Source organism: Sminthopsis crassicaudata, chromosome 1, assembly GCF_048593235.1.
Source record: "Sminthopsis crassicaudata isolate SCR6 chromosome 1, ASM4859323v1, whole genome shotgun sequence".
In the NCBI taxonomy this organism is placed as follows: domain Eukaryota; kingdom Metazoa; phylum Chordata; class Mammalia; order Dasyuromorphia; family Dasyuridae; genus Sminthopsis; species Sminthopsis crassicaudata.
In genome coordinates, this window is record NC_133617.1 from 511,144,164 (window position 1) to 511,216,252 (window position 72,089).

The window sequence follows — 72,089 nt, forward strand, 5'->3', positions numbered from 1 at the left end:
ATAAAACTATAGTTTATGAGCCTCTGCAGGTGCACTAACTTTTTAATATTAAGCCAGTAGACATGATTGGCTCAAAGCAAAGATACTTACTGAAATAACAGCTTAATATCAACTATGGGAACCTCCCCCATAAACCTGGGATGTACTCTTCCTGAACTGTACACATGGATACATAAGCATATACAGAATACAATAGAGCACTAAAAGGAAATGAGCATTATGCTGCTTCCCCTAAATGTGTTGTCTACCAGGCAAGTTACTCAGCTGGGCCTGCTACTCTTGGCAAATTAATACCAAAAGTTGGCACTTTTCTCAACTCAGATCTCACTCTCCACATTTCCTATCTTTATTTTTTTACCTGTTTTTTTCTTTTGATCGATTGTTTCATAACTAATATGAAAATATGTTTTACATGATTTTCTATATGTATCCTATATAAAATTATTTACCACCTTAGGAAGGAAAGTAGTGGGAGAAGGAAGGAGAAATTTTGGAAATCAATTTTTTTTAAATGAATGTTAAAATTTTTCCTTATATGTAATTGGAAAAAATAAAATACAGTTTATAAAATTAAATAAGGGGTCCTGAGATAAACCAATGGCTAGCATCTTCTAATTCTATCAAGTTTGAAAGGAGGGATTGCCCCTCTATTTTTTAGTCCAGTCTTGGTATTTTCCTCCTAGATCTTTCCCTGTTGCTGACTATTTCTTCTGCTAGTGATTTAGCACAGTAGTTGAATTGAATTCAAGCAAGTTGAGACTGTAAAAGGGGCTAAGATTTAAACTTGTGTGGTCAAGAGTTATTGTGTTGTTATAAAAGACTATTGATGCAGGTTTATATGTTTTTAATTGATTCTGAAGGGAATATGTAAAAGAACTGTTAATTAAATCAATAAAACGTTTTCAGTGGCTCACCACATATAGGATTCTGTGTTACAAACTAGAAATACAGAAACAAAAATGAAACACTCCCTGACTTCAAAGAGGTTACATGTTATAGGCCAGAACTCTGAACTTGAAACAAAGGATTCTTACAAGGTACTAAGTCAGTGGAATTGATAGAGACAATAGTTGTCTAATTTCGCATGGTTCAGTATGATTGATTTAAATTCTACAAGGAGATGTTATGGGCCAGAACTTGAAACAAGATATTAAGTGGAATTGAGGAGACAATGGTTAAATCTAGTTTAGCATTGATTTAATCCTACAACAAATAACGGTTTCCTAGTGATGTAATGATTGATTTGTACTCAGTGTGGAGCATATAAACTAGAAGCCTCAGCCAGGGAGATTGAGAGACATTCAGAGAGAAGGCAAAGGACTAGCGCCAGGAGCTTAAGCTCTCAGAACCAAGGGGAGAAATTCAATTCCATCTTCCTGGTGGCTGGCCTGGATTTCTGCACTTCCCTCACTGAGACCAAGGCCAGACTGAAAGAAAGCTGCCCAGCCCCAGGAGAGAGATAATAAAGATTTGGACTTAACACCTGGCTATACTTGTGATTACTGACTGAAACAAAGGCTGCTCCCAAAGACCCCAAGAAAACAGAAACAGATAACATTACATTTTAGAGAAAACATTACAGTTACACTCTTTAGGGGGAATGTTGCTTGTGTGCAGATAAGTATAAATACAAGGTAACTGGAAGAGGAAGAAAATACTAGCAATTGGGAAAGTTGAAGACTGGATTCTTCAACTTTCCCAATTGCTAGTAGTAAGCTAGGTTTACTTACTGTCTGTGTGACTTTGAATGAATTTCCCATGTCTGTTTCTCAGTTTCCTTGTATGAAAAATGATGTGCTTGAAATAGTTCTAGTTTGAACATTTTAAGATTCTAAAAACAGAAAGGAAGCATGTCTGATTGATCATAGGTAGAAAATAGCAACCATTAAGCTACAATGTAATGAAATATGAATTTGGAAATATAAAATATTTAAGATAATTATAGAGATAAATATACTAGAGGAAATGCTAAAGTCTTTTAATTATTTAATTCTTTTTTTGTCAAACCCTCCCTACTCCATTTGGAGTTTGCTTGGCAAAGATGTTGGAGTTGACTTGTTCAGCTAGGAAGTGTCTGAGTTCAGATTTGAACTCTGGAAAGCCAGTATTCCAGATTTTAGGCCCAACACTATATCCATTTGACCAATGAATTGCCTTAAATGTGGAGATCCTGGGTTCATTGTCTTTTAAAGCACTCTATTACAACCAAGCTAGCCTTCATACAGATTGATTGCCCTAGATTTTTGTAGCAGGAGTCATAAATTATTAAATGTCTGCTATGTGCCAGGTACTATGCTAAATGCTGGGAATACAAATAAGAAAAAGCCAGTCTCTGTTCTTGAAGACTTTAGAGCTTCAGAGAAAAGATAATACACAAACGAAAGGAAGATGAAAAGGGAGGAGGGGAGTTGCCACAGGGTACCTAAGCTTTGAGACAGCAAGTCTGAGGAAGGAAAACTTAAGTGAAGTAGCTAGTGGGAAATCAAAAATTGGCTGGAGCAAGATTAGTGATGATCACTTGTGATGGACTTGGCTATTTTCAACAATGAGGTGATTCAAGGCATTTCCAATTAAACTTGGGATGGAAAATGCCATCAGCATCCAGAGAGAAAGCTGTGGAGACCAAATGTGGACAGAAACATAGTATTTTCACCTTTATTTGCTTGCTTGCTTTTTCTTTCTCATGGCTTTTTTTTTTTTTTTGGTCTGATTTTTTTCTTGGACAACATGACAAATATGGAAATGTTTTAAAATGTTTTAAAATATTATACATGTTAAACTTATACCAGATTGTTTGCTATCTTGGGGAGAGAGGAAATAAGGGAGAGAGAAAAATTGGGAACACAAAATCTTATAAAATGAATGTTGAACCAGTTCCAATTGCTCAGTGATGAAGAGGGCCATCTACATTCAAAGAGAGGATTGTGGGAACTGAATATGGTTCACAACTTAGTATTTTCACACTTTTTGTTGTTGCTTACTTGCATGTTATTCTTCTTTTACTAGTTTGATTTAATTCTTCTTGTGTAGCACAATAATTGGATAAATATGTATGCATATATTGGATTTTACATATATTTCTACCATGTTTAACATATATTGGACTACTTGCCATTTAGGGGACAATATAAGGGAAGGGAGGGAAAATTGGAACACAAGGTTTTGCAAGGGCTAATGTTAAAAAATTGTCCATGTTTTTAAAAATAAAAAGCTTTAATAAAAAAAAAAAAAAGCAAATGGTAAAAAAAAAAACAAAAACAAAAAACCAATCAGGCTCATACCTTTAATCTATCATTTTCCCTTATCTTTCCCTTTGAAACAAGTCCCTTTGATCAATCCAGTTTTATTGTCACAGAATCTTTGCATTTGGAGGATTATTTATGTTAACTATTCTAATTTCCTACTGGGTTCAGGAAACCCTTTTGTGGCACCACCATGTACCACCATCACCCTCCCCAGCTGAATGAAATAAGGATTATTATTCATTTCTGGTCAATTAGTTCAATTAAACCTAGAGTTCATATATATAATTAACCTAGAGTTCATATATTCTAAAGAGGGTTAAGCTAGATGCAGTGGATATAGCACTGAAGTCAGGAGGACCTAGTTCAAATTCCAACTCAAATTCCAACTCAGATATTTAATACTTCCTAGCTTTGTAACTCTGAACAAATTACTTAACCCCAATTACCTTGCAAAAAACAAAACAAATATAACAATGAGCCAATGATTTCACTGATGTAGACAATCAACAATATGTATGGTAATTCATTCAAATTTGCCATTTCAATACAAATTTTATACAAGTTTTCCTATAAGTTCAACACATTCTCATGTACACTCAACATACTGAGCCTTCTCTGAGTTTTCTTAATACCTGGAGGATACAGTTGGAGGAGAGCAGTGGGGCTGTCCATTAGTTAGCCCTCATTTTTGCCATGTGACCAGTTTATCATTCAATCTTATATATTTTATTGGTTTTTGACTTCTTTTGAACTGCTACTTTGTATTTGCTTTTTTGATAATGTACTTCAATATACTGTGTTCAAGCCCACCAACAATCAGCACATATTTATTAAGCATCTACTGAATATCAAGTACTGAGATACAAATACAAGATTTGATCTTAAAGAGATTATATTCTATTGAGGATTACAATATGTTTACAGACAAATAAAAGCAGGATACAAAATAAATACAAAATCACTGTGTGATACTAACAATTAAGAAAATCAGGAAAGAACTCCAAGTGGCTGACAGTTGAGCTGAGCCTTTAAGAGAGGTAAGGTTTACAAGAAGTAGCTAAAGAATGAATTCTAGGCACTGGGCATAGCTGGTTTGAGCACAACCAAAAAAGCATGGTTGCAGGAGATGGATGTTATGTTGAGGAAACAGCAAGTAAGCTAGTTTAGCTAGAATGTCATACATAAAGGGGAGTAATGTCAATCAGCAAACAAGCATTAAGAGCTATGGCAGGAAAAGCAAAAAAATAAACAGCAAAAATTATGTCAGGGACAACAGATAAATACAAGATATATACAAAGTAGATGAGAAGTAATCTGAAAGAGAAGAAATTAATCATTTAGGATCTGGGAAAGGTCTTTTGCAGGAAGTAGATTTTGAGCTGAAGCTAAAAGGAAACCAGGGAAACCTAAGAGGAGGAGGAGGAGGTAAGAAGGCAAAGCATTCCAAACATGGAGAACAGCCAGTACAAAGGACTAGAAAGGGAGAAAGGGTGTATTGTTTGAAGAACAGCAAGTATGCCAGTGAAACTAAATCAGAAAATGGAGAAGGTTAGTTCTTACTAATATGTAATCAGCCTGAAAAAATGGACTGGAGTCAGACTGGGAAGTCAGTCAGTAATCATTCAACAGCTAGCATTTACACAAACATGGCCCGTGCCCTCAAAGATCTCACCATCTAGAGATGTATACAACATTCAAATAATTACAAATGAGCTGTAAACTGAATGAATTAGAGATAATCACAGTGAGAAAGGTACTAGGTTTACCAGGGGTCAGGAAAAGATTCTTTTATTATTATTATTATTATTATTATTAAAGCCTTTTATTTTCAAAACATATGCATGGATAATTTTTCAACATTGATCCTTGCAAAACCTTGTGTTCCAATCCCCCCCACCTCCTCCCCTAGTTGGCAAGTAATCCAATATATGTTAAACATGGTAAAAATATGTTGCATCTAATGTATGCATTCATATTTATACAATTATTTTGCTGCACAAGAAAAATCAGATCAAAAAGGAAAAAAATAAGAAAACAAAATGCAAGCAAACAACAACAAAGAGTGAAAATGCTATGTTGTGATTCACACTCAGTTCCCACAATCCTCTCTCTGAGTATTGATGGCTCTTTTCATCACAAGATCATTGGAACTGACTTGAATCATTTCATTGTTGAAAACAGCCATGTCAATCTTGTTATTGCTGTATACCATATTCTCCTGGTTCTGCTCATTTCATTTAGCATCAGTTCATATAAATCTCTCCAGGCCTCTTTGAAATCATCCTGCTGAGCATTTCTTACAGAACAATAATATCAGGAAAAGATTCTTGTGCAAAATAAGATTTTTCTGGAACTTGGAAGAAAATAGGGAAGCTGGGAAGCTAGGAAGCAGAAACTAGGGATAGAGTTGAAGGCCTTGGAGAAAGGAATATCATGTAGAAGGAACAAGATGAAGGCCAATTTCCCTCAAAATATGAGAAGGGGTAAAGGATTTAAGAAACCAGAAAGATGATGGACACTTTGGAAGAACAACAAATGAATTTCTGGACATGGTCAACTTGGAATTTATTTTGCTTAAATATACTTATGGTTTTTTCCCCCTCAATTTTTTCCTCTCTTAATTGTTCCTTTCTTTTTCAGTATGTGAGAAGTGGAAAACCCAGAGACTATTGTAGTATTATAAAGATAAAGTAAGGAAAGCCTATGCCAGGATTGTGGTAGTATCACAGGAGAAATGGGAATTTATATAGTGAGATGTAATAATGATGATGATGAAATTTATATAGTACTATATGTCAGGTACACTTCTCACCTCTCAGATTAGCTAAAATGATAGGAAAAGATGACAAATGTTGAAGTGGATGTGAGAAAACTGGGACACTAATGCATTCTTGGTGAAGTTGTGAACTGATTCAACTATTGCGGAGAGCAATTTGGAACTGTGCCCAAAGGGCTATCAAACTGTGCATACCATTTGATTCTCTACTGGGGCTATATCCCAAAAAGATCATAAAGGAGGGGAAAGGATCCAAAAAAAAAAAAAAGTTTGTAGCAGCCCTTTTTGTAATGGCAAGGAATTGGAAATTAAGTGGATGTCCATCAGTTGGAGGATGGTGGAATAAGTTATGGTATATTAATGGAATGGAATAGTATTGTCCTATGAAATGATGAGCAGGCTGATTTCAGAAAAGTCTGAAAAAATTTACATGATCTGATGCTGAGTGAAGTGAGCAGAAAAAGAGAACATTATCCACAGTAACAACAAATTATGTGATGATCTACTCTGATAGACTTCTTGACTTTTGAATGATGAGGTAATTCAAAGCAATCCCAACAGACCTGGGATAGAAAGTACCATCTGAATCCAGAAAGAAAACTATGGAGACTGAACTGGATCAGAGCATAGTATTTTCATTTTTTTCTTGTTTGATTTTTTCTCTTGTGTTTTTTCCCTTTTGATCTGATCTTTCTTGTATAGCATGGAAATATACATACACATGCATATAATACAATAACAGAAAGGTCCTCAATCTTAAATAGGCCATTTCCATGGCAACAAAGTATCTCAGAGTAACAAGCGTCAAGACAACTTTGCCGTGGGAAGAGAACCAACACCTGGTTTTATTTTCGCGGTTCTGAACCTCTTTCCCCTTATGTAAAATGAAGAGATGCTCTATTTCTAGGACCATGCTATGACAACATCATAACAGGAGGCAGAATTTAAAATTTTCTCTAAACTTCTCTTCCTCAGACGGCAAAATAAGCCATCTGCCTTCCTAAGGTGAACAACTGTTTCTATGGCAACAGCAACCGGTCTCCGAGCGTTATAATCTCGCGATACCTATCTCGACGGAAGTGACGACAAGCGGGAGTTCCTGAGGGGCTTCCCCCCCCCCCACCTCGGTCAATCGCTGCTAGTCTACAGAGCTCCAACCTTTTCCCGCCCGAGGAACTGCTGCCGCCAGGACCTCCCTCTGCCCTCTTTCCCCGTCTCCCCGATCCCTTCCTCCCCGGGATGAACATGGCGTCCGCCCTGGAGCAGTTCGTGAACAGCGTCCGGCAGCTCTCCGCTCAAGGTCAGCTTCCAGGCCGCCGAGCCCGGCCCGGTCCGGCCCGGCCCACACTCCTTTCCTTGGGCCGTCGTTCACTTTCCTCCGCAGGCAGAGGGGCCCTGGGTTGGGGAGGCGCCGTCTCGCTCGAGCCTCATTCATTCCCTAGGCCTAGCCCTCCCACCTCTCGTCTGGCTCCCTCGCCGAGCTGCGGCGGAGCCTCCTCCGCCAGGGGCCCAGCTGGTGGATCTGGAGGCTGGTCTCCCTGTGAAGGCGTCCCCTCCCCCCTTAAGTGTCCCGGCTCCGCCTCCACCTGCCGTTTGTGGAGAGAGGAGAGAAGAGAATGATCTTCCTTTCTTACTCCCGTTTCCGAGCCCAGATCCCATCCCCTCTTGGCACCCAGGCCGGATCCCCCTCGGAAAAGAGAGTCGCTTTACTTGACAGTTTGCTGGGCGGTGACTTCCGCCATCGCTTTATCCTGCACAGTGATTGGTGAGGGGGTCCCCCTTCCCTTTCCATAGATTGGCCGAACACCTGTCAGTCTTACCCTCTACCCCTTCGGGAGCTTCTGGGGAAGAAGGCTCCCCATATAGTTTGTGTTGTGTGCTCCTGCTCCTCACGACCACACCTGGACTGTCAGCTTTCCCTTAGAGTACTAAAGGACATGTGCACCAACGGCTTCTCTTGTCTGTACTAGTTTCTGCTTCCTGTCCTCTTTTCAGAATCTACAGCTGTGTGCACCTTGCTCTCCTTCTAATAAGCCAGCAGATTGGGAAGGCCTCATGGAGTTCTGTTTTTTAGGATGGAATGAAAAGAATTCTAGTAGAATTCTAGAACAATATTATTAGGGGGGGGGGGCATTTTTTAAGCACTTAAGAAAGAGGTGATTATTAACAGCCTGAGTTTGTTAAAGAGATGTACTGGGTTTGGAATCAGCAAGACTTGAGTCCAAATTCCTGACCCTTAATTTTTCCTTAAAATAGTGGTAAAATAATAGTAGTATAGTCCTTCCTAAAAGTGATTGCCAGATTTAAAATGAGCTATTGAATGTAAAGCTCTGCAAATTTTGGAGAGCTGAGTGTCTAAATTATATATCATATTATGTAGCATAATATGTGTTTAATAATATAAGAATAGGTTATAATATAATTTCCTTTTTTAACAGAGTTTAAACTAATAGCTCAGGAAAATAATTTGACAAGGTCCCTGACCATATCCTTATGGGTTTGATGAACTAAATGACAGAACTGTTTAAATGGGTTCAGAGAGATTGCTAATGATATACCCTAGATTTCTGCCTTTAGCCCAGTTTTGTTCAGCTTTCTAATCAATTATTTGGATAAAACAACTTAGCTCAAATTTGTTGTTGATACTAGCTAATACATAGGATGATAGAAGTTGAAACTAAAAAGATCTTGAAAACCTGGTTTATTAAGTTTAGTCACTAAGATTTGTGAACTTATTACATCACACACAATGAATGGGGCTGAAATAAAATAGAAATAAATATAGGGTTTTGGACCTGAATTTTAAAAATCAACTGGACACATACAGAATGAGAAGGTAGTGTGAAGAGCTAGGACTCTTGATGAAATGTTCTGTGTTAGAAAGAGCTAATGAATAATGTCCATAGTGCACATATATATTGTACCTAGGATATACTATAACATATTTAATATGTATAGGAATGCCTGCCATCTAGGGGAGGGTGTGGAGGGAAGGAGGGGAAAAACTCGGAACAGAAGGGAGTACAAGGGATAATGTTGTAAAAAATGTTATAATTATAAAATTAATTTTAAAAAATTAAAATTAAAAAAAAAGAATAATGCCCATGGTGTGGGACATATTATACTACTATAATATACCACCACATATGCCCTGTTCAGATCATTATGACATTATTGTGCCAAGTTCCTTGTATCATAATCTAGAAAATGTGTCCAGAAGAGGATGATTAGGAAGGTGAGGGGGCTTATAAGAAGACAGATTAAAGGAATTAGTGAGATTTAAGCTAAATAAGATTTAGGGGAATATGAGTTTTGAGGTAGTGAAGAATTATCATGTGGAAGGATAGGCTTTTTGTGCTTGTCTAGATTGATATAGAAAGGCATATTTCAGTGAAATCTAAAGAATAATTTCCTATAAATTAAAACTGCCCCAAATCTGAACTAGACCTCCTTTAAGTACAGTGAGTGCCCTATCTTTGGATATGAACACATGTCAGGGATAATGTAAATTATATCCATCATTTGGATAGAAATTGGACTAAATATCTCAAAGGCTCTTCCAGCATTAAGATTGTGCTTCTGTGAGAAGCAATTTGTTCCTCATTGCTTCATATCCTTAATTTCATGTTCTAGGTAAAGGCAATCAGGACTAGCTAGGGGAGTGAAGGTAAAGAGATTGTGATTCAATAGTAAAAACACTAGACTTGGAATTAGGAGGCTTAGATTTAAGTTCCATTTTCAAGTTTGTTATCTATATGATCTTAAGTCATTTCATCTCTTTGTTCAGTTTCTTAGATGTAAGGATAATAAGCATTGCAATAATTATCTCATAGCATTGTTTGGAGAGTCAAATGAGATAACAGTAAAGTTTATATATGTAAATTGCTCTGTCTGTTCATCTGCTAATACATATTCTAATGTTGAGCAAGTAACTTAATTCATCTGTACTTTATAGGATTTGAAGCTGGAAGGGATCATATTTATCATCTCTTCCAACCTTCGTTTTGCAGATGAATAAACTGAGGTTTAAAGAGATTAACTGACTTGTTCAAATTAGTAAGAAATAGTTCATTCCAAAATAAATGGTGATGTTCTGATTTGTCACTAAGAATTGTGAACTATTATGTTCGTGCACACATGTGCTTTTTTTCTTTATTTGTAACCCTAAGACCGACAAATGCCTGACAACATAGGACATCTTATGTTTTTTGATTGGTTGATTTGCCAACTGATGCTATGTGGCATCAATTCTTGCATAAGTGGTTTGCTCAAGGAAAAGAAACCCTTTATGAGATCCTATGTTTTTACTTCCCTAATTTTAAGTTTTCCATTTTTGACACAATTGTCAAATACATTGCTATCCTTTCCCTTTTTGTGATTCAGTGTCTGTAATATTGAAAGAAGTAGTGATAAGGTAAATTTCCTTAACTGATTATTTCTATTAATCATAATATTATGAGGAAAAAGTAGAAAAGCAAAAGTTCAAACTTAAAATACTTAGTCATATTTTATATTCTGATTTGATAATCAGAAACTAATACTTAAATGGTATTATTTCTTTAACCTCCCAAATGTCAGGATTTCTGACAGATGTGAAAAAGCATATTACATCAGACTTATTTAATTATATTTAGTTATTTTGATCAAATTTGGACTTATTCATCATTCTTATTAGTTATTAGCAATTAAATGAGGGAAATGGAATTTCTCTTTTTTTGCTTATATCTATTTTTGCCATCTATTGATACTTTTACCAATTAATAGATTTTCCAATTTTAGTTTTTCTTCTTAGTCCAGAATTGACTGATTCTGTTGCCAGTTATGGAGTATATATACATATATATATATATCTCAGTCCTGCTTTGGCTTCTTAATTGTTCTAAACATCATTTTCTTGTTTAGCTATTCTTTGATATTTTTTGGTTTGAAACACTTTTTACCTAAAAGTAGAGTATAGAAAAAAAAAAAGAGTTGAGGTGTTATAAATTAGAAGAAATGATCTTGTTGATTTTTATACATAAGGACCTTTGATAAAGAAAGAGAATATGTTTTTCAGTTGAACTTGTGGTTCTATTATGTAAGGATACGTAACTGATATTAAGAATATGGAGCTTGCTTATTCTTATGTTGCAGCTTATCTATTATGGCACATTTTATTTGTAAGTAACTAAATTAGATATTGATCAGTTTAGATGTCAACATATCCTGTATTATAACTAGCTGAGAATGGTTTATGATTTTGATGTAGCTACAATCTTTTTTATTTGTAGCAGATGCTATTCTTAAATTTATTCCAGATAAAATCTTTAATTTGAGTTTTAATTGCCACTTAAATCATTGTTATTCAATTACATAGAATATTGTTATTCAGTAACTTTAATAAAGAAAATGTCTACAAAATGATAAGTGGACAAGTGAACTATGAAATAAAAACAATCATTGTTGATATTTCCAAGTTTCAACTGTAATAGTCATAATAATTGTGAAAGTTGACAGAATTAAAATAACAACCCTGACCTTTAGTGATTTCCTGAACTGTTTGAGAATGAAGGACAGTTATATATTTATTTGTTGATTTGTTTGTTTATTTAAGTTAGTTACATATATAATATTGTATTTTTCCAACTACATGTAAAGATAAATTTTAACATTCATTTAAAAAATTTTTTTGAGTTCCAAATTTTCGCCCACCTCTTTCTTCCTTAAGATGGTAAGCAATTTGATAAGGGTATTATACACACACACACACATGTTTGTGCACAGTCATGTAAAATATATTTCTATATTGGTCATGTTGTGAAAGAAGAAACAGATTAAAAGAAAAAGCCATGGTGGGGGGGGAATAAGGTGAAAACAGTATGTTTTGCTCTCCATTCAGACTGTATTGGTTCTTTCTCTGGATGCAAGTGGCATTTTTCATCTTAATCCTTTGGAATTGTGATGGATCGTTGTATTGCTGAGAATAGCTAAGTCATTCATAGTGATCATCGCACAATGTTGCTATTACTATATACAATGTTCTGGCTCTGTTTACTTCAGTTTACATCAGTTCATGAAAGTTTTTCCAAGTTTTTCTGAAATCTGCCTGTTTATCATTTCTTATAGCACAATAACATTGCATTGCGTTTATATAACTTGTATATCCATTCCCCAATTGGTGGGCATCCCTTTCATTTCAATTTCTTTGCCACTATAAAAAGAAATACTATAAATATTTTTGTGCGAATAGATTCTTCTCCCTTTAAAAAAAAAATCTCTTTGGGATCTAGACTTAGTAAAAGGATTGCTAGTTGAAAGTATATATAGTTTGCCCTTGGACACAATTTGATACACAAATTTACTAACATTTCCATTCCAAATGTTCCTATGGATTATTTGTGCCTGACCTGTGATAAAGCCTTTTGAACTCATATTAATCTGCTCAGCCACAGTTGGACACACTATATCTTGACTCCAACATAGCGATGTCATTTTGGCCTCCTTTGAGAATGAAGGACAATTTTTTCATATCCCCTTCAACATTTATTATTTTCCTTTTCTATCATACCAGCCAATCTGATAGGTGTGAGGTGGTACCACAGAGTTGTTTTAATTTGCATTTCTCTAATGAATAATAATTTAGAACATTTTTTCATATGCCTATGGAGAGCAGTGATTTCATCTGAAAACTGTCTATTCATATACTTTGACCATCAAGGTGGGGAATGACTTATATTTCTTATAAATTTGACTCAGATTATAAATTTGATTTTCTATGAGATCTTTATCAGAGATACTTGCTATAAAAATTGTTTCCTATCTTTGTGCTTTCCCTCTAATCTTGGTTTCATTGATTTTGTTTATTAAAAAAACCTTTTTAATTTAATATAATTAAATTTTCTATTTTAAATCTTGTAATGTTCTATATTCCTTATGTAGTCTTATTTAGTCCTTTTATGAATAATGTTTATTTATATTAGCCTCAAAGATCACAATTTAATATTTATAAACTCTTAAGTTTATTCTTCATTTTTCCCATATTTTTATTATATTTTCTTTGTCCCTTCATGCCAGTTTACTGTGCCATAACTGAATGAAACTATCGTTTGATGTTTTCTAGGGCAAATGACTCAACTTTGTGAATTGATAAACAAAAGTGGAGAACTTCTAGCAAAAAATTTATCTCATCTTGATACAGTGCTTGGTGCTTTGGATGTACAAGAGCATTCCTTGGGTGTCCTTGCAGTTCTGTAAGTGCTATTTTATTATGATGGATATAAACTTACCTTAAGCCTTAAGTTAACATAAAATTTTTATGAACCAGTTTTTTGGATTTTTTTTTATGTAAGGAAGCAAATTATTTAAAGAAAATTCAAATTTTCTGTAAAACTGGAGCTATCATAGTAATGTTACTATTGTAATGTAATAACATAGTAATGTTAGAATTTCTCAACATTATTGAATCTAATGTGGAGAGTAGAGTTTTTAGTGATATTTTAGTATTATGTAAGAGGTCATTATAGCAAATAATGATATTTGAAATAGCACATAAATAAATGGGAAAATATTGATTAGCACAAAATAAGTTAACATGACAACAAACAATGAAGATTCTGTCAGTTAAGAGAAGCCCAAGAAACAAACTTAAAAGAAGTGAGTAATCTCACAACAAATCCTGAGTCAGAGGAAAGAGTAATCTTAGTAGTTGGAGAAAAAAAATTATTTGGCTGCGAGATATATAAAAATAGCTATAGGAAATGAAGAAGGGAAATAATGAAATTAGAATTGAAATAAAAGTTCTTGAAGGAAGAATTCATAGGAGAATAGAAAGTGGAAAGTCTTTTTCAAGTAGTAGATGCCCTGAAAAAACAAATGGAAGAGTTAGAACTCAGGGATTCCATGAAACTATAAGAAATAGAAAAAAAAGGTTAAAACAGGGTTAAATAGAAAAAAATATATATATATAAGGTACCTTGTGTCAGAAATAACTGACCTGGGAAACTGATTGAGGAGAAATAATTTAAGAGTCATTGGATATTCTGAAAATCATGAACAAACACAATTCTTGGATGCTATAATTCAGGAAATAATTTTTTAAAAACTATCCGGGAGTCATCAGAAGCAGAGGACAAAGTCAAAATAGAATCCACTGACCATCTGAAAAAAATCTCAAACTGACCCAGGAATCTTGTACCCCATATCCAGTTTTCAAGTCAGAGAAAAAAATATTGAAAACAGCCAGAAAGAAGTTCGTATCAAGATGGCACAATAATGGATGGATGAAGCATGTATTAAGTACACATATGTTAAAGACAAGGATTGCAAATAGGCAAATACAACAGTCTTTGCTCTTAAAGAACTCATGTTCTAAATAAAGGACACTATATAAATAGAAGTTTTCAACTACAAAAGTTCTTTGATTCTAAGGATGCAGTAGCAAAGTCAGATGATAATGCCTCTTTTTTGTCATTTCCACTGCTAAAAACATATCAGTTGTTGAATTGACTGTAGCACCTGCAGAACCTGGTGCCAAATTGCCTTTCTAGTCAGTTAATAAACATTAATTACTTATCCTTCCAATCTTTGTGCTAACCACTGGGATAAAAGTAAGAAAAAGGGATTGTTCCTGCCCTCAAGGAGCTTTCAATCTAACAGGAGAGGACTTCCTACAAAAGTCAAGGAAGGTACCATAGCTAGCTTTAGGGATATGATGGAAAAGTTTAAAGGAATAGAACCCAATGGGAAATGAAGAGATGGCTGACTTGGATACCCTTCTTAAACAGAGGTTTTAGGAGGAGCTTGGCATTCTACCCTCCAGTTAGTGGAAGAAAAGATAGTTTGAGTATCAAAGCTAATCTTGCAGAATAATGAAATTTCTCATGATGAATTCTTAGGGGCTAGGTAGTGTGATTAGGGAGCCTAGAAAGTAAATTAGCAATGCTACCTTGTGCCACGAGTTATTTCTTAGGCATAGGACTGGGAACTGAGATTTCACTGACATAGAGAAGTTAGATGGTATAGTGGGTAAGTCTTAGACTTGAGTCAGGAAGGCATGAATTGGGTACTGTCTTCTCTAGCTGAGTCTTATGCGGGTTACTGAGAAAATCACTTAATTTTTCTCAGTCTCATTTTCTTCATAAAATGAGGATGATAATAGAGTTGTTATGAGATAAAATCAAATCAAATGAGTTAAAATATGTAATGTCTTTTTTTTTTTTTTTTTTCCCCTGAGGCTGGGGTTAAGTGACATGCCCAGGATCACACAGCTAGGAAGTGTTAAGTGTCTGAAACCAGATTTGAACTCCGGTCCTCCTGAATTCAGGGCTGGTGCTCTATCCACTGCACCACCTAGCTGCCCTGTAATGTCTTTTGCAAATCTTAAAAAGCTATGTGAATACTAGCTCTCATCATTATTATTTTTCTGGGCTTCAGTTTCTTCTTCTACAAAATGAATTCTTAGGTCCCTTCCAACTTTCAATTTATGATCCTAAAACAAGTTCAAAAGAAGAAATTTTGAAAGTCAAAGAAAAATAGAGAAATCTAAGAATACAAATACTATGTAACTAATACATAAAAGCTATTTTTTGATAAGCTATTGGCTAAGCTGATCAAGAAAAATAAAGGAAAATCAAAGGAAAATGGGCAAATGAAGTAAATATATGTGTCAGAAACTACTATACACAAGCAATACCTGTCTGGTAAAAACCATAAAATATCTGGAAGCTAATTTATCAAGATAGATTAATATAAATGCAACAACAAAAATTTTTTGCCAATTTGGCAATACTTTGGCCAATTTTTCACCAAATTAAAAACTATCAATATTGGAGAGGCTGTGTATAGAAGACTAGTTAAAACACTAATCTCTGAATCAATGATTAATCCAGCTGTTCTAAATATACCCTAGAACCAACAGTTCTTTTCTTTTCTTTTTTTTTTTTTTTTTGATGAGAAATTATCTCCTTTTCCCCCTCTCTTTTTTTAATTTAATTTTTAAAATTAAATTTATAATTATAACTTTTTTTTGACAGTACATATGCATAGGTAATTCTTTTTTTTTTTTTTTTTTACAACATTATCCCTTGTACTCCCTTCTGTTCCGAGTTTTTCCCCTCCTTCCCTCCATCCCCTCCTCTAGATATCTTATAGTATATATCCTAGGTACAATATATATGTGCAGAACCGAATTTTGTTGTTGTTGCAAAGGAAGAATTGTATTCGGAAGGTATAAATAATCTGGGAAGAAAAACAAAACAAAAAAATGCTCCCAGTTTACACTCATTTCCCAGTGTTCCTTTTCTGGGTGTAGCTGATTCTGTCCATCATTGATCAATTGGAATTGGATTAGCTCTTCTTTATGTTGAAGATATCCACTTCCATCAGAATACATCCTCATACAGTATCATTGTTGAAGTGTATAATGAATGATCTCCTAGTTCTGCTCGTTTCATTCAGCATCAGTTGATGTAAGTCTCTCCAAGCTTCTCTGTATTCCTCTTCCAACAGTTCTTTTCCAAAGTTAGAGATAGGAGCAATCAATCAACAAGTATTTGAGTGCCTATTCTGTGCTAGGCATTATATTTTTAAGCACTAGAATTACAAATACAAAAAATTAAATAACCTCTACTCCCAAGGAAATTGCATTTTAAGACTCAGTGTACTGATAGAGATTTCATTGGTATGAGTAACTCCCCGGTCAGCAATGTATCTGTTCTTTATAGTAGTCTTAGTTGTCTTGAGCATCAGGAATGCTTAATTTGCTGTGTTAAAAGCAGAACTTGAATCCAGGTGTTCCAGGATTTGATGCTAATCTGTTAACTCTCAAGATTCAGTGTGTATAACCAGATATTTATAGCAACACACTTTATGGAAAAAGTGGGTGCTCTTTGATGAATAGCTAAGGGAAAAAACCCTGCTTTGTATCAATGTTATAATAGGTCAGACCTAGCCCAAGCTAGGATGTTACTCTAGGTTTAAGATTGGAATTAACAAGTATATATTAAGTACCTGCTATGTACCAAACACTGTTCGGAGTGCTGGGGATACAAACAAAGGAAGGCAAAAACAACCCACAATCTTAATGGGGGAGACAACATACAAACAAGAGATATTTCAGATATATTAGAAATAATCTCAGAGGGAAAACACTAACCTTCAGAGAGATTAGGGAAAACATCTTATAGAAGATAATAGAATTTTAGTTGATACTTTGAAGGAATCCAGAAGTTAGAAAAGAAGAGATAGAGGACTATGAACATGAGGGATAGCCACTAAAATGCCTAGAATTAAGAGATGTGGTGTCTTATGCAAGTAACAGCAAGGAGGCTAGTGTCACTAAATCATAGAATATGTGGCAGGAGGTATTGGAGATATGAGAGCAACAGTAAGGGTAGAGAATTAGGGGGAATGGAAAAGTAGGAAGGATCCAGGTTATCAAGACATTAAATGGAGATTTAAAGGATGGGAGCTAACAGCAATAAATGGATCAAGTGAGAATTTTTTATTGTGTGTGACATTATTTTGCTTTCATTTTTGTTTTTCTTGGTTGTTTTTTTAAATAGATAGCAGGAAAGCAGCCAGTAGACAGAAAGAAATTAAAGATTAATGAGAGATAGGGGTGAGGTGAGGTGGATAAGGGGGCATTCTGCCAAAGAAGACCAGATAAAGAGGATCATGTGTACTTATAGAGGAGTTTATGGGCAAGGGGGTCCTTTTCATGTGAGATGGGAAGCATACCAGGGGAAGGATATTCTAAGCAGGGAGGAATATTAATTGAAGATATGCTTAATTCAGCTGAGTGCAGCATTCTTGTGGCAGTGTTAGTCATGTCCCTGGGTCTTCAGTCAGAAAAATAAGCAAAAAGCTCTAGCTCTTTGTGTCTTGTTTGCTTTTCACTAAGTTTAATAGGAAGCCATGTCAATAATCTAAAACATTAGTTCCATGAACCAATTAAATCTTGAGGACAAAGCTTTTGAGAAAAAATTACTATAACCTTCATGAGGGGAGAACCTTAAAATATTGTTCCCACCACAAATGTAATGAAATATTGAGTAATAATGTGAAAAATTTAGAGAAGCATTGGAATATTTTTATGAACTGATAGAGTAATAAAATAAACAGAGCTACATAAGTATATGGCAGTATACACAATGACTATGACAATATACATGAAAAGGTTAACTAATAGAAGCCAGACCCTTACTAAGTGAAAGTCCATTGAATATACAGAGGAACTGATAGGAGAATACCTCTTTTCTTTCAGCAAAGAGACAAAAAATTGATGAGGCATGATAATGCATACCCAGTCAGATGTGATAATTGTTTATGATATTTTTGCTTAATTGTTTTTCTTTTGTCATAAGGAAGGGTTCAATCTTGAGGAAAGGGTTTTTTAGAAAAGACTGAGATAAAGACAAAAGACATCAATGAGACATTTTTGAAAGGTGAGTTTAAGGTACCTTTCAAGGAAAGAGTAGGAGATTTTGCTATTCATACCTGTAAATTATTTTTCCTTGGTATCTGCTTGTCTTTCAAAAAATGAAAATAAGAGAATCTTTGTCTCTTTATTTTAGGTTTGTGAAGTTTTCTATGCCCAGTGTACCTGACTTCGAAACATTATTCTCACAGGTTCAGCTTTTTATCAGCACTTGTAATGGGGAGCATATTAGATATGCAACAGACACTTGTAAGTTATATATTAATTTATTATTTTCTGTTGAATTTGTTTTATGTTTACTATAATTACTTGAATTTTTTTTTTTTTTTTTAAATTGTTTTATCTAGTTGCTGGTCTTTGCCATCAGTTAACAAATGCTCTCGTGGAAAGAAAACAGGTGAGAAATTTTTTTTAGGTATTTTGTTTATTTAGTCATAAATCCAAGATATAATAATACTTGTTTGTCTAACTTGTTTATATTGAAGATTAAAGCTAATAATATTAATACTTTCTATATAGTACATCCTGAGCAGCTCAAAATACTTTTCCCATATCATTTAATTTCACCATTTTTGTAGACCAAACTAGTCAGCAGTGCTTGAAGTTTAAGGCAGTAGTCTTAGGATTTAATATAATACTTATTTTATTGCTTCTCTATCTGGTTGAATTTAAAATAGTATCGAGTGTGTTGGACTGACAGTGACTGAAAATTCAAAATATGCATTAGCTTTTATTAAGAGTATTGTAGTTTGAAAGCAAGGCTCATAATATCCACCAGTCTCTTGACATATGAGTTCTTCAGTATATTTGAAATATGATTATAAAATGATGCTATCCAGAAAAATCAGTGAGTGTCCTTCCTTTAGTCATACTTCACAATTTAAGGGCCTATATTTGATATTTTTTATTTCAGTGTTATATTCATGTATGAGATAATGTTCTTGGGAGGAAAGTTTATATTGTTCTAATTGGTTTTCCCAAAGAACAAGCGTTAGCACTCTTAATAACAATTTAAAGTTTCTCAATTTACTTCAACTAACTTATGCATCCAAAAGTATCAAAAGTAGTAATATCCATAATTTGTAATTATAATGTCAGATTTCATCTATATATTTCCTTAACTGGTCAAATCACAACCGTTCCACACTGACATCTTAATGTGATTCTTATTATCCCCATAAGTCACCCAAAGAGGATCAACACAGCATGCTGAAAACCTTTTCTTGTTCTTTTAATATCTTGAAGATATTAAAATACAACTTACTCTTTGTTGTCTCTTATAGTTGGTATATGAGTAGCTCACTTTATTTTGTTAGATCTATTCTGGATGAAGTCTTTCATGACATTTCCTATAATGTAAGCGGTTGGTGATATGCCAGAACTTTTTATATTTATATATACAGAGTTTCTGCATTTTGTTGTTTAAAGTTAATTAAAAATTAAAATTTTATTTGAAAATTGAAGAAATCTTTGTGCTTTGAGAAACTGACTTCCATAATAGTCTTCTGGTTTTTAGAGTCAGTGCTGAAATTGTATGTCTTAATAAGAAATTCTTTCAAGCAATTAAAGGCCAATTTTTCCTATTACATGAAAACAACAGTTTCCTGAAAGGATATGGAAACCTCAGATTATTGTTTAAAAGGAACCTATCAATTAGTATTTTTTTTATTTGTAAGTGACAACATAAGATCCATTGTGCTGCCATCTATGAGAACTTATCTGAAAGAGATGTCATTTCTGACAGCCCCTGCGAGGAATTGGTATCCTCAGACAAGCCATAGACAAGATGCAGATGAATACAAACCAGTTGACTTCAATCCATGCAGATCTCTGCCAGGTAAGAAGTAATATTATGAATAAATTTAAAGATTTAAGGTTTTTAATATTTGTATATTTCATATACTCAGGTTATCATCAGTCAGGAAATATTACAGTCTTCATAGTTCTGTAGCTGGAAATGACAACCTTTCAAGATTAGTCAACTGATAACTATCCATTTTTAATGATACAGGGACAAATGATACCAATAGAACATATTGTTAAGGATGATGAAATATTAGGCAAGAGACCTTAATGGAACAGATAGTTTCTAAATCATTCATTTTCAACAGGGTATAGGGAAAGGGAATAAGCATTTATATAATGCCTACTATATGCAGAGCACTGTACTAAACATTTTACAAATATTATTTCATTTTCACAATAACCCTGAACTATATTATTCTTCTTTATTGAGGGAACTGAGGCAGAAAAGGTTAAATGACTTATTTAAGATCACTGTATTAGAAACTGTCTGAGGGCAGATTTGAACATAGATCTTCCCAAATTAGATCTAAACCCAGTACAATTTTTAAAATATATTTTCTATAATGGTAGATATATGATGGTCTTTTGAGGTCATCTTTACATTTTCCTGATTTTTAGGGACTTTGACTAGAAAAGTTTATTTTCTCTGTCATAAATGAGCTTCGTGTGGGCAGCTAGGTGGCACAGTGGATAGAGTACCAGCCCTGAAGTCGGGAAGACCAGAGTTCAAATCTGGTCTTAGACTCATAATACTTCCTGGCTGTGTGATCCTGGACAAGTCACTTAACCCCAATTGCCTCAGCTAAATAAATAAATAAATGAGTGAATGAATAAATAAATGAGCTAAATAAATAAATAAATAAAGTCCAAGTACTTTAAATTGATCGATCATGTTCTGGGAACCTGGGAAGATATCTTCATATGTGTTATTCACATAGTATTCACTTAGGCTTGTGTAGGATTCATGTAATCTTTCAAAGTTAGTCTTGCTTTTCTTTTTTTCAGCTTAGGGTTTTTTCTTGTTTTAGATATGTCATTTCCTTTTCAAATTCCCTATTACTTTGGCATGATTCTCTGTCACAAATTTTAATTGATCTACTTGGTTGGTTGTTTATTCCCTTTCAAGAGTTTTAATTTCCAATATTTCTATCCTAATACTTTTGTTGAATCTTCTTTCAAACCATTCTAGAGTTTCTTGATAATTTCCCATGATCTCTAGAGAGGCCACAGAATTTGCTTTTTCACTGGCTTTTTAAAAAATTAACTTTTCTTTAAAGTATAATACTTGTTTACCATATTATGGGTCTTCTTTTAGCTTTTGCCCATTTTTGCTTCTTAAGTCCTGTTATTGTTTTAACCATTTTTATAGTTATATTTATACATTTATGTTATATCTTATATTTCGACTTCGTTCTTCTTTATATTTTTAGTAGCTCATCTAAGGCTTCTCTCTTGATGTGACATGGATTTTTTCTCTTGTATTATGTATTCTTAGCCTCCTTTGGTTTTGGGGGTTTGGGGAGAGAATTGCTGGGATTTGGTACCACTTTTCCTAACATAGCCTCCATGAGCTTATTTAATATTTTGATAATTGAATTTCAATATAATTTATTTCCTTTGTCATACTAGTGGTATTCATAGGTAATGCTGTGTATTTTATTTTTATTCATCTAAGTAAATTGTTCTGAGGAAACTTTATCAAACTACCAAAGCACATTACAAAATTACAGAATAGTTTATGACCTCCATCAGTATAATGATAATAATGAATATTTATATAGCTTATGCCAAGCATTGTGCTAAGCACTCATAATATCATTATTATCTCATTTAATCCTTATAGCAATCCTGAAAGGTAGGTTATCTTATTATTCCATTTTGAAGTTGAGGAAAAATGAAGCAGAAAGAGGTGAAATAACTTTCCTAGGATCATACAGCTATTAAGTATTTGAGGCTGGATTTGGGTAACAAGAAATTAGAAGTCCAGCTTTCTCCCTGCTTCGCCTCCAGCTGCTCAAGCTAAAAGAGAGACGTAGTCTATATTTCTAGTGCTCTTGCTGCAGGTTAAGAAACCTGTTCTTCTGATGGCTTCTGCCTTGGGATATGTTTTCTTTTTCACCCCGCCCCCAGTTATACTTTGCATGGGCACAACAAGTGTCCTTTTTCCTTGGAAGGAAGTGTAAAAACACATATTGACTCCTCTCTCTGGAAAAACTATACAAACAGGGACCTGTGGCTGTGAGAGCCCTGAATGTGGTCCTTGGCACTTGTGGGATCTGGGGAGAATGTGGGAGTTCTCACTTTATAGTTCAGTGATGTATTTTGCATTTTAAAAAATATTCGTTTCCCACTATGAATTTATAAGTCATTCACATGAAGCAGAGTAGCATGGTGTCAAGAGAATCAATCCTAGAGTAAGAGCCAACTAGAGTTCAAATCCTGCCTCTGACACTATCTGAGTCACTTTGGATAGATCACTTAGGCTCTCAGAGCTGTCAATTGATGGAATCTCCAAGGGCCTTTCTAGGTCTAGATCTTGGATCCTATAAGTGATATATCACTATATAAAGAACAGAACAGATAATTGCATATATAACCATGAATTTTGATATATATAATTTGTATTTTTTAAGAATATATATGTACAACACATACACACACACACACACACACACACACACACACACACACACATATATATATATATATATATATATATATGAAATTTTACAGAGTAGTAACAGAATTACCCCAGGTATCCTTCTGAACTATTTTGTTTTCTTTTTTGTGTTTTTAATGCTTTATTGATGCTGCTTACTTGGTTTTTTTCTTTTTTTTGCCTCAATCATTATCTATTTATCATTCCACCATTCCTCCCAACTAGAAACCCATACATTATGTCCAGAGAAGCAAAACAAGTCAACATTTTGATCGTGTGTGAAGATCTATGTCTTATTTTGTACCTCTAGAACATCATCTCTCTGACAAGAAATGAGAAGCATGCTTTCATCCTTAGTCTTCTGAAGTCATGATTAATCAGAGCTCTTAAGTCTTTCAGGGATTTTTCCTTTGCATTATTGTGGTCCTTATTTAAATTGTACTTGCAGTTCTATTAATTTTCATTCTCTATGTGTTTGTACGAGTCTTTCCAAGTTTCTCTTACTGTGTCATATTCATAATGGCACAACAATATTCGCTAATATTCACAAACTATAATTAATTCTTCCATTTTGTAGCTGATGGATATTCACTTGCTTTGTTTTTATTTGTTTCAACATAAAATGCTGCTATAAGCTTTTCTTTTCATAGTGCTTGCTCATAGCAAGAGCTTAATGCTTCTTGACTGACTAATTTTTTCCTTTGTTCTCAGTTTCTTTCCTCTTAATGTATGCACTGTCTAGTGACTTTTGGGGTATAGTTGAAAATTGTTTTCAAGAATGGTTGGATTAGTTCATAGTGCCACCAATGCACTATTTATTAATGTTCTGTCCTTCCATGGGCCCCCCAAACAATTGATTTTTTCCTCTTTGCCAATCTGATAGCTATGTGATAGAATCTCACTATTGTTTTGATTTATATTTATCTGTGATGGCTAAGAGGTTCATATTCTTTGACCATTTATTCATTGGAAAGTACTCCTTATAAATAAATAAATCTTATACATTTGTTTTAATTCCCCATATTGTGCTCAGTTCCTTGCATATAGCTTGCATTTAATTCTTTACTGAATTTAATAGAGTTTGGAATTTGAGTTTCTGGACCATAGGACCAGACACAAGATTTTCATCATCCACCTACTTAGAACTGACAAAAATTATTTTGGTAGGCATTATTTTTTTTTTTTTGTGACTTGCAGATTGCATCTTTTAGCTGAAAATTAAGAGGATTGAAGAAAATTCTTCAAAATTATCTATCAAAGCATATCCCAAAGATAGGTAATAGGCAAAACATAGGACAGAGAATATTAGTAGTAAGGATTACCTACTTATTCAGAGGAAACCATCAAAAAATAGATCAAGCAATTAAACGCTGGTCTTACATATCTATATGTAAAGTTCACGTGTGAACTAGGGATTTTAACTTAAGAAAGTAAATTTGGTTTCATACAGGTTTTTGTTGAGATTTTTGGTAGTATAGGACTTGATCAGAATGTTACAGTAGAATTGTTTATTTTATTTCAAAGGGGGAAAAATAGATAAATTGGGAAACAAATTAGCATTGTGTATTAAGAAATTATATCCTATGAGGAAATCTAGAAGCATGGCAAGAAAATATTTGGAGTAGAATAAATTGAAAAAAGAAATAGAGATGTGAATGGAATATGCTGTAGAATATGCTTTCTACTAGAAAGAAGAAAAACATCATCAATGTAGCACAAAGATATGGTATAGCTGTGATAGAAGCTGAAATGCTTTCTTTTACAAATCTGAGCAGTTAATATATTTGTTGTTTGCCTTACTGATAATTTAATTCTTCAAAAGATGGAGGAGGTAGCAAGAGGGAATGCTATTCTAGACCTGATTTTGCCCAATAAGAAAGAGAACTGGTTGCTGCAGCTGAAATCATGAGAATCTTCAGAGGAATTATCTACTCTGTCCCAAAGGTGCTGCTAGAGGAAGAGAGAACAGTGGGGGTGTATGTAGTCTGACACATAGTTTTAAGTTTTGGAGAGAATTGACTTTAGAATTGGACCCTTGGCCCAAACAAAATTTTAGAGGGAAAATAGTCAAATTTGGACGAAAAACTCTTGAGCATGAAATTTTGATAACAAATTATTTGGATAAGGAAGAAAAGAGAGAAGCCTCAAAAGAAACTAATATCAACACATAGGAAACTTATCAGCCAATTTGGATTTTAAAAATACATGAAGGGACTCAAGAGCAGGTTACTGAGTGTTAATGAAGAAAAGTAGTGTCAGGAGTTTTCAGTGATCTGGGGCTGGTGATGAGTACTGGGAGTATTTTTTTATCAGTGATGTTGTAGAGGATTTTTGATAAGAAATTTACTTCTATCAATGAAAACTAGTAGGTCATTTGTAATTATATTATTAAAGAATTGTCTAGAGGGCCTAACAGGTTTGTGACTCACCTTATGTCATATCACTAGGTATGTGTCAGAGGCAAGATTTGAATGTAGGTCTTCTTGAACAGCTTCAAAATTTGATCCTTCAGGTATTTGAAGGGCTTTAATATGGAATTATTATTATTATTATTCTTGTTGTTGTTGTTTTACTTTATTCCAGAGGGTAGAACTATATCGAATAGTTGGGAAAAGATAGGAATGGGTTTGATATAGGTGGTAGTGGTGGGGAAATCTTAGCAATTAGAATTGTCCAAAACTGGAGACTGATCTAAAAGATAATAGGTTACTTATAACTACAGGTCTGAAATTATTTTAATTATCCAACTTGAAAACAAATTGAGTATCGTCAATTCTTTGTGAATAGTTAAAAGAATAATGTGGTTTCCCTTTCAAATTTAGCTTTTTAAAATATAATTTTAATGTAATATTAACACCATTTCTCCCCTGAAAAATTCCTTCTAGTGAAATTACTTTTATTCAAGTTAATTTATGCTTTGGTCTTTTCTTATAGCTTTGTTTGTTGGCAAAATGCTTTAAGCCTGCCCTCCCCTATCTGGATGTGGATATGATGGACATTTGTAAGGAGAATGGGGCTTATGATGCAAAGCACTTTTTATGTTACTACTACTATGGTGGAATGATCTACACAGGGCTAAAGAACTTTGAAAGAGCACTCTATTTTTATGAGCAGGTAACTATTTCTTAACTTTTATGCCAAAGCAATATAGCTTTATATATTCGATTGTTGTAAGAGGCTAGAGTTTTGTGGATAGCTTTTCTTTTTGTTTTAAAAAATTTATCATTAAAAATTGTTTTAATAGTCATTTAAAATTATTTGTGAAATATGGATAGTTTCTTTGACTCTCTAATTTTTAAGGATAAATGAACAATATATTTGTGAATACTATAACCTAAAGAATATCCAAAGGATCATAATCCTAATCGAAGAAACCAGGATGTTGGGATATAGTCATTATAATTACATATATACATATATACATATATACATATATATATATATATGTGTGTGTGTGTGTGTGTGTGTGTGTGTGTGTGTGTGTGTGTGTGTGTGTGTATGTATATATATGTTACTTTAAAATTGACAAGTTGGCTTTCTTGTGTCTCACATGACATAGCTACAGAATGACCACTGAATTAGAAGTCAAGTTATTGAAGTTTAGCCATAAGTAGCTGTTGGGCAAAATCATTTCATCTCTGATACCTCATCCATGAAATAAGGAGGTTGGATTAAATGATTTCTAACTAGCCTTTTTTCCACTCAAAAAAAATAGATGTGGTCCTTAGAATAAAAGACTGATAAGAGGCCAGATAGTGATAGAGAATGCTGACTTCAGTTAGGAAGACCTATGTTCAGATCTCCTCTGATACATATTGGTGTGACCTGGGGCAAGTGATTTTAGCCTCTTAGTGTCCCAGGTAGGTTGCAAAACAGTTGTAGATATATGTTGGTAGAGATTATTTCTTTATTAAAAACTTTACTTATGAAATCACAGATGACTAATAATGTAGACAGAGAAGGTAACTAGATGGCACAGTGTATTGAATTCCAGGCCTGCAATCATGAAGGCCAGAATTCAGATTTGGCCCTAGATACTTATTAACTGTGTTACTTAACCTGTCTACATGCCTTAATTTCCTCACCCTAGTGGTAATAATAGCACCTATCTCCTATGATTGTTATGATGACAACATAATTGTTAAATGTTTGGCACAGTGCTTGGCATAATTGCTATATAAATATTAGCAATTATTACTACTTTTTTTGTAATAATAATTCTAAAAAAAAAGTTATTTTCAGTTCCAAATTCTCCTCTTCCCTCAATCTATATGATGCCTATTATATATGTGAAGTCATTCAAAACATTTTCACATGAATCATGTTGAGGTCCCCTAACCCTTTCTCCCCCCAAAAGTAAGAAAAATAAAGTGAAAAAAATATACTTCAGTCTACACAGAGAGTTCATCAGTTTTATCTTTGGAAGTAGGTAGTACTTTTCATCATAAGTCCTTTGAAATTGTCATAAATTGTTGTATTGATTAGAGTAGCTAAGTCTTTCACAGTTGATTATTGTTACAGTATTGTTTTTATGTACAATGTTTTCCTAGTTCTGCTCACTTTACTTTGCATCACTTCATGTAAAGCTTTTCAATTTTTGTGAAGCCATCCCCTCCATCATTTTTTACAACACAATAGTATTTAATCATAATGATATACAAATTGGTTAGCCATTCCCCAACTGAAGAACATCCCCTCAGTTTTCACTTCTTTGCTACCACAAAGAAAACTACCATAAATGTTTTTGTACATATAGATTCATTTCCTTTCCTTTGATCATTTTGGGATACAGATCTAGTAGTGATATTGCTGGGTCATTTTTTTCCAAGTTTCCTATTTTCTTTCTCATTTCAGCCACATTAATTTTGTTTGTGAGAAGCCTTTTTAATTTAATATGATAAAAATTATCCATTTTATCCTTGTGATCGTCTGTATCTCTTGTTCAGGAATGAACTCTTCATAGATTTGATAAGTAATTTTTTTTCCATGCTCCTCTATAATTTGCCCATCATACCATCTTTTATGTTTACAAAACATATCTATCTTAAGCTTATTTTGGTATAAGATAAAATGTTAGTCTGTGTGTAATTTCTGTCAGACTGTTTTCTGGTTTTCCCAGTAGTTTTGTTGGAAAGTTCTTGCCTCAACTATTTGGATCTTTGAATTTATCAAATTCCAGGTCATGTGGTAATTTACTTTTGTATATTATCTACCCAATCTATTTCATTGAGCTACCATTATTTCGTATCCAGTATCAAATTGTTTTGATGGGTTACTACTTTGTAGTATAGCTTGAAATCTGGTATTGCTAGGTTGGTTTCCTTCAAATTTTTTTTTTTAATTGATTCCCTTGGTATTCTTGACCTTTTGTTCCTCTAGATGAATTTTGTTATTTTTCTTCCTAGTTCTAAAAATAACTCCTCAGTTTGATTGATATGGTCTCAAATAAGTAAATTAATTTAGAGATGTCGTTTTCATTATAATGGCTCAACTTACCCATAAGCAATTAATATTTCTCCAATTATTTAGATCTGTCTTTATATGAAGTATTTTGTAGTTGTGTTTATATAGATCTTATGTATATCCTGGCAAGTAGACTCCCAAGTATTTTATAGTCTCTACAATTATTTTAACTGGAATTTCTCCTTCTATTTCTTCCTGCTGTTTTTTGTCTGCAATGTATAAAAATGTTATTAGCTATCGTTACTGAAGGAGATGTTGTAGTCATAGTAAGTCATGCCTATTGGGTGTTTCTGAGTGACTATTTAAAAAGCTTATATAGTCAGATTTAGCACTTCTACAGATGCAATTCTAAAGGCACTGAAGTTTGTGCCAACAGCAAACAGCCCTATACACACAGTAACTTCCAAAGATAAATTGCAGTAGCAGAAACTTACTTAGTAGAAACTTAGTAGTGTGTTTCAAAAGACTTCCCAGACAAAAGCCCTATATACAATAAGTAATGGTATCTATATTTTAGGGATGAGGAAACAGATTCAAACAGGTTAAATCAAGATTTAACTCAAGGTCTTTCAGCAAAGCTGGGCTCTGAACACAGGTCTTCTGTCTTGGGAGTCCCTTGCTCTTTCTAATATATGATTATATTACTGAGTCATCAAGAAAATATTATGTTCATTATCCTCTGTTTAAAGTATGTCGCTGTTTGGGGTAGCTAGGAAGTACAGTGGATAGAGCACTAGCCCTGAAGTCAGGAGGACCTAAGTTCTAATCTAGTCTCAGGCATTTAACACTACCTGTGTGACCCTGGGCAAGTCACTTAACTCTGATTGCCTCAGCAAAAAAAAAAAAAAAAAAAAAAAAGATTGGATCTGCTTTGAGGCTTGTTGAGACCTACATGAACTGATGCTAAGTGAAATGTGCAGAACCAGGAACTGATTATATATGGCAACAGCAAGATTATATAATGATCAATTCTGACAGATGTGGCTCTTTCCAATATTGAGATGATTCAAACCAGTTCCATTTGTGCAGTGATGAAGAGAATCATCTACACCCAAAGAGAGAACTATGGGAACAGAGTGTGGAACACAACATAGCATTCTCACTCTCTCTATTATTTGCTTGCATTTTGTTTTCTTTCTCAATTTTTCTTTTTCTTCCTTCTTTATCTGATTTTTCTTGTGCAACAAGATAACTGTATAAATATATATACATATATTGGATCTTACGTGTATTTCAACATATTTAATATGTATTGGACTACCTGCTAGCTAGGGGAGGAGGTAGGGGGAAGGAGGGGAAAATTTAGAACAAAAGGTTATGCAAAGGTCAATGTTGGAAAAATTACCCATGCATATATGCTTTGTAAATAAAAAGCCATAATAAAAATAAATAAATAAAATGAAGTATATCTCTATTTAAGAAAGTAAGAAATAGCCTTCTTTAATGTAACTATTCACCAGTTCAAAATTTAGTTTTGGAAATTTCAGTTATCTGAAAATAAATCTGTAAAAATTTGTTAAAAAAAAAAGTGTAAAATAACAGTACTAAATGATATATGTACTTTTCGATGTGAGTGTTGAGTTTTATGTGAGAAGATTCCTATGCCCAGTGATTTACCACCTCTTGCTAGAACATATCTATACCTACTACTATGGAGGTATTATGGAGCAGTTTAGAATACTTAGAGCCAAGAAGATTTGGGTTCAAATCCCAAACCAGAAACTAGTTTTATGACCCTGGGCAGATCACGTAACCTCAGCATCAGTTTCTTTATTTGTAAAATAGGGGTATAGAAAATAGCACCTACCATACAGGAATGTGAGGATTAAATGAGAAAATTTATGTAAAAAGATTTGGAAACCTTAAGTTAGCTTTTATTTCTAATTATAACTAAATCTAACATCTTTTTCTTACTCAGGCCATAACTACTCCTGCCATGGCAGTCAGTCATATTATGTTGGAATCTTATAAGAAGTATATTCTAGTTTCTTTGATATTACTGGGCAAAGTTCAACAACTGCCAAAATACACTTCTCAGATTGTTGGTAGATTCATTAAAGTAAGTATTCTAAAGAAAAATAACTTGTTTTTAAGAAAAATTGTTACAGTAAAAATAAATATGTCATTGCAAAGTCAATGTCTTAAAGTATGATTATTTCTTTAAATATCATTTGCATAGTGTGTTTTGTATTAAAAGCTTTATGTTCTATGAAGAATCAGATTTAAGTTAGTCTTTCCTTAAAATAATTATTTAGTTAAATAATGCTTTAAATTCCAGTTGAGGAAATTCTTCTCATGATCCAGTCTTATATACAGCAAGTGGTTAGGATTCCTAGTGGTGGGTTTTCAAGTTAGTTTGTTGGCATAACAAGTCAAATCTATTAAATACCCAGAACAAGTTTATTCTACTTAATTAACTAAAGTACTCTGAACAAGTAATGAGATACCATGCCACATGGCAGCCATTCTTAAGAAACGGTTTGGGGACCACTTGAATTCCTCAAGTGACCCAGGGACTAATCTCTTATAATATTCAATAATTTTCTAATGACAATGCCTATACTTTTCATTTCTATATAAATTAACAATTTAGTTATAATATTAATATGGTATCCATAGCAAAAACATTTATCTCGTTAAGGGTTGTGAGGGAGGTTCATGTGGTTCTTCTTATATCTTTTGTTTATCTTCCATTGAATGACCAATAGCTAGAAAAAGGTTGAGTATAAGAAAAGCCAGAATACTGCCTTGTTACTTAATTATATGCTTCATTTTACTAGATGATAGCCAGAAAATTTTAAGGATACTAATTTTCATTTTTAAGAAAAAAATTGCATTATCTGTTATATCTATAATATCTAAGCCATTTTACTTTATTGCTAGTAATAACGTGCCTGAAAAGCATTATTTAGACAGTCTTTTTTGTCCTTATTTTTGCATGTATTTTTAATAGTTTTCTCATTACTTACAAAATCAGCACTTATTTGCTTTCTATAAACCTAACTTTATGTATTTGTTTTCTCCTTTTTAAAACTGTAGCCCCTTAGCAATGCTTACCATGAATTAGCACAAGTTTATTCAACCAATAATCCATCAGAACTCCGAAATCTGGTAAACAAACATAGTGAAACTTTCACTAGAGATAACAATATGGGGCTGGTTAAGCAGTGTTTGTCCTCTCTTTATAAGAAGAACATTCAAAGGCTAACAAAGGTAAGATGAATTCTCATACTTTGTCTCATGAGTCTTCTGAGGCTCCTACAAAATCTCTATTCCAAAAGTAGTATGGTAGGAGTTTCTGTTAGGAAAATGGTTGGGTTTTCTTCTCTGCAGAATTGAATTTGGGTAGCCAAGAGAAAAAAAAAAAGCAGGTACAGAATGACTGGAAGGATTGAGGAATAAATCAAGTGGCAATGCATTAAAGATGAGGTGTAGCAATAGTTTCCTTTATTCCCTTGAAATTTCTAAGTGTGCTGACCTTCAATATGAAAGACACTGCTCTAATGTTTTTCATTGAAACACGCTTTTCCATTAAGTGAAGTGAAATCAATAGCATTGTGGGACTAAATTGTGGTACATGGATAAATATCTATACTTTTTGGAATATGAAAAAAAATTTCCCAACTACCTATTTCCAAGTGTGCTCGCTTTTAATCCTTTAATTATATTTCTATTTTTTCATGGAAAACATTGTAACAGAAAATAAAGAAAAGATGTGGAGTCTAGGGTCTAGGTTTATATACTGACTCTGACTTTATGTCAGAATCTTTACACTGTCCTTCTGATCCTGGGCAAGTCATTTAAACTCTGGTGCTATAGGCAGCTTCTAAAATTAAAAATTATAAGACTATGTAGGTCTGTATTGGTATAAAGAGTTCCCTTATCATGGAGCTTTTTAGATTGATTCTGGCTCAAAAATAACCCCATTTTATCAAGCATCATTCTTGATTTTGTCAACTCAAATGGTTGCAGGACCTCAGAATAAATGAATAGACTTTTTGGTAAGTGACTTAGAAAGAAAATTTACTTATATGGACATATACCTAAATCTAAAAGTTCATGTATTTTAAATCTAGTCAGTGCTAAAAAGTGTTATCCAATATTGGACATTTTATCAATTTTGGATATCAAAAGTTAATTTCAAGGGAGAGAAAGTTGGGACATTGGTTTCTCGTATACTGCCAAAAATAAATGACCTATTTACTACTTGCCCATATGACTTTATCCATTGGAGGGTATAGATTTTTCAGTGTCAAATCCCACTCCACAGATTTTATTTTAAAATACTTTAGTATATTTTTTGGTATATTGATATAGTAGGATTAATATAGTATTTCCATTGAAATAAGTGGAATTGTTTATCTAATAAATATATACCTCACAGCTGTTTCTAGTGATGTCCAAATTCTGCTTCTCAATTTCAGACATTTTTAACATTGTCATTACAAGATATGGCAAGTCGTGTACAATTGTCAGGACCTCAGGAGGCAGAAAAATATGTCCTTCACATGGTAAGCAAGGATATCCTTGAGATAATTTTGTAGATGAAAATTGGCTACTAAAAAATATTCATGCTGCCTAAGTAATAGGCAAAAATTCATGTATTTGCATATGAACTTTAGTATTTCAAAAGATTTTATCAGTGTCAGTCAGCTAGCACATATTAAGCACTATGGATACAAAGAAAAGCCAAAAACAGATCTTGCTCTCAAAGTGCTCACAGTCTAATGGGGGAAATAACTGAATAAATAAGATACGGTAAATAAAATGGAGAAAATCAATAGAGAGACATTATTAAAATTAGGTCAGGAAAAACTTCTTGTAAAAGGTTAGACATTAGGTGAGATTTGAAGGAAACCAGGAGAGAAGGGAGGGTATGAGTGCTCTTTATTAATATAGGTTATAATTCCTCCTCATAATCTGGTTGACAGTTTTTTGGAGATGAATTTCTTCAAATTAAGCTAGACTAGCATTTGCATAACACATGGCATCCATCTCTAGGCCAGTAGGGGAAGTCTTTCTTTCCAGGTGTGGGGGGTGTAGGGTGTGGGTGAGAGAGAAAGAGAGAGAGATCTCTAAAGATTTTCTTCCATTAAAGCCCTGTTCTAAATATATTTATATGTAAGCATAAATTTTGGTTTTCTTGTATTTTTAACTAAAATTTACTACCTCCCCCCTTCAAATTGGAATATTTACTGCTGGCAGTACACTTATTAAAGGTGTTTAATTTTTTTTTCTCCTAAAAACCACAGTCAAAATTTACTGTCCAACTGTCATGAACAGGCTTATAATTGAAGAGTCATTAATTTTTACTTTAATGATTGGCATTATATGTTTAATAAAGCTCTGTTTTTTATGATTCCTCTTATCTATAGATAGAAGATGGTGAAATTTTTGCAAGTATTAATCAGAAGGATGGTATGGTCAGTTTCCATGATAATCCTGAAAAATATAACAATCCAGCTATGCTTCATAACATCGATCAGGAGGTAAATATTAATGTAAATGTTCTAGTTTGATTGAAATTTACAGGGATTAGAAGACTTCACTATTTCTGTACCTTAAAAACTCATTTTTAGTACCAAGTGCAGGTACTTCTCAGATTACCTATGAGTTGTGTTTCAAATGTTTGTTTATAAATGTTAGTTCAGCATACATTTTCTCATAGAGGCAAGGCTTGGTAGAAATGGTGGTTAGATTCCCAGGCCAGCTTTCTCATTTCATCTTGTGCCTCTTACTGTTTTCAACTGCAGCTCAACATCATTTAATACTGTTTCAGTGGCAAAAATGCATTTTACATTCTAATGCAGAATGTTAGGAATACATAAACTCCTGTTCTTCCCATTTCCCTTTCTATCCCCAAAAGGATCACTTTCTAAAGGGAGGTGGCATTTTTAAAGGCTGGCATTGATAAGTAGTGTTGTCATTAGTATCTTCTCCAGGAGCTCTTAAGTAGCAGCATGCTTGAGCATGAGTGACTTGTTAGCTCTCTGGATCCTACACGGGATAAAATATTTTAGATTAGTTACCAATATCCTGTCTGCTTTCAGTTGGCAAACAAGGAGCAATTGACTTTATAACAATTTCTTGTATCTTATCATATGAATTGATTTTCATTAGCTGAGGATTACTTATAGTTTTAGGGAGTTGAAACAGAGGGAACTTCTTGATAAATTGCTTTTTCATTCAAGTTTTTGAATGCATAAAAATCATTAATACTTTTATCTTAGAGATGTTTGAGATATTGATTTAAATGGTAAGTGTAAGCCTAGCAGTTTGCTTTTTTCTGTTTTTTTTTTTTTTTTCATTCTTTTGATTTTGACTGATTCTTGATATCTCATAGTGTCATTAGCTTCTACTTGCCCAATTCTAATTTTTAAGAAATTATTTTCTTCAGTTGGCTTTTGCACTTCCTTTTCCATTTGGCCAATTCTAATTTTTAATGAGTTGTGTTTCTTCAGTCAATTTTTGTCCTTCCTTTTCCACACTGTTGACGCTCTCTTGCAAAACTCTCATTTCTTTTCCTAATTTTTCTTTTATTTCTTGGATTTTAAAAATCTTTTTTGAGCTCTTCCAAGAAGAAATTTTGGACTTGAAATCATATTTCCCTTTGAGGCTTATTAGCATGAAGGCATTTTGACATTGCTCCTTTCTGAGTTTGTGTTTTGATCTTTCCTGTTGTCATAATAGCTTTTTATGACCAAAGTTCTTTCTACTTTTTTTGTTCATTCTTTTAGTCTGTCTTATGGCTCTTAAAATTGAGCTCTGCTCCTGGGACACTATTCCAGATGTCTTATGCTGGGACCTCAAGGTTCTGGCAATTTGCCCACTGAGCTGGGTTGATCTGGCCTAGTTGAGTCTGTTGTGTTCTAGATTCTGGGACTGGCAATTTGCATTCTGTGCCAGAACCTTTGTTGCTCATCTGTGTTACAGAGCCTCCTGTTAGCTTTCCCGGATACTACCTGTATCTGTCCTCCTCTTTCTAAGTTATCTTGAACCAGAAAATTGTTTCATTCTGTCTTTTTTTGTTGACTTTGTTATTTCAGAATTGGTTTAGAAGCTTGATTTAATGTCGTTTCCAATTTCCTGGTTTCTTTCCACTATCTTCATAAGTTTCATAGTGAATTTGAAATCAATTTCACTTTTGTGGGCATCTTAGGGGGGGTAGGTGATGATGTTGAGAGAAGGAAAGTATGAGTACTATGTTTATTTGTGTGAGGAAAAAAAAGATTTGTTTCATGACTTGGAATCCTAATTGCAATGTAGTTTTGCTTAATATACATATCAATTTCTTTACATTTTGAATAAACTACTTTAAGCCAATTTCACTTTTTATCATATTAAATATAAATTTGTATATCTCAGATGCTGAAATGTATAGAGCTTGATGAGCGACTCAAGGCCATGGATCAAGAAATCACAGTGAATCCTCAGTTTGTACAAAAGGTATTATTTTTTCTTTTAATTTAAAGTGAGTTGGAGGAGAAAGGTATGTAAATTCCTTCCTATATCTGGAATATAATTAGGATTTCAGATTTTATAATATTGAAATATCAAAGTATTCTGTTATGTATCATGAAAAATAAATATTCATATAGCTTGGCAGTAAGACTTTCAGTTCTTAACATCATGACTATTAGACAGTTTTATTTAGAGAAGATTGGAGACTGATTCCTTGAAATGAATTTTTTGTACAAGAAGTGAGAATAATCTATGAGAAAGATTATTGTAATTTTGGATAGATGAAAAAGAAATGTAAAAGAGTAAAAATAACTTTTCTTTTCCTGTTCTGCAGAGTATGGGCTCACAAGAAGATGATTCAGGAAGCAAACCATCCAGTTATTCTTGAAATTTACATTTTCTGTGCTTTAAACTGAAAGAACCACCACTTGACCATTGGAAACTATGAGAATGGCAGAGAGGACTGAAACTGTTTTATCTGGACATTAAGAAATTAAATTTTGTTTTGACATCTTCAGTCCTATATGCTTTCAAAAATTTTCTCTCTGCAAAGAAAGGAAAAGATCTCAAACTTTTAAAGTCTCTTGTGAATTTATTTATCTTCAGATTAACATCGTTAATGCATTAAATAATCTACCTTTTGTTTTAAATGGCTTGAATGTTACTGTGTTCCTGTAGTACTTCCCTCTCCCCTCCCCTTTCTGAAAACAGTTTTCTTTTGTGAGAAACAGGGACATAAAACTAGTTACTATTTGAAAGCTTTTTTGACTCCCTGAAATCAATGATAGTTTGGTTTTACAAAAAAGGTGGGGGGGAGGAATAGGGTTTACTTGAAAGGCAAAAGCTATTTAAGACTTTATAGACTTGGACATTGCCTACTAGATTTGGCAAAATTAGTTTTAGTTTTCAATTTTCAGAGGAACCAAAATATTTACACAGTCTGCTGGTACTGGTGTAGAACTAAGAATTAAAGGGATGCTATCAAACATTTTTAAGCACTTTCCAAAATAATGGTGCATGAAATATCCTTTTATAATCTTGAACATAGCTTTTTTTCCCCCCCTGCTCATTTTGGTCTTTTCATTTGATATGCACCTGACTTGTTTTCTGCTCTTACTCCTTGTTAAAAGCATTTTCAATTAAGCTGCAATGAACATGATTTTATTTTGATTACTCAGTGAATCTTATTCACAAGATTCTGAGATTAATTTGGCTATTAGTTTCACTAAGTTCATCCTATAATACTACAGGGCCTATATAACAAATAGGCAAAATTTTGCTATAATGAAAAATTTGATTTAAAAAACCATGAAAATTGATTTGTTATCAAACTAAAATATATTTGTTTTTTCTATTGACATCCAGTTGGTTTTTTTTTTTTTTTTTTTTTTTTAATGTTGACATGCTTTCATGTGCCTTTTTTAGTGTAGGGTTTTAGCAAATCAGGTTTTCATTATTTAAAACTCATGAGCCTCTTTATCATTACTTATAGACTAAATGTAGACTGTTACTTGCAATGAAGGATTTTGTAAAGCAACATGGCTTTTTTAAAGTATTTCGTGCTTCTACTTTTGCTTCATTGTTTTTTAACTAGGTTGTGCTTTTGTGCTCCTTTAGCTAAAGTGTCTTAAAATTTACGATCTGAAATGGACTTAATTACTGATTTATATGTGATGGTAATAATGGTGTCCTGTTATTGAAAGTCAGTTATTGAGAAGGGACATAATCTAAAGTATTTTATTTGTGTGTTTGGAACCTCTAAATATAAGTAAAGTTAAGTGTTTAGTAATGAAAGACTATATATCTTAGAGAAACTTTGCATTATAGTAGAGCACTGGACTGGCTTTTAGAAGATCTGGATTCTAATCAAGGTTCTGTCCCTAACCAACTATGTCGTTTTGAATAAGACACTCATTCTCTGGTCCTCTTTTTTTTCATCTGTAAATTGAGGAGGTTGAATTAGATTTCTAAGATCCCTTGCAACTCTGAATCTATGACTTTACAAAATTAGCATTCTCATAATCCAAGGCTTAGTGTTTTGAAACAAAAGTAAAGAAAAAAATATCTGCTTAAATGTTTGTTTCCATTGCTGCCTCATGTCTTGGCTCAGTATGGGCTTTGGCTTCTTTCAGTGATGAGAGAGAAGCTATTAAAAAAAAATAATTATATATATATATATCTGAATTACCAAGATCTGCAATATCAGCTCTCTGAGACATGGTGGTAGACAGATCAGAATTTTGATAGAATAATTCTTCTTATTTTGGAAATTATTATTTTCTATAGTGGATCCAATTTTTTAAAAATGCCATTTCACCCTTGATGCCTTTTCCCTGTTTCATCCTGCCATCTTCTGAATTAGTTAATGATTTGTCATCTATTTGGGGTTATCTTTTAAATCCAGCAGAAGAAATGATCATTGAATGTAGGACATTAATACCTGTCTCAGAAGTATACTGTTTGGGCTATTAGCATATACATTTTTTTTAACCAATACAAATCTTCCAACATGATGGTTGAGGTAACATGCATTATGCATGTTAATATTAATAATAGTTCACATCTATATAGCACTTTAAGGTTTGCAAAGAACTTTCCTCACAATAAAACTGAGAGAGGTAGTGCAAGTCTTATCTTCTCCATTTTATATTTGCGGAAATTTTCTCTAAGAAGTTAAAAAGTGAGTTAATTACCCATTAGCTAGTAAGTGGCAGAACTTGAATCCAGGTCTCTTGACTCTTAAGTGTAGCACTCTCTCAACTTTGCCACAATAATCTCTTCATTGGTTTAAAGCTCAGTGGTAAGATACTTTGTGAAAATTCTTTCATATTTAACACTTGTAGTGTTTTATGTGAGCCAGAACTCAGCATATATACAGCTATGGTGTTTTAAGGTACTATTTAAAGAATTTTCAGCTAAGTGTTAAAGGAATGACAAGAAGAAGATGTTTTTTAAGCCAAAGAATGTCATCACTGAGCAATAAAATAGTGGGAGTTTTCTGTCCCATGTAGATGGCATCATTTAAGATAATTGCGTTTTCATGGATTAAATAATGCTTTAACGCTATTAGAATTAAGCATTCCAATGAAATTTAAGAAGTAGTAGCCTAATTTATAATATAGAGCAGTGGTTTGGTTCTCAGCCTTTTCAGATACCCTATTCACATCTAAAACTTTCAAAGCTTCCCCACATGATAGTAGGTGTCTTTTTACTACCCATTGATTATGAAAAGATAGGGTGGCCAAAAAAACCCAAAAAAACCCTACTATATATTAATTATAGTCTTTGAATAAATTTGTATTTTATTAGTCACAATAGCAAAAGAAGATATATTTCATTCCAAAAAAATTTTAGACACATGAAAGTAGTCACCATAAATATGCAAACTTTTAGAGATTAGATTGATAATGCTTCATACACACATAGAGTCATAGAAACCCCTCATGATAATTTAGCATATCATGGACCCCCAAGGTTGGGAACCACTGTTTTAGAGAAAGTATCTGTTTCAACAGGGGATTTTTATATGTAGAAATTCCTTGAATCTTAGCTTTTAAAACTTTGCTTGCTTGCTTATTTGGTTTCATTAGTGCTCCAAACCATTAATGTCAATCGCTTCAACATCCAGATTCCCTTTTTTTTTTGTTAGATCTACAATGAAGTTTTAATCCTGAATTTCCTTTAGTTCTCAAATATGTCACTGTATTATAAACAAAAAATTATGCCTGTGTTGCAGCTTGAACATTAAATTGTAAGAAAAAAGCTATATATACATAAATTTGAACAGTTGAAAAGAGCATTTATTTTTTAAAGACTAGAAAAGATCAGCTATTTCTATACACAAAAGTATTTGCACTTCTATGACAAATGCATTTAAGATAAATGGATTGATAATAAAACAAAATATCTACCCCTGCCCTATTTCAAATCAATAGCTAAAACTAGTATTTTTGTTTGTTTGTTTGTTAGCTGCTGACCATAGGAATACAATAAACGAAAGTCATAACTTAAAATTACAATGAAAATCTATATGGTATTTGGTCAGAATCAATTGCATTGGGACCCGCCTCCAAAAACCAAAAATATGAAATCCAAGTAACTGAAAAACTAGTGTACTGAAATTGGTTTAATATGTTTTCAAAGATAGCTTGGTGTATAGTACATAAAAAGTTTGGCTTCAGAATTGAGAAGGCCCAGCTTCAAGTTTTGTCTTGAAAAATGCTATTGTAGATCTTGGGTGGTTGAGGGAAATCCTGATGGTAATGAAATAACAGATGTATTTCCACAATCCTATTTGTGGAAGCTCCTCTAAATAGAAATAGTTGATTGATGATATTGAAAAAAAGTGGATCAGAAATTACTTTTGCCTTGTGAAACAAGATAACTCCTTATTGCTTTTGTTTCTGATACTTGTCCCACAGCTGACTTAAACCATTACCTGTCAGTCTATTTTTAAAACCTCACAAGACGACAGTTTCATAGGTGACAGCCAAGAAAACTTTGTCATGTCAGAGAAAAATTTTAGTAAGTATTACTTCTGGGGAAATTAGTATGAAATAAAAGAACTAGAATCTTTGTTATTAATTCATATAGCAGGATATTTCTGTTCCTAAATTTGGAAACTACTCCAGGACTGTAAGGGTTTGCTCTGAAAGAGAAGTGCTGGTGCTGGTGGATTATTGGCTGAATAAATAAATAACCAAAGATCCATATTAATGCCCCTGATAGTTAAGACATAATTCTTTGCTTTTTACTTTGTCCTTGTGTTAGTGTTGACAACAGATCCATATATTCCTAAAATATTTGTTCTCAATATGAAGAAATGAATCTTTATTCATTTGAGCTCCCCCCACCATGGTATTACAACAATGCAATTTTGAAAAGATGATTAAGCTTATTAAGCTTATCTCAGTTTCAAGCATTTATTGAATGTAGTGTCCATTTCCAAACACTGGGTTCATCACTGAAGGGAAAATGTAATAAAATGAATGCAAGGTGGTAGTTTTTTCAGTGTTTCTAATATTAATGTTTTGGCAAATTCCTATAATGAAGTTCAAAAGCTCTTGGCATTTAAAGAGTATTTCAAAATAAAATTCAATGTGTGTGTTAATGAAGGTCATTAACTGCGGGTTATGAATGTTGCAATTGGAGTGACTTTAAATCTTAATTTGCACTAATGGTTTATGTAGTTTTGGGGGGAGGTTTTTTTGAATTTTTAGGCTGTGTGCAAAGTGTACACTTTATTGTACACTTTTGGAATTTCATGTAACACAAAAAAATCTTGTGTTTAGCCATTGATTAAATGGTCAACATACCATTGTATGTTATAACAACATATTTAAGAGAAAACATCCAGAATATCTAGATTAATAAAAAGAGAAATAACTGATGAAAAGGAGTTAACATCTCTAGAAGTATATGTCAATTTAATAATGTGTGGTATGTGTACTGTTGAGATTTACATTAAGTGGCAGTGACTGACTAAACCTTAACTTATGCCCTTATAGTTTATTCTTAGAAAATAGTATAACTTAAGAAAGAATGGTGACTTGGCATGGGCAAATAGATGGGGGTAGTTAGTCCTGAGATAAAAGAAAGAAAGAAAAGTCTAATTGTAACCTTGAAAAATAAAAATGAAGTGCAAAAAGATATATAATTGCCAACTTTTTTTTGCCTCTTTTAAAAAAGTTTATTATTAGGAAATGCTTTTTTAAAAGACCACCTATTGAGGTTTTTAGATGCCTCTGTCTAAATATCTCCATAGGAACGGGTAATAATTGAAAATTATGTGTATGTCAGGGGAGAGGAGGATTATTCTAAGATGTACAATTTTGCTTATAAGAGTAGAAATCTATTGATCAAAAGTTACATTATGAGATTCAGAAGATCTAGCTAGCTTTTTAATTTTGACTGTTTTAGCTCAGTTTGTGATCTTGAACACTCACCCCAATTGAGTAACAAGTCATCTATACAACTGGATCTCTAAAAATGTTTTCTAGGTTTGACATCTCTTGTACTGTTTTTTCACCAACCAATATAATTTTTAGTACAACACATAGTCACTTTTACTGATAGATACAATCTATTAGAAAAACATAAGAAAATATAGCTAGGCTGCTTATAAAATAGTTTGTATTTCTCCCTGAGAATCTCAAAGTGCTTTACAAAGCCTTAAGTCTCACTGTACTCTTAAGTTTTTAATATGGTCTTCATAGCAATAAAGGTTGGTGACAAGATTTAGCACTTGCTTGCTGACATTTAGAATTTTTGGTTTTTATGCTTTTTCCAAAAAAAGTATCTTTTTAAAAATGTACATTTGTTCTTTCTCTTTGTTGTTCACTAAAAATCAAAGCCAGGGAGGATAGGAATGGAAAATAGCATGAAAAACTGAAATTGGTAACTCCAGACCTCGTTTAAAAATGTTCCATCTTCAGTTCGATTCAAGCATTTATTAAGCATTGGGAATGAATGCAAAGACAAAAAAGGAAACAATCTCTTCCTTCAAGAGGCTTACTTCAAACTTCCAAACCATTTACCAGTTATCAAATAAAATAATATGTTTCTTGGATATTTTAGAACATTAGGAGTTAAGATCTGAGTTTTTGTCTCAATTCTGCCCCAGGTGTGTGATCTTAATAAAATCACTTAATTTCTCTGGGCCCTGATTCATCTGAAAATTTGAAGATGTTCCTTTTGTTTCTCCTCCTCATGAAGAAAAATGGAATGAAACAGATGAAACCAAAAGAAGAATCTTGCCTTAAAGAATTTCTCCACAGAAAAATCCTCTTTCTGCTTAATTTTGGAGTTGAAAGAAGGCATTTGTACACTTTAGGCTAAGTGTAGAACATTGAGCTTCTACTACGTTTGGCATTGCAAAACCTATGAACCATTGAATAAGAATTTAGAGATTAAAACATTTGCATTTCAAAAGTATTATCTGCTATGTGCCTCTGGGCAAGTCACTTAATCATGATTTCCTAGTCTAAAAACTCACAGAAACCCAAAAAGTAAGGTTGTGTGATGTTCTCTGCTTGGCTGTTGGTCTGTTGCTAATCTGGCATCTGATAGGGTCAAGAGTAAATATTTTATAGACCTGTACAACATAAACTATCTTATTCCAAGTTCAATATGCCAATAGAAAACTTGTCATTAAAATCAATAAACATTTATTAAGTTTTTACTATGATATGGGCAGTTGGAATATAAATCCGAAGAATAAAACAGGCCTTAATCTCAAGGCTCTTGCATTTTGGAGTTTTCAGTGATCACACTAAGGATTTAGCCCTGCCCAAACTTTTTGGCTATTATAGTTATGAGGAAAGTATAAAGTACTTATTGTTGGTTCAATTTTGAAACAGGGAAGCCCAATGATTACACACATTAAGGATTGCGGAGCTGAAGTGAAAGGGGAGGGAAACTGTTCCCTTTACTGAAGTTGTGTTCCCTTTAAGAAACTATTTCCTTTTTATCTGTGATCTCTTTTGGAGTCTCAGCCCCTCCAGAGAAAGGCATATCCCCCCCCAGATAAGTTATCTTTTGGGAATGCCAGAGCCTTAGATTCAATTAGAAATCCTGGCCAAAAAGCACCCCTTTGAAGTGTTAAGTCCAGTAAATTTGGGCTGAAACCTGAGAAGCATCTAAACCTGGGAACTTGAGTCCTGAAGTCTCAAGACTCCTTAAAAAGGGTAGTTTCAGGGTTCACTCTTTGCAGAGGGCCAAGCATTTTGCTAGGACCCTGCCTCCTCAGAAGGCATTCTCTCCTCAGCGCAAGATTCCATTTCCCTAATAGGTCTTTGACACTATAGAAGTCAGTCTCTTAGCAAACTGGTTTCTATCTAACAATAAACTTTCATTTTGCAATTAATAATTTGGGAATGAGCATATTCTTTCACTTTAAAACTTGGGGCCGATCAAAAGGGAATTTTAACAATTCTCTTATTGCCACTAACCTCATCACCACTGGGAATTGAGGGGATACAATCCTCATCAGGAGGAGACAAAATTAGTTTCAAACTAGTTTGTTGTAATGTGCCCTCCTGGCAGTTACAATTACTAGTCTGTCCTAGACCCACCAGAGTACCTTTGACCACTGTCCTTTGCAGTGTGAACTCTACCCGGCTCGCCTCCTCTGAGGCCTTCAAAGGTCTCTGGCCACGATCTCTTGAATCTATAGCTTAATAACCGGTAGCGCACTCAAGAACAGCCAGGTGTAATCTTAAAAGCCTTTATTATACCTCCTCACATAATGCCCTGACTGATGCCCTGACTTGTTGGTTCCCGAGTGAACACCTGGTCAGAAGACCCACGTGTTCACTACCAAAATCCTTACCTCTTTTGGCTATCCATCTTGGCTTGGCCACCCAGGCTAGGGAGCCAGGGTGAAGAGCGCCAGGTTAAAGAGAGCGACTGCTGCTTGCAGTGGGCTTACATAGGGCCTGTGAGGTCACACACACAGCCAATCAGCGAGAGAGTTACCCATTATGAAGCTATCTCAAAATGGACAGGATCCCACCTACAAGGCAGTCCTAATATCCACAGAAATTACTTCCGGACCACTCAATCTCCCGATGCACAGTGTCCGCCCATTTAAAGGCCCCTTACAGTTTGTAAACTTCAGGCAGGTAAGTCTTTTAACCTCTATCTGTCTCAGTTCTTCATCTGCAAAATAGGAGAAATGTCTATTTTCCAGTGCTGTTGTGTGGCTAAAATGAGATATTTACAAGTCACTTTACAAATTGTAAAGCACAATATAAACACTAGTTATAAAACAAAACGCATAAACTCTAAAGAAGATCATTTAAAGAATGTAAGGAGAGGGAAAGCTACTAGGAAATATCTTTAATTTGACATTAATGAGTAGAAATTCAGTAGGTAAAGAGAGGGAGAAGTCATCCTGAACATGGGACAACCTAATCTGAGCAAAAGCTAAAGGCAAATATGTTTGAGGTGTGGAATTTTTGTGTTGGCATTTAAAAATTTATAGAAATATGTCCAGCTCCAGAAGTAAGGTGCTTTGATTTGTGGAAAAGTTGAAAGGCCAACACAAGTATGAACTCTAATCAGGAAGCAGTAGGCACCAAAAATATCTCCAAAAGAAAAAAAAAATTACCCAAAATATACATAAGATGATTAACTCTGTTTTAGTATGAAATGGAGAGTAAAAAGAATGAAGGCAAGAAAGACCTTTAAGGAAATTATTAGAACAGTTGTTCGTGAGGGATACATACTAATATAGATCATATACTGAATGATGACCCTAGGAATAAAAAGAGAAATGAAATCTCCCACTGTCTTTCATCTCCTTTTGTCTCCTTTCCTGATTCATCAGAATGGGATGGTCAACAATGTCCAAGTCCTCAGAGAGATCAAAGTGAATAAGGATTGAAAAAGGTCATCAGATTTAATGATTATGAGAGCAATCAAATGGTCAATCAATCCAGAAGGCAAATTGCCAGGGATTGAGAAAGATTAGTGAAAAGTAGGAAAAGTTTATCAGTGAGATGATGGAATAAGAAGTGAGAAGAATTAAGGCATTTTTTTTGGGGGGAGGGGGCTTTTTAAAGATGGGAAACCAAAATACATTTATAGGTAGATAAGAAGGAACCTGTAGTAAGGAAGAGATATGGACCAGTGGATTAAGATCTTGGAGGAGATGGCAGATGGAGGTTTGACATCTGTATGACTGACTAATGGGAAATTATACTTCTGCCAAGGATTTTTGAGGTTTGGAAAAAAGTAGCTAGGGAAATTCAGGCTTGGTGACCTGTGATGAAAAAGAGGCACTTACAAAGCAAGGGGAAAAGGGGAGAAAGAGAATCTTAAAGCAGCTGCAAAAAATTATGGAGTAAATAAGGAATTAACTTGATTTTCAACATAATTACTTTAAAATTCATCAGCTCTGAAGTAAGATGTGTAGAAATCAAATGGTGAATGTTTGCAAGGGAAGAGGTTTTGCAAGTAGTAGATCTGCATGTGCAAGGAGGCATAGGAAAGCTAGTAGCTAAGAAAACATTAATGTAGAAAGGTTTTTAACCTGAGGTCTGTGAACTTTTAAAAACAGCTATTTCAGTATAATTATTTTCATTTGTAATCTAATGTATTTTGTGCATCTAAAAACATTATTTTGTGGGAATGTCTGGATAAGTTATGGTATATGATATAATGGAATATTATTGTTCTATAAGAAATGGTAAGTAGGCTAATTTCAGAAAAGTCTGGAAAGAAGTACATGAACCTAAGGAAAGTGAGTAGAAAGGACATTGTACACAGCAATAAGATTATGTGATGATCAGCTGTGACGACCTGGCTCTTTTCCACAATAAGGTGATGATTCAAGGCAATTCCAATAGACTTGTGATGGAGCGCGCCTTTACATCCAGAGGGGGACAATGGAGACTAAATGTGGATCAACGCATAGTGTTTTCACCTTGGTGGTTATTTTTTTCTTTCTGAGTTTTTTCCCTTTTGATCTCGAGTAGCATGATGATTTGCTCTTGTTTAACCTATATTGGGTTACTTGCTATCTAGGGAAGGGGGAGAGAGGGAGAAAAATTTGGAACACAAAGTTTTGCAAAGATGAATGTTGAAAACTCTTTGCATATATTTGGAAAAATTAAAAACAAACAAACATTCTATAGAATTCATAGGCTTCAGCCTGCCAAAAGGGTACATAAAAATGTGAATAACCCCTGAATTAAAATATCAAGGCTGGGTAAAGAGGCAAAATTTGTTTTTTAAGAGCATATGACTAAATTGATTAAGACAGGTTCCACTGCCAGTTAAATTCTGGACAGTGGGTGGCAGCATAATCCAGATTTTTCGACTCCACCCAGGCTCTTCTTGGGAGCGTTTTGGTAAGTGGTTTAATTCTGATTAAATGAGGATGAGGATCCTCCTCCCAGTGCCCCCATTTGGCAGATAGGGAGTGTGGAATTTCAAAAGCAGCGCTAGTGCAATTCAAGTTCTATGTGCCAATGGTGACCAGCCCAGGGAAGGTGCAGGAGGCTTTTCGGCCGAAGGTTGCCCTTTCTCTCCTCCACCCCCATTCCGGGTGATGAACTTTCTTTTTTGACTACTGGGACTCGGGAAGCAAGGATAACTGATCATTTTATTTACTAAGAAGCATTGCAGGGCACTTAAGCCTGCCTGCAGAATTTAGTGCAGGTTGATTGGACTTCAGGCTGGGAGATGCAGATTATATCTACTACGCGCTTTCTTTCAGGTTCTGGGGAAGGAGGCTTCGAGGATGAACAGCTGAGCCCACACCCACAAGCCCATTCACCCCGCCCAGCCACGAGTTACCCAAGCAGGCGGAGTAGAAACTATAAGCAGCATCACATGACGGCCGCCTCCCCCCTCTCCCACACCGCCTCCTTTTCGGATCGTACCATGTCACCACCCTGCGGAAATGGGATCTTGGGTACTCAGTGCAAGTCAAACTCCACAGGCAGAAAAAGTGCGAGTGCACGTCGCAGTTACAGACGTGTTCCTTCTTTTCCTTTCTTTTCAAAAGCGGACTAGAGCTATGAACGCTCTGGTAATTTTTGGCTATTCCTCCCCTTTTTTTCTTCTTGAAGTCCGGACTCCCCTAGGACTCTAAACGGTTTCTTCTTGCTATTTTCGCCAGGAATGGGTGGCCTGAACCATTTTAACATTTTCTTGGGGGGAAGTGCTCAGAGGCGAGGAAGATGGAGAGACAGCCAAAATTTGCTTCCGCCAGATCTCTTGATTTTCAGGTTTTATAATATTTATAGTAGGGAACTGGCTGTCTCTGCGTGGTGAGATTTCTTTTGGAGGGCAAGTTCTCTTCCCTCGATGAGCCGTCTCTCCCTATGCCCACGGCTTGGCGAATGGTATGCCTCGCCCGTGTCAGGCGCTCCTGGCCCGGGCTCCCCCGGCACAGCTGCTGTTGGGGCCGGAGGTGAGCGCTGCGGGGTCGCGGGCAGGGGCAATCTTTGCTCGGGAAAGGAAGAGCGCGAGTGTGCGGGGGGGCGGAGGGAGGGTGAAGGGGCGGGCGGGGGGGCCTAGGCGGGGCCGAGCCGGTCCTCCGGCTGCTAGGGCCTGGAGGCCAGACCCGGGGGCAGTGCTGGAGTGCAGGTTCGGGTGGGCGTGTTTGAGCGTGTGTGCTTGTGACTGGTTAATGGGGAAGGTTATTAGAATGGAGGAAGACTAGGGAGGGTCGTAGAATGGGAATAACCCGGGGCAAGGGTCATCGGATGAGGGCGACCGAGGTCAAGGATCACTGGGTGGGAGGGAACTAGGGGAGGGTTCTTTGGGGACCGAGAAGGCTGGGGTCATTGGATGGCGACTGAGGTTAGGGGTCATCGGTAGGAGGTGGACAGGGGAAGTGTCATTGGATGGAGGGGCGACTGTAGGCAAGGGTCACCGGGTTGGGGAGCCACAGCTCCCGGAGGTGTGAGGGTCTGAGGAGCTTCATTTGGGGGCATCCGCTTTGTACCAGTCTTCCCCAAGAGAATCCGTGTTGGTGCTGAGGAGTGTGGGACTGCACTGTGGGCACTGATAGGTGAGGGCTTAACTAAAGGGAGAGAGAGCGAGTATGAGGGAGTCCGAGCTTGGGAAGTGTTCCGGAACTAGAAGGAAGAAAGGAACAGAGCACTGATAAGACGTGGGGGTACGGACGGATGTGGGGGCAGCGGGATACGGACTTGGGTTTGCGGGAGAGCGGGGAGAACCATTGCAGTCTCGGCCTTCGAAGCCAGAAATCTCTCACCTCCGAGGGACGAGGGGGGAGTGGGAATATCTGGTGCTCCATCCTCCAGTTCTTTCTCAGGCAATTAGAAAAAAATTATAAACACATATCATTTAACAGACGCATATCATTAAAAAAAAAAAAAAAAAGATTGCACAGGAAACTGGGAACGTCTGTTATGAAGACTTTTTGATATTGTTTTTAAAAGAATAATATATTATTTTCCCCAGTTACATGTAAAAATTTTTAACATTTTTTTAAGTTTTGAATTTCATATTCCCTTTCTCTCTTTCCCTGAGAGGTAAGCACTTTTATATGAGTTATACATAGGCAATCTTGCAAAACATTTCCATATTAGTCATGTTAATGGATAGTTTTTTATGTATTTTAATTTTATAGAATAGTAACGACTGTCATATCTGTCCTCATCTGAACTCTTCTATGTCTTAAAAAAGAATATTGCTACTCTTTCTTTCTGCATCTTTGTCACTATCCGTTGAGTCCTCTCACTTTTACAGGGTGAAGCCCTCCCTTGTCAGAAATGTGTAATGCCAAGTAAAATAAATCTACATACTGTGTCTGAAAATGTACTTTACCATTCTGATAGCATGGTCACTGGTTCTCTGTTGTCATTGGTTATTGTGTTGGTCAGTTCTGAAGTCTTTCAGAGTTGTTTTCCTTTACAATATCAAAAGTTTTATGCAAATTTTCCTGGTTCTCATTTAGTAATATATTCAGTCCTATAAATTTCCCCAAATCTCTGAATTTGGGAATGATATTCATCATTTCTTACAGTATAATAAAGATTCAGTTATATTCGTACACCATAATTTGTTCAGCTATTCCTAAATTGATGGGTAAAAAATTTATTATCTTTTTTTTTTTTTCCATTTTCCAACAAATGCAGTTATGCTTTAAAAAAAAAAAAAAAAAAAAAAAAAAGATTTTTTTAATGTATTAGACCTTTCTGTTTTTGAACTCTTTTGGGTCTATGGCAAATAGTGACATAGATATGCTAAAGGGCATGTATGGTTCAATAATTTTTTAAATTATAATTGCTTATTGTGTTCCAAAAATGCCTGTACCTGTTGACAGTTGCAACCAACAGTTTTAGTGTACCTATCTTCCTTGATCCACCAATATTTGCTGTTGTCCTTTGCAATCTTTGCCGATTCAATTAATGAGTCAGATACAACTTTATATTTCTTATATTAGTTATTTGGAGTCTGTTTTCATATAGGGTTTTTTGCTTGCTTTTTTTTTAATTAGTTAACTGCCTTTTCATATATAAGAGCCTATTGTTATTAATTATTATTTTTTGAGGCAATTGGGGCTAAATGACTTGCCCAGGGTCACACAGCTAGGAAGTATTAAGTGTCTAAGACCAGATTTGAACTCAGGTCATACTGACTTCAGGGATGGTGCACTATCTACTATACCACTTAGCTGCCCCCATAACTTCTTTGCTAATATTTTATTTAATATTTTTATATTACTGTTCACTAAGAGATAGTGCTAGTTTTCTCTGCTTTCTTTCTCCTTGCTTTAGATATCAGTACCATATTTGTTGTATAGGAGTTTGAAAGGATGTCATATTTCTCAGTTTTTGCAAACAATTGTTTTAACTTTAAACTGTATTGGGGGAATTCTACTTTCTATTCCATTCCATTCCATCTCTCTGCTGTGAACAAGTTAATCTCATTCATTATATGGTTATAATTATTAGTTGTGGTTTTTTGCTTCATCATATTCCTATTGTAATTTATCTTCTCTTTATCACTCACTCACCCCTTTCTTTAAAAGAGAAAGGGAATGGGTTATCCATAAGTCTATATTTGGAATTGTCTTATCCTACTGTTCTTGCCTTTCCTCTTTAGTCTGCCCAGAACAGGTTACTGGACCATGATCTTCCATTCTTCCTTTTTAATCCTCACTTTATGTTCAACAATACTTCAGGTTGAAATTTTTCTCTTCCCAATTTTGTCCTCCCTCATAATCCTTCCCCTAACCCATTTTACCTGTTGATTTTTATTCTGTATATGTTCAATTTTTCTTTCCCTTGATCAGATAATAGTGATGCTCAAGAGATATCCATTCCTCCCACCTTCATCTCTAGATTTTACATTTCTTTTTTTGATGCACCTAACTTGTGTGAAATAATGTAACAAGCATTTTTTGAGTGCACACGTTGTGCTAGGCACTGTACTAAGTACTTTGGATGCAGTCTTTATTATCAAGTCCACACTCAAATGTGTGAAACAATGTGAAAATGACTATATACCAACCAGATATATACAGGATCCATTGGAGGGAGTCACAGAGGGAAGATAACAGTACTAAAAATGATTTTGGAAAAACCTTCTTATAGAAGATAAAACTGTTTCTCCTCCCCCACCTTTTAAAAAATAACTTAAATGAAACTAAACAGATAAAAACCTCATGTAGTTTCTTTACTCTTTCCTAACCTCTTGAAGACAGTAGATTTTGAAAAGAGTAGTCTCTCTCCCTTATCCCCCACCCCCGGCCAATTAGGAGATATGAACTTGATCATTTATTTTCTTCAAATTGCTTCATCATTCTAGTTTTCTATTGTTGCCTCAGAGTTGCAAAAGTTCTTACCCATCTCTGGTTTTCTCAATCTGAATATTTGGAAATTTTGTATTCTAAAGCTCACATTTTTTGCTATAAAATTTTTTTTCGTTGAATAAGTTAATCTTTGTTACCATGCTTTTTCTTGTTGCCTTGAAATATGTAATATTCCAAAATTTCCTTTTGCAGAATCACAGAACTTGAGACTCAGAAAAGCCCTCTGCTTCCATCTGCTGCTGCTCCCTTCCACACATGAAGGAAACTCTGGGATAACATACATGACAAGTGGTCGTCCAGCCTCTGCTTGAAGGCCTCCAAGAAGGGGGGACTCCTCCTCTTGTCAAAGTAAGTGCTTTAATTTTTGGACAGCTCTAATTGTTAGGAATTTTTTTCCTGACTTTAGCTTTAATTTAATTTGCCTTCTGGAGCCAAACAGAACAATTCTGATTTCTCTTCCACATAACAGTCTTCTGGATACTTAAATCCAGTTATCATCTCACCCCTGAATCTTTTTTCTAGACCAAACATATGCATTTCCCTCAAGCAGTACTTGTATGTTATGAACTCAAGGCCCTTCATCATTTTGATTGCCCTCCTGTGACTGTTCTTGCCCAAGCTATCAGTGTTCTTAAACTATGGTGTTCCGAATTGAACTCAGTACTCCAGATGAGGTCTGACTAGAACAAAGTATAATTAGATAACTCCTTTCTCTTCTTAGAAGTTATGGGCCTCCTAATGAATTCCAAGATTACATTAGCATTTTGAGCTGCCACATTACTCTGCTGTCTCATTTTAAGTTTTCAATTTACCAAAAATTCCAGATCTCCATGTTTCTTCCCTCTTTTATTTCTAGATTTTTTTTTTTTTTGGTAGCTAAAGGGAAATCCAGCTTGAAGTCCTAGCTTATTGGGATCCTTTTGGACCCTAACTTCCGTCATCCATTGTGTTAGCTACAAATCTGCAAATTTGATGCACATATACCTTTAATGAAATAGTGCACAAAAATATTAAATAACGAAGCCAACAAACACAAATACCTGAAATATTGTACTGGAGACCTCTTGGGGCACTGACAGTGAATCTTAAACGACTGTTCTTTAAGTCTACCTAGCTGACCATTTCTGAATCCATCAAATTATATAAATTATATTAATGTTTAATATTTAAAACTCTGTCTCTTCTTTAGCATAAAATAATATGAAATACTTTTTCAAAATCTTTGCGAAAAATCTAAACTATGTCTATGGTATTCCCCTCATCTACTAGTTCAGTAATCAAAAATGTCAAAAAAAAAATGAGTTTAGTTTGTTTTTGAAGAAGTCATGTGGGTTTTTTGTAATCTGTTTCCCTTTTTTAGATATTCACCAATTAATTCTTTAATGTTTCTTTCAATAATTTTCCTATCAATTGAAGTCAAACTCACTGGTCTGTGGTTTTCAGATTCATATCTTCCCCTCCCCCCCTTTTAAAACCAAAACAAAATTTGGCCCATCTCCAATCTTGTGGTACCTCTATCATCTGTGATCTTCCAAATATCACTAATAGTTTTTGTATAATCACATAGCCAGTTCTTCTAGGACCCGAGTATGTAGTTCATTTGGGTTAGGTGACTTTAATTCATTTAATTTCTTAGATATCTTATTTTTCAGCTTCCTCTTAGTCATTTTTGTGCTGTCATTTTTAGTCTGTCATTCTACTTTATTCTTGTCAGAGGTTTTAATGGTAAATTCTTTATCAGTGAAATGAAAGATTGGACTAAAGGCGTCCCAGGTTCCATTCCCTCCATCCTTTCTTTTAGCTCGGTAGTTTTCCATCACATTCATGTACCATAACTTCTTCATCCATTCCCTAATTGATAGGCATGCACATAGTTTCCAGTTGCTTGCCACAGTAAAGAACTGGAAGTCTTTGGGGTCTATATCCAATATTGATATTTCTGGGTTGAAGTGCATATACAGTTAATGACAAGCATAGTTCTATATTCCTTTCCAGAATGATAGGAGTAGTTTACAGTTTCATCAACAATGCAAAAATATACCTATTTTACCACAATCCCCTTTATCATTTTTCATTTTCCTGTTTGGTCAACTTTGACAAACTGTTGGGTATGAGATGTTTTAAAATCGTTTCCCTAATTATTAGTGATTAGGAATATTTTTGTCATATGCTATTGAAAGCTTAGATTTCTTTTTCTGAAAAATGCTCATTCACATAGTTTGACCATTTATAATTTGGGGAATGGCTTTTGTTCTTTTAATTTAGAAGATTTCCCTACATATTTTAGAAATTAGATCTTTATTGGAAAAAGTTGTTGCAAATATTCCCTCTTCCTCATTTACCTGCTTCCCCTCTAATTTTAGCTGCATTGGTTTTGTTTGTACAAAATCTTTTTAATTATATATAATCAAAATTGTCCATTTTATCTCCTGGATCCTTTTTATCTTTTGTTTGGACATGGACTCTATTTCTTATTTTATAGATTTAAAAAAAAAGTGAAGGAGGCCTAAGGGAAGTTAATGGAAGAATCAGGAATAAATTCAGGTATCCTAACTATTAGTCTTATGCTCTTCACATTTATTTATATGGTAGTTTTTACATGACAGGTTTGTGGTTTGTTTTTTTTTGTTTTGTTTTGTTTTGTTTTGTTTTTTGCTGAGGCTAAGGATTAAGTGACTTACCCAGGCTCACACAGCTAGGAAGTGTTAAGGATCACATTGGAACTCAGGTGTTCCTGACTTCAGGGCTGGTGCTCTATCCACTCCGCCACTTAGCTGCCCCCATGACAGATTTTCTTTAGACAAGGTAGCGCAAAGACTTTAATTTTTAGAGAGGAGGAAAGGAAGGTGAGAAAATATTTAATGGGAGAGAGAGGTTGGAAGTAAAAAGATGATGTTACAAACTTGAAAATTGCTAATTACTTGATAATCCACAGCAATTCATGCTCAAATTGAGCTGGATTCCCAGAGACTTAATTTTTCTAAAAGATATTAAAACACAAAGTCTTCCATTTCCTTTTCACAATTTGGGGGTCTGAATCCTTACTATTGTAACAAGATTCTTTGGCTTGCTAGTTATAGCAGTGTTTCATACATAGTGTCCACTATGCATCTCAAAGAGTGTATGTGTATGTACATGTAAGTTTACTTGTATGCACACACATGTGTAGGAAGGGGGTACCAGGAATGTTTCAAGAGTGGATAATAAGAGCCTGTCAAGGACTGTACTTCGGCAGCCAGTTAAGTTGATCATGAAATAAACACACTGTTTTTAGGTAACTGTGTTTTTTTGATTAGCCTGTCATATCCAGGGACTGAATACTTCCCAGATCCACCACAGCTCACTGAAAAACAGAGAACTGTGGAAATTTTCTTTTTCTGAGTTTTAGTTACTCATTTCTGCAGTGAGTTTGTTAGACTAAATATTCTGTTAAGATTCAGTTTGTCATTCTAGAAATATCTGCAATACATTTCATTTATACCATTTACGAAGCTGGTCATGGCCACCTTGGTAATCTTTGCAGATGTAGTCTCTCTTTTTTTTTGAAAAATCCAAGAGAAAAATTTTTGTTTCTCCACTTAACTTCAGGTAGAAATAAGAAAATGAAAGGAGAAAAATGCACATACTTTGTATTACCAGTAGTATAATCTGATCACAGAGCAATTGCATTGTAATAAATAAGTCTTGCAAGATTTAGGTGGTGAATGTATATGGAAAATGGCTGAAACAAGTGTTAGTGACCAGATCGTTTCTCTGGGTTCATTTCACACTACTGGCCCTGTCCTGGTAGAGTGACCTTTATTTAGACACCTGGATAGTACAGTGGATAGAGAGCTGAGGTTAAGAGTCCAGAAGATCTTATTTCAAGTCCAGCCTCGGATAATATGATTCTGGGCAAGTTATTTAATCTCTGCCTCAGTTTTCCTCATTTATAAAATGGGGATAATAGTAGTACCTACTCAGAGATCCTATGAGAATCAGATATGATGATGTCAGTAAAGTGCTTTGCAAACCTTAAGATGCTATTAGATGTTAGCTAATATTATTGGTTAATATTGTTGTCTTAAACATTAGGGTGGGCTAGTTTGTTTTGACTTTGAAACAAGGAAATGGTTTTGGGCAGTTTTGACAATGCTGCCCAAATGGCAAACTTCCCCTTTGGAACAATTTATGACTTTTGTTTTCTTCAGGAGGTTGTTCATAAAGCAATGTAAATAAATGGTGCTCATTTGTAACTATGTTCAAAAAGTTATCTAATTGTGCATACCCTTTGACCTCCCAATGTTACTACTGGGCTTATATCCCAAAGAGATCTTTAAAAAGGGAAACGGACACACATACGCAAAAATGTTTGTGGCAGCCCTTTTGTAGTGGCAAGAAACTGGAAACTGAATGGATACCCATGGATTAGAGAACGGCTGAATAAATTATGGCATATGAATGTTATGGAATATTATTGTTATGTAAGAAAAGATTAACAGGATAATTTCAGAAAGGCCTGGAGAGACTTACATGAACTGATGTTAAATGAAATGAGCAGAACCAGGAAATCATTATACATGGCAACAACAAGACTATATGATGATCAATTTTGATGCCATGTGGATCTCTTCAACAATGAGAGGGTTCAGACCAGTTCCAATTGTTCTGTAATGAAGAAAGCCTTCTGCATCCACAGAGAGGACTATGGGACCTGAGAGTGTGGACCACAACATAGCATTTTCACTTTTTCTCTTGTTTGCTTGCATTTTTGTTTTCCTTTTCAACTTTTTTTTTCTTTCTTTCTAGATCCGATTTTTAATGTGCAGCAAGATAACTGTATAAATATGTATACATATATTGTATTTGACATTTATTGGACTATCTGCCATCTAGGGGAGAGAGTGCGGGGAAGAAGGGGAACATTTGGAACAGAAGGTTTTGCAAGGATCAATGTTGAAAGATTACCCATGCATATGTTTTGTAAATAAAAAGCTATAATAAAATAAAATTTTAAAAAATAATAAATGGTGCTCAAGTAGCGCTTATATTTCAGGGAAAAGGAGGCAGAAAGAAGAATATTCTTTTGCTTCTCTTTTAACTATCATAGAATAAGAGGAACCATTTGAGAATGCTTGCTTATAGGTCCTAATCCATTAACCATTTTCTGCATATTAAAAAATGGAACAAATAAGTTGGATGAAGAGTCAGCCTCATACTATGCATTATCATGCATCTTTCTCTGTCCATTTTAATCTGTAGTCCTTTGGAACCAATCTGCTCGTCTTTATGCTTTGAGATTTTTAATTTGGGAATTAATTCAGATTTTTTTTTTAACTTATCTCTAGGATATGGAGCATCTTACCACTAAACAGCATGTGCATTTGCCAATGTAGGATCATGTGGAAATGAACTGAATCTGTGCACTTTGACTTATGTGGAGCCAAAAGTTCTGTTCTGGTGACAAGAGAGGTGGGTGTTTATATCTTACTGAGCCGAAGAAAGATTCCAGGAGGAATTTTATCAGATTCCTTTCTAGAGAGGACCTTCTCTTTCTTTTTCTACTCTCCTTCCTTTCAGTCTAAGAGGAAGTAGAATCATTCTTCTTATCAGTGAATTCTTCCTGTGTTCATATATTGATTCCATCTTGTCCTGCTCCCTCATTAGCTTCCTCATCTGTAAAGTGGGGGTGGTGGACAAAATCAGACTCCTCATCTTCATACCAGCTTCTCCTGATGACATAAGAGTCTCTTCTAATCAGGGTCTTGGCCACAAATGCTCAGAGCCTGATTCTGTCATGTGATCCTCCAGAAGAACCCTGGGAAGTGGATTCAGTCATTATCCTTTTATAGAAAACAGGGCCTAAACATAAAAGTGGGGCTATAACTATGTCCAAACTCTGTTAACAGATTGCAAAAGACTTGGTTGCCATTTTTTTTTCAAGTAAAAAATAAAAGATGGACTTACTAAGGATAGATTGGGTGGAACCTGCTGAGGGTTAGGCTGGCTGGTACCTGGATTTCTGTTAAGCCAAACCATGTCTATACAGGGAGTCCTGTGAGGAGAAGAGAGAATTTAAGGTTCTCAAACAAAGTCTCTTATCTGTCTAGAAAGAATTTGTTGGGTCAGGGCACTGGGGCTCAGAACCAGGATAGGGCAGGGGGGACCCAAAGGGTGTAGCACCAGGGCCCAGAATTGAACTGGGGGTGTGGGAGCCCTTAAGAGGGGACCCAAGGACCCCAAACTTTCCCCAGTTAAGAACACCTACTAAGAGGTGCCAGCGGTAAGGAAGTGAGTTTGCGTTGAGTTGGAGAGGTGCCAAAAATATTGGGGATACACTAAAATGTTGGGGTACCTAGGCATGGGTTGTGGTACCCTCTGAAAGAATTCAGGTTTGAACCCTCTCCAAATCAATTAAGGGCATTTATTTGGGCATTACAGTGAGTAAAGGATGTGTACCCTCCTCTTTATGGGAGAGGAGTTAACAAAGGGTAATGGTACGTTAGAACTTACGAAGATATTTCAGAAGGGGAAAATTCCTGGAATTACCCCATTTCAGGAGCTCTTTCCTGAAATCTTGAAATAGTTAATCTCTTTAACAGACATTCTGCAAACAGAAACACAGAGGCCAAATTTGTTAGTTTGGGTTTTATTTGTTTATTTTTAAGGCAGATAGGACTGTTCTCCCATCTTTTCTACAAACCATAGAAAAATTTAAAAGTTTATATTCCTTGAGCAATTTATCTCTCCTGGAAATATGTCCTGGATTCTAGATCCCTCTGTGTGAACCAGGCAATTCCCTAATTGTCTTAGTTCCTAGTACAAATTTTCAAGACTCTTAAAATTTCAGAGAAGATGCATTGATAGAAGTTTCTCACCAACAGCTCCCTGCATTGAATTCATACTAAGACTGACTTAAGACAAATAATACTTGGGAGACAGTGCTTATTTTTAGGATTAAATAACATAATGTGTATAGAGTTCTTTGCAATATTTAGAGCGCCATATATATGTCAGTTATTTTCATTAATTAAGTACTCAGGAAATATTAATTGAATGAATACTGGTAATCTGATGGTACATTTTTTCCTCTCCCTTCTGGTTTGTAGGATAGTTGCCAGTTTGAGTGACACCATGAATGCTATTGTTGCTCTCTGTCATTTTTGTGAGCTCCATGGCCCTCGAACCCTCTTCTGTACAGAAGTTCTACATTCTCCTCTTCCCCAGGGGGCTGGAAATGGAGATAGCCCTGGACAGGGAGAACAGGCTGAAGAAGAAGAAGGTGGCATCCAAATGAGCAGTCGAATTCGCTCTCATAGCCCAGCAGAAGGGGCCAGTGCTGAATCCAGCAGCCCAGGCCCAAAGAAATCAGACATGTGTGAGGTGGGTTGTCCCTGGATTCTTAGAAAAGTTCTACCCTCTGCATGTTTGTAGCATTCTAAGTTATACCCTATCCCATTTCTGTTATCTAAACAGTAAACTAGTCAGTTACCAACTTAAAAAATTATGTACTAAGTAAGATCATTCTGCACTATTTAGACAAAAAATTATTCTAGAAGTCTTGTAAATTAGATACTTCTGAAGGACTCATACATTTTAAACTTTTGTTAGTATTTTGTTTTGACACAGTAGATGCATCTCAAAAACTACCCCCATCAATTAATAAGAAGTGATTATGGTTGATGTTACCCTTCCAATTTTGTATTATTAGAAATACTCATAAATTTTTTGAAAATTGATCTCTATGGTCAGTATTTTTTTTCCTCAATAGTATTTGATTTTTCCAAATACATGAAAAGATAGTTTTCAACATCCATTTCTGTTAGATTTTGTGTTTCAAATTTTTTCTGTTTTATTCCTGACCATCCCTAGACAGCAAGCAAAGTGACATAGATGGGAAATGCTTCTAAACTTATTTACATATTTGTCTTGGTGTATGAGGAAAATCAGATATGGTCAATATTTCTTGACAAATTTTATGTCTTCTTTTTTGCTCCCTTGTTATTTCCCTTAAATCAGATGTTGTTTCTGTATCTACTTTTCTCCAATAAACAAGTTAACCCACAGGTTTTTAACTTGCAGAATATTTTCTGTTTTATTTTGTTTTAATAGTTTCCCAGTCCTTATCTGTTCCTCTATTTGCCCTCCACTTTGTGTTTGTTTTTTCCTTGTGTTTTTTGCCTCTGTTGACTAGAAACTTTCTTTGTTGTTGGATTCTATGAGAACTTTATTTGGGAACAGGAAACTAATAACAACAAACACCCCATAAACTTCACTGACCATATATATGTTGGACTTGACTTATGGTCATTACTATATAATATACAAAGATCAAGAATTTCTAGATCTATAGTTTTTTCCTTCACATTCTACTATTAGTTCCTTCATAATAGGCAGCTTATGGAAGCCAAATAGCTTGAGAATCACTTATCTAAGATTCAAATTACAACAAATACTTGTAAATTATTCAGATTAATACCATTCATTCCATCATTAATTTTGAAAGTCCCTGTGTTCTTAATGTCTCCTTTTTTATACCCCATTCATGAAATAGAATTATATAAAAGAAGCATCTGTGAATTTAATTTAATGCCTAAATAAATGGTCCTTGAAATAAGTAGTTAGTGTTATGGAAAATTTGGACAAATTATTATAATTTGTATGTGTGGGAAAAGGAATGATTTTATTCTTGTTTCTGATCAATTCTACCTTTTCTTTCCCTTGTTTGGGGTAGGGCTGTCGATCACTTGCAGCAGGACATCCTGGGTACATCAGCCATGACAAAGAAACGGCGATAAAATATGTTAGTCATCAGCACCCAAATCATCCACAGCTCTTCAGTATTGTTCGCCAAGCCTGTGTTCGAAGCTTGAGTTGTGAGGTAAGACAACTTTGCCTAAAAAGAAAAACCTTTTGAGGAATTTCAAAAATCAGATCAAAAGATGAAAGAAAAGGAAAAAACACAAACAAAAAAACCTCCCCAAGTAAACAAATAACAATCAAAAAAAAGGTGAAAATACTATGCTTTAATCCACATTCAGCTTCTGTAGTTACTTGGATGCAGATGGTTCTCTCCATCACAAGTCTATTGTAATTGCCTTGAATCACCTCATTATTGAAAAGAGTCAAGTCCATCACAGTTGATCATCACATAATCTGTTGCTGTGTACCATAACTTATTCAGCCATTCTCCAACTGATGGGCATCCACTCAGTTTCCAGTTTTTTGCCCCTACAAAAAAGGCTGCCACAAACATTTTTGCACATGTGGGTCCCTTTCCCTCCTTTATGAGCTCTTTGGGATATAGACCCAGTAGAAACACTGCTGGATCAAAGGGTATGCACAGTTTGATGTCCCTTTGGGCACAGTTCCAAATTGCTCTCCAGAATGGTTGGATAATTCATGATTCCACCAACAGTGCATTCACGTCCAAGTTTTCCCACATCCTCTTCAACATCTGTCATTATCTTTTCCTATCATCTTAGCCCTATAAGAGCTGTGAAGTGAGTATAGTAACTAATATCTTGACTGTGGAAATAAGTCATTCTGGATAAGTTTAATTTTCAGATTTTTAGTGCTTGCTGTTTTTAAGTATATAAAAAAGTTTTCTTAAACTACATGGAACAATTTAACTTCTTAATGATTTGGTCATAATTATAAGTAATAATTTTAGTACTGTGATGTAATTGGAAATTATTCTATCTAGCCTTCAACTCTTGCTTGGCAGCGATTTATTATGCAAATGATTCAAGGGCCTTAGGGCCTTCTGCCCTGAGGGCTGGAAGTTCCCCTCCCCTATTAAAAAGAAAATTTGTAGAATTGCTAGAAGGATCTTCAGCCAATAGAATTTGCAAGGTGAAATGCAATCTTTTATTATTTTTTATATTTTAAACCAAGAAGAGGATTAACTGACTTAAACATAGTTGTTGTGTCCATCAGGTCTGTCCTGGTCGGGAAGGTCCCATTTTCTTTGGAGATGAACAACATGGCTTTGTGTTCAGCCACACTTTTTTCATCAAAGACAGTCTGGCCCGGGGTTTCCAGCGCTGGTATAGTATCATTGCTATCATGATGGATCGGATTTATCTTATCAATTCCTGGCCCTTCCTGCTGGAGAAGATTCGAGGGATCATTGATGAACTTCAAGGCAAAGCATTGAAGGTGGGTTAGAGAAATGGGGATGGATGCTGTTTCAAGTCAAAACACCAATGCTAATGGTGATATATGAGAGACATTAAAAAATGCTTTCTTTCTCAGGTAGCTGCAGAAGTTCTTATTATTCATAGAAGAACATATCAGTTCTCTATCTTGCTTTAATGGAGCTTGTATTTGGTTTCTGTTACTTTGGGGAAAACTAAGTAGCTTTCTCATTACCTCTTTTTCCTTTGACTAATAAATATGTCAAATATTTTAATATAACAACTGTGTTAGGCCTTATTTGTGGATACAGAACAATATTCAAATATTTGCTAAAACACCTTCTGTGTCAGGCATAGTACTGGCCTCTGGGGATATAAAATCAAAAATGAAATCTATCTCCTCTAGGAGATATTATTATCATATTATGTCAAAGGGGATAGCATACACATGTAGAACTTTATTTAAAAATATATATATATGATGCCTTTGGTGGGAAGCACTGGCAGCCAAGGATCCAGAAAGGCCTTTTAGAGGCAAGTGAAGTTCATATTGATCATAGTGGCAGTAGGGAGCTTGTTGAGTAGAAACAACATGGTCAGGAACAGTTAGGTGGTTCAGGAGATGGAGTGCTGGGCTTGGAATCAGGGAGCATCAACTTCCTGATTTCAAATCTCAGCCTCAGGCACTAACTGTGTGACCCTGGGCATTCACTTAACCCTGTTTGCTTCCATTTCCTCTTCTATAAAGTGAGCTGGAGAAGGAAATGGCCAACCTCTCCAGTATGTCTGCTGAAAAAAAAAACTAAACAAAGTCACACAAGAATCAGAAAGGACTGAAATGACTATACAACAAGAAAACATGATCAGACTTGAACTTTAGGAAAATCCCTGTAGTAGCTTTGTGGAAACATGGATTGGAGTAGGAAAGACATGAGGCAGGAACATCAAATAGTACTCTTTATTATTATTATTATTGGACTTAGCTAATTAGCTGTGTGAATGGAAAGGGAATATATGAAAAAGATACATGGAGAAAAAACTAGTTTTGGCAATTGAGTAGGTACATGCAATGTAGAATGAATGAGAGTGAAGAAGAGTGAAGACAGAGAGAAGAAAAAGAAGGTTGTGAAACTTAGTGACTAAGAGGTGGTGGTAACCTCAACAGAAATAGGGGAATTTGGAAGAGAGGTGGGGTTTGGGGAAAAGGTAGCATTCTGTTTTGGATATGTGGAATTTGAGGTGCCTATGGAACAGCCAGTTCCAAATGCACAATAAGCTTCTGTTGATGTGTAGGAGTGGAATTCAGGAAAGAGCCTAGGGCTGCATATACACATCTGGTAGTCATTACTGTGAAAATGACCACTGATCCCATGAAAGCTGATGAAGTCACCAAGTAAGAGTATAAGATGAAATAGGGGAACACCAAGAGACCCTTAGGTCAGTCTACAGTTAAAGGGTATGATAAGGATGATGATTTTGAAGGTTAAGTGAGAAAAAAACAATCAGAATGACAGGAAAAGCAAGAGAACATTATCATGAAAACCATAAAATGGCATATCTGGGAGAAGGTGGTTGGCAATGTCATGCTCGAGTGGGCTCAATAAGGGTGAGGACTGAGAAAAGCCTTTGGGTCCAGCAACTCAGATGAGCTGGTAACTTTGAAGAGAGGTTTCAGCTGAATGTTGATGTTAGTCCAGATTGCAAAGGATGTAGAGAATGAAAGGTATTACTCACAGATGGATTTTTTCAGTGAGGTAATCTGAGAAGAGGAAAAGAGATGGACTGTTACAACTACTGGAAATGGTAGGATTTGTTTGCTTTTTACGTTTGTTGTTGTCATTTGTGCTTATATCACTCACATTTCCCACTGTAGTCTTCCCCTACCCCCTCTTATATCCGTTATGGTAAAGAATAAGTGAAGAGGAAGGGGAAAAAAGCTCTACAAAACTTAACACATATACTGAAAAAATTTGTTGTTGAATGCATTATTTCTCACCTTTTGGTCTTTTCATTTCTCTCCTTTGGGGCCAAACATGGTCATTATAATTTTTTAAAACATTTTGTTCATTTTGAACTTTAATATATAAAGACAAAAGAGAACATTCCACATTCACAACACAACATTAAAAAGGGATTTAATATAAAACTATAATTTCCATTTCACAGTATTTCTTTTTTTTTTTTAAATTTATACTGCATATAATTTTTTCTTTTTTTTTAAATTAATTTTATAATTATAACATTTTTTGACAGTACATATGCATAGGTAATTTTTTACAACATTATCCCTTGTTCTCCCTTCTGTTCTGAATTTTTCCCCTCCTTCCCTCCACCCTCTCCCCTAGATGGCAGGCATTCCCATACATATTAAATATGTTATAGTATATCCTAGGTACAATATATATGTGCAGAACCGAATTTTGTTGTTGTTGTTGCAAAGGAAGAATTGGATTCAGAAGGTAAAAAAATAACCTAGGGAAAAAAACAAAAAATGCTCCCAATTTGCACTCATTTCCCAGTGTTCCTTTTCTGGGTGTAGCTGATTCTGTCCATCATTGATCAGTTGGAATTAGATTAGCTCTTCTCTGTGTTGAAGATATCCACTTCCATCAGAATACATCCTCATACAGTGTCATTGTTGAAGTGTATAATGATCTCCTAGTTCTGCTCATTTCACTCAGCATCAGTTGATGTAAGTTTCTCCAAGCCTCTCTGTATTCATCCTGTTGGTCATTTCTTATAGAACAATAATATTCCATAACATTCATATACCACAATTTATTCAGCCATTCTCCAATTGATGGACATCCATTCATTTTCCAGTTTCTAGCCACTACAAAAAGGGCTGCCACAAACATTTTGGCCCTTTCCCTTCTTTAATATTTCCTTGGGATGTAAGCCCAGTAGTAGCACTGTTGGATCAAAGGGTATGCACAGTTTGATAACTTTTTGGGCATAATTCCAGATTGCTCTCCAGAATGGTTGGATTCTTTCACAACTTCACCAACAATGCATCAGTGTCCCAGTTTTTCCACATCCCCTCCAACATTCATCATTATTTGTTCCTGTCATCTTAACCAATCTGACAGATGTGTAGTGGTATCTCAGAGTTGTCTTAATTTGCGTTTCTCTGATCAATAGTGATTTGTAACACTCTTTCATATGAGTGGAAATAGTTTCAATTTCATCATCTGAAAATTGTCTGTCCGTATCCTCTGATTAAGTGAATGTTCAGAGCTAAAACATATCTGAGGCCAAATTTGAATTAGGGAAGAGAAGTCTTCCTGACTCCAGGCCTAACACACTATTCATTGTGCCAAATGACACTGCCTTGTTTTTTCCATTTACATTGTTGTAATCCATATGTATCACCGTTTTGTTTTTATGGATGTAAGAGATTTGTGCATATTGCTTGGCTACCAGGAAGGAATCAGTAGATAAGGAGACTCTGAAGATTAGAGAAAAAGTGGGGATGATATTAGTCACAATCTATTGGAGAAGAAAGTATGGGATGGGATCTAGGATGCAAAATAATACACATCAGAAAAACAAACAAAAATGCTGAGCTGTATAATATTCACTATGTAAGTATAATAGGTGTTCAAACAGTGATACTTTAGCCAAAACCAATCAGAGGAGGCCTCATGTAATAAAAGAGATTTTAATTGAAACAGCTGACTAGAGAGTGGTATTTTTGGTTTGGTAAACAGAATTTTTCTGTCTTTAGGTGTTTGAGGCAGAACAGTATGGCTGTCCACAACGTGCCCAAAGGATGAACACGGCTTTTACTCCATTCTTACACCAACGCAATGGCAATGCAGCCCGTTCTCTCACATCATTGACAAGTGATGAAAATTTGTGGGCTTGTCTGCATACTTCCTTTGCTTGGTAATAATCCTTTGATAATAAGGCCTTACTGCTTCCATTTAAAAATGAGACTGCTGCTATTCTCTGTGTGTTATGTCAGTTTCCATCATGAAATTTGGTTTTGATGATACATTAAAGGAATGTGGTGCCTCATTGCTTATTTGACATTGGCTAGATTCTGTAATATCTATTAAATTGAGTACTATCCTTACAATAGCTAAGTAGGATTGATTGGTGGAAATTACTCATTTTCGTTTTCTCTAGGCTTCTGAAAGCTTGTGGCAGTAGACTGACTGAGAAACTTCTAGAAGGAGCACCCACAGAAGACACATTGGTTCAAATGGAAAAACTTGCTGGTAAGACTTTGTGGTTGCTATCTTTCAGAAAGAGCACTTTCTAGGTAGACTTTTGGATCCATCTTACAGTGATACTGAGAATTTTACTTTCTGTGGATAATTAAATCTTACCCTTCTTAAGTTTCTAGTTTTACTTCTTTAGAGCATGCATAAGGAAATGTTTTTCTCTACCTGGGTTGAAAGTCTATTGCTATTATATGTCCATTTGTGGATAGTATTGAGTGAAAGGAGGGACTCTTTCTTTTCTTTCCCTGTTCTTTTGTAGGTAGGTCTCCTACTCCCTACCAAATAAAGAGCTAATGATTTGAAATTTGAAACTAAGTGTTTAATTTATTAGAAAGTTGGCCAAGTCTTCTATTGGTGATTATTTGATTCTTGGTGGAATATATTATGTCAGAAATAAAAGAATCAAATGTGACTGAATTCAAATGGAGTAAAATTAACTAGAAGGGAGAAAAGTTTAAGAGCCTCTAGTAAAGAACTTGATGGAATAAATGAAGTTAGAAATATAGTGTTATGAAGGGATAAAAGGACCACTGGTAAAGATGTAGTCAAAAAGAAAACAGCATTAAAGAAACATGTAAGAAATATATAGAAGAGAACTAAAGGAAGTTCAGAAGGAGACATAGACAAGTAGAAGTCTTTGAAACTAGTATATTGAGTTTGTTATACTTAAAATTATACTTAAAAGTTGAAATTTCAGAGTTTTCTTTTTTTTCTTTGTATATGGAAATGTTCATATTTGTCATTCACAATAGAGACCTTTTTAAAAAAAAAAAAAAGGCAAGGAATTAAGAGTTATGGGCTTATTATCACAACAGTTTTTTTAGTTTGCTTGATTTGACAATCCACTATTTACAATGACCAATATCCTAAATTTTCTAGAGATTTAAAATTTTTTATATAAGTTGTATAATTGACTATTATAACTTGTAAACAATTCTCCATTGACTGTCTTTTGATATAAAAGTTAAATATACTTATACATTGACTCATGTCAATGACCAACAAGTTGGTGGACGAGGCATTTTCTCCCTTCCCCACGTACTCTCAGCTGCCTCATTCTCCCCCTCCCCAAAAAAATCAATATATGCTACAGATAAAAAACAATCATAGCTGAATCCTCAGGACCCCCCCCAAAAAAGAAGAACCCTGAAAAGTAAAAGCATTATGCCTTAGATAACTCTAATCCTTCATTTAGTACCACTTTCCCGTGTGTCACCATGCTCCTATAAGGAAAGGACAAACAACACAAACCCTAGGAGCTAGCCCAGCCTAGCAGCTAAGTGACCTATCCAGCATAATGCTACATATAGAACTCTGTACTCTGTGAGTTAGGATTCTGTGAAGGGAGAAAAAGAACAAGTTGCTGTGAATGACTTCTTTGCCATAGTGTTCCCTACATACATAATACCATATATTCTGAATTTGAGCCCATTCTCCTTCCTTTGGTACAATATAATTAAGTCTACTGAGCTAATTGTAATAAAGCATTAATCATCAAACATTTGGTGTAGGTTAAAATAAAGCCAACTAGACACTAAAGAATTGGGGGATGGAGGTAGGGGGAAATGAAGTCAGTAATCTAATATATGTTAAAGCCTGAGGTTTCACCACATATCTAGCAAACTGGCAGATGATAATAGTTAGAGAGTACAAACATATTATTGTATTGTTGGTAGAGTTGTGAATTAACCCAACCATTGTAGAAAGTAATTTTGAGTTTAGATAAAGAAAATGAAGAAAATGTTCATAGATTTTGACCTAGAGATTATATTGAGGGAGACCAGTAACAGAAAAAAATACCCCATAGATACCAGAATATTTATGACATAAGCTCTTTTTGTGGTCACAAAGAACTGAGAACAAAGTTAGAAGTGAATTGAGAAAAGGCTTAACCACTTATAATACATGAGTATAATGGAGTATTAGTGTGCTATAAGAAATAATGAATATGATGAATACAGAGAAGCATAGAACAACTTAAACTGTTAAACAGAGTTAAATAAACAGAAAGAGAAAAATAACATACATATCAATTACAGCAGTGTGAATAGAAAAGAAATAGCAGTAAAATAACTGTAACTGAATGCTGCAAAATTATAATGACTAAGCTTGGCTCCAAAGAAGAAATGAAAAGACTCCTTTGTAATTCTTTGCAGAAGTGTAGTGATACCATGAGTATGGAAACAATGTCTGAATTTTTTTTTTGATGTGTTGATTCATTTTACCAAACTTATTTTTTCCTTTCTCTTTTTTAGAAGTTCTTTGTTATAAAGAATGTATTTTTGGTTTCAATTTGGATGAGGAATATAGTGAAAAATATAGATGATCTAAAAGCAAAGGATCTTATTTTTTTGCTTTTTAAAAAATATTTTTTTTTTTACTAGCTCAGTTTGTATGCTGGCAGTTGTCTCAATTCAGCTACCAAAAAGTTTTAAAAGGAAACACTTTTGATCTGTAATCATTTTAATCTGTAGCTTACAATATGAAATAAAGTTTTAGGACTATTACCTCTATAGATTGAACAGTTCAGGGAAACAACTTTTCCCATGCTGTCTTGTCTGTCTTGTAGACTTAGAGGAAGAATCAGAAGGCTGGGACAACTCTGAAGGCGAAGAGGAGGAAAGGACTCTTTCAGTGCCTGAAGTTACAGATGGGAGGGAGCTACCCAAATGCCCGACCACTCCCTCCCTGTTGTCAGATTGTGGCAGCTGGCTGCCTCGAAAGCTGTCCATCTTCAAGTCCCTTCGACATATGAGACAGGTGGGCAGGAGGGGCCCTAATTACAAATCTGAGACAGCATGTCTTTTCTTAGAGAGTTGTTAGTTCTCTATCCTGTGCATCCAGCATTGTTTCCCCAGAAAACAGAATTCCTATAGGAGAAACAGGTGGCTAAGAGACAAGTTGAGACTGGGTTTAAGAAAAACCTCCTTAGCTCCATAGAGAAGATACTGGTGATTTTGATGCTGATGGATGTTTAAAGGTTATTGATCATAAAAAAAAAAAAAAGATCTTGTAAAACTTCAGGCAGGAGATTGTTTCTCTTGGAAAAGTTGAGGCAGCTTTAAAGAATCCCTTGTTAATAGATGACATCTGTCCATATGCAAATAGTTATCGTTCTTATGCAATTGGATTTGCTGTGCCAAATTAGAAGGAACCAACAGAGCTAACTCAACAAAAGAACTTAGCTGGATTTGGGAAGAGATCTGTAATAGTCCTGAAATGGAAAAGGAGGTGTGGAAAGTGTTTTCTGAGGCTGCTGTTTCAGCAGATAGGGAAAAATTTGAAATTCCATGGATCCCCAAAATGGGCTTAGTTAATGAAGAAGGAGAAGCGATTTTGAAATTATATAGTAAGCATTATACTCTTTTTTTTTTTTTTTTTTTTTTAGGTCTTAGGTGCATCATCTTTTCGTATGTTGGCATGGCATGTGCTAATGGGAAATCAGGTCATCTGGAAGGGGCAAGACATGGATCTTGTCCAATCAGCTTTTGATGTTCTTCGGGTAAAGCCATCTCAGAATTTCTTCTTTCTCTGTTTATTTAGAATCTTGCATATTTTTGAGAGGAATTTAGGTCTGTTATTTAAAGAACAAAAACAAAAAATTTAAAAGATTCACATAGCCTCCAGGAAAATATTCTTTAAAAGCCCTGCAATTAATATGACTGGCATAAGCTTTTGTATTTTATAATCTCATATTGAAGACCAAAGAAACCACAGTGTTTTGAGTTATAATTTTTTTGGAGGAAGAAATCTAGATTTTCAAGGCTGATCACTATAACATAGACTTAATCACTTTGTCAATTTCCTGAACCTTTCTGGGCATTCTGCTTGGAATTCCCAATTTTCTCAAGACTGGTTTATTCATCTTAGATCTTTTTCTCAGGAGATTATTGAGGAATTAGGGTATGGGGAATTTCTTCTTTTAAGAAGGTAACTGATAGAATTATTTAAATCAGCAGCCCACACTAAATAGTGCCATATGTGTGTGTGTGTATGTATGTATGTATGTCACAGTTTTATAGGAGTACAAATAAACTTAGGAAGTCATTGTCCCTACTGTCAAAGAGTTGACAATTTAGTCAGAAGACAGGAAAGAAAGAGTAAACTTATATGAGAAAAGTTAAATAACATAAAAGGTAGATAACCCAAGAGTATAAATATAAGAACTTTTGCTGAATTGAATCAATGATAACAGTGGTATAGAAATTTGGGCTGCAATGTTCTAGAAAGACTTCACAAAGGATAAGGGGCTCGAACTAGATCTGAATGTATGTGTAATGTTTGGGTAACAGGAAATGAGAAGGGATGGCATAGTTTTTCTGTTTTGTTCATGATAACTTTTTGTTTGATGTTTAGACCATGTTGCCTGTAGGTTGTGTCCGAATTATCCCGTACAGTAACCAGTATGAGGAGGCATATCGATGTAACTTTCTGGGACTCAGTCCTCATGTTCAAATACCATCCTACATACAGACCTCTGGTAAGTTTCTGTCACTTGGAGTCCATGAAGATATCCTTTATCTTTTCCTTTTTTACCTCATGTAAGGGACTTGCATGTTTATTTCAAGGATCTGGAAGTTGACTTCTGGTCTTTCAACATAAAACTACAGAGACACGTTTTAGGAACTAAACTTCTCTTCTTAAAAAGCACAGCTTTGATGGGGCAGCTAGGTAGAGCAATGGATAGAGTCAAAAGGACCTGAGTTCAGATCTGGTCTCAGCTGCTTAACACTTCCTAGCTTCCTAGCTGTGTGACCCTAAGCAAATCACTTAACCCCAATTGCTTCAGCCAAAAAAAAAAAAAAAAAAAAAAAAAAAAAAAAAAAAAAAAGCACAGCTTTGAGATGCTGACCTCTGCAGGCAGTGTAAATGGGTGTAGCACCTTTCATCACATACACCTCTTTTAATTTCTTTTCTGTTTCCATTTCTTCTCACCCACCTTCATTTTTTTCTATTTCGTTTTTTTCTTTCTATACTTATTGCTTAGGGCTCCCATTGGCTAACGGAGTTATTTACCCGTACTTTTGAAACCTTAAGGATTCAAGTTTATCTTGAAATGTACTTTCTAAGATATTAAATACTGAAGTTGTTGGGTTATTTCTTTGCCTTGCAGTTTTTACTAATGATACTAACTCATGACCATTCTAGCATTCTAAAATCTTTTTGCTGAAGACTTTTTTACTCCTGCTCCTTTCTCAGTTTCTTATTGGTTATATATTTAGCCTGCTCACCATTCACCTCTCCATCGCCTTCTATATAATATTCATTTTCACTTTGGACACTATTGCATACCATGTTTCAGAACCAAGTAAAATGGATTGGTCATATGGTAAGGGCAAGGGGTGACAGGTATGTAGCCCAAGTATTCCACTGCTTCTCTTAGGATTTTAGGTAATAAATCAAGAAAGACTTCTGTAGCACATTGAGTGGTCCACTGTGAAAGTATGGAAGGACATGAACAAAAGTTGCACTGGATGAGTGAGCAAGAATAGAATGTGAGCAGCATTATTGGAGGGAGCAAACAAATTTAGGAGATTACAGAATCATTTGAATACTAGCTCACTCTTCCACAGTGATTAACAGTTTCTCAACTTTGTAAAATCTTTGTAAGTGATGTGCACATTGATAAAGATTTGAGGACACAGATCATTGCAAACAATATGCTAGATCATATTATATTATTTATATTGACACAATTGACTGAGAATACATAATACTGTAGAATTTAGTTTGTCACCGCTTTATTTCTACACTGAGCTGCTCTCTTGAATTCCTGCTTCTTATACAACTTTTTTTTACTGGTAAGGCCCAGCCAAGCCTCAGTCTTCGATTATTCCCACCATTTGTTGCCTTCATAGCTACGTAGAAGCTGCTAAACGAAGGTGGGGAAATCACAGACCTGTTCTGTTTCCACTACAGATTAATATTACTGAAGCTAGTGGTAAATAGACTCATTATCCCAGTCTCCACTGTGGCTTTTCCATACCTAATCATCCTTCCTCAGATCTTCCATAGCTCCCCTTGCTCCTACTCTCTTAGCTGAGAAGCTAACCTCATACATACAGAAAAAATTGAGGCAATTTACTATGAACTCATCTTCCTTATCTTTAGATTTAGATACCTTTTGTCATTATCACCTCCTTAATTCCTATGTCACCAGAGGTAAGCCAAGACCTCCCTTCTTCATCTGTACAAGCAATCCCATTCCATCCCATTTCTTCAACAGGTCCCTCCTTTGTCATTCCCACTCTCTTTTGCTTATTTTCAGTAAATATTTATATGGTGACTGTAATGTGCTAGGCACTGAGCTAAATGTTTTTATTTATTTACAAATATTATCTCATTTGATCCTGGAACAACTCTGTTGTTATCCTCATCTTACAGGAATTGAAATAGGCTGAGGTTGAATGATTACATATTGTCACACAGCTAATATGTAAAACTGGATTTGAATTCAGGATTTAAATCCATGATTCCATGCCCAATGATCTTATTCCACTGAGCCATGTCATTGCTCAGTGTTTTTAATTCCCCTTGAAACAAAGACCCAAGCTTTTTTTTTTTTTTTTAATATTGATATTTTTCTGATGGTATTATACATATTTAAGCCATTGAGTACTAC

At 34.9% G+C, this 72,089-nt stretch overlaps 2 protein-coding genes across 3 annotated transcripts in view; both read left to right on the forward strand.

Moving 5' to 3' along the window:
* Nucleotides 1-6,812: 6,812 nt before the first annotated feature.
* On the forward strand, nt 6,813-36,475 carry COPS3 (COP9 signalosome subunit 3). Its single transcript, XM_074281597.1, has 12 exons — nt 6,813-7,321; nt 13,121-13,250; nt 18,573-18,685; nt 18,784-18,833; nt 20,181-20,273; nt 25,836-26,015; nt 30,283-30,423; nt 31,404-31,577; nt 32,789-32,875; nt 33,740-33,853; nt 35,730-35,810; nt 36,160-36,475. Exons 1-12 carry the CDS (start codon nt 7,261-7,263, stop codon nt 36,211-36,213), a joined length of 1,278 nt encoding a protein of 425 aa, XP_074137698.1. The 5' UTR covers nt 6,813-7,260; the 3' UTR covers nt 36,214-36,475.
* An 11,138-nt stretch (nt 36,476-47,613) lies between these two features.
* Nucleotides 47,614-72,089, forward strand: part of FLCN (folliculin) — a 32,501-nt gene continuing 8,025 nt past the window's right edge. Inside the window, exons 1-12 of one of the 2 annotated variants that reach the window (XM_074281600.1) lie at nt 47,614-47,745; nt 51,313-51,468; nt 53,603-53,664; nt 56,448-56,571; nt 58,209-58,482; nt 59,834-59,980; nt 61,039-61,260; nt 64,966-65,126; nt 65,370-65,461; nt 68,037-68,227; nt 68,856-68,969; nt 69,824-69,947. In XM_074281600.1, coding sequence (XP_074137701.1) covers nt 58,234-58,482; nt 59,834-59,980; nt 61,039-61,260; nt 64,966-65,126; nt 65,370-65,461; nt 68,037-68,227; nt 68,856-68,969; nt 69,824-69,947 — 1,300 coding nt within the window. In that variant the 5' untranslated portion in view covers nt 47,614-47,745; nt 51,313-51,468; nt 53,603-53,664; nt 56,448-56,571; nt 58,209-58,233. The remainder of the gene's footprint in view (nt 47,746-51,312; nt 51,469-53,602; nt 53,665-56,447; nt 56,572-58,208; nt 58,483-59,833; nt 59,981-61,038; nt 61,261-64,965; nt 65,127-65,369; nt 65,462-68,036; nt 68,228-68,855; nt 68,970-69,823; nt 69,948-72,089) is intronic. The other variant, XM_074281599.1, reaches the window with a different exon arrangement.

Bases quoted from the DNA above. Each gene is read 5' to 3' on its own strand.
- COPS3 (XM_074281597.1), top strand. From the start codon at position 7,261: ATGAACATGGCGTCCGCCCTGGAGCAGTTCGTGAACAGCGTCCGGCAG. The intron at 7,322-13,120 runs GTCAGCTTCCAG...GATGTTTTCTAG, and splicing joins CCGGCAGCTCTCCGCTCAAG to GGCAAATGACTCAACTTTGT. The intron at 30,424-31,403 runs GTAAGTATTCTA...TTAAAACTGTAG, and splicing joins TTGTTGGTAGATTCATTAAA to CCCCTTAGCAATGCTTACCA.